This window comes from Lethenteron reissneri, chromosome 63, assembly GCF_015708825.2.
Source record: "Lethenteron reissneri isolate LAM-NWPU_2019-01 chromosome 63, ASM1570882v1, whole genome shotgun sequence".
Lineage (NCBI taxonomy): Eukaryota > Metazoa > Chordata > Hyperoartia > Petromyzontiformes > Petromyzontidae > Lethenteron > Lethenteron reissneri.
The window spans coordinates 692,190-764,278 of record NC_083841.1 but is presented as its reverse complement, the minus strand read 5'-3'; the positions used below and the strand labels follow the sequence as shown (position 1 = coordinate 764,278).

Sequence of the window (72,089 nt, the reverse complement as noted above, 5' to 3'; positions counted from 1 at the left end):
TTGAAAACATATTATATCTGCGTATAGAGGTATTTTACACGCATTTATATTCATTGTTTATGTTTTAAGTACTGAAATACATTATACATTCCTATGACCCAATCACCTGGAATCCGCCAACAGCAGGGTAGAGGACTGGATAACACTTGGATGGGCGACCGCCATGCATGACAGGTGCTGTAGGCTGCTGGTGTGGGGGGGGGGGGGTCTAAGTGTTTTATGCAGATGGACGTAAAGAAAATAAATTGTTGTACTTTACTTGTATGTTCTCACCTCCATGCTCTCTGCCTTCAACAATCCTCACTGACCAGCGCTGTGGAATACATCCCCGCATGACCCGCACGTGACCGAGGCCTGCCCATGTGCACAGGCAGCGAGCGGGACGAATGACGGGAGACTGACACCAGGATTCGTCCCTCCGTTTCTCTGGCACCATCTTTGGCTATGCGCAGTGCTTCGCTGCGGCGTGTACAACATTCTCTGGCACGTGTCGTGATGGCTACTGCAAGATCCAACCACGTGTCGTGATGGCTACTGCAAGATCCAACCACGTGTCGTGATGGCTACTGCAAGATCCAACCACGTGTCGTGATGGCTACTGCAAGATCCAACCACGTGTCGTGATGGCTACTGCAAGATCCAACCACGTGTCGTGATGGCTACTGCAAGATCCAACCACGTGTCGTGATGCCTACTGCAAGATCCAACCACGTGTCGTGATGGCTACTGCAAGATCCAACCACGTGTCGTGATGGCTACTGCAAGATCCAACCACGTGTCGTGATGGCTACTGCAAGATCCAACCACGTGTCGTGATGGCTACTGCAAGATCCAACCACGTGTCGTGATGGCTACTGCAAGATCCAACCACGTGTCGTGATGGCTACTGCAAGATCCAACCACGTGTCGTGATGGCTACTGCAAGATCCAACCACGTGTCGTGATGGCTACTGCAAGATCCAACCACGTGTCGTGATGGCTACTGCAAGATCCAACCACGTGTCGTGATGGCTACTGCAAGATCCAACCACGTGTCGTGATGGCTACTGCAAGATCCAACCACGTGTCGTGATGGCTACTGCAATATCCAACCACGTGTCGTGATGGCTACTGCAAGATCCAACCACGTGTCGTGATGGCTACTGCAAGATCCAACCACGTGTCGTGATGGCTACTGCAAGATCCAACCACGTGTCGTGATGGCTACTGCAATATCCAACCACGTGTCGTGATGGCTACTGCAAGATCCAACCACGTGTCGTGATGGCTACTGCAAGATCCAACCACGTGTCGTGATGGCTACTGCAAGATCCAACCACGTGTCGTGATGGCTACTGCAAGATCCAACCACGTGTCGTGATGGCTACTGCAAGATCCAACCACGTGTCGTGATGGCTACTGCAAGATCCAATCACGTGTCGTGATGGCTACTGCAAGATACAACCACGTGTCGTGATGGCTACTGCAAGATCCAACCACGTGTCGTGATGGCTACTGCAAGATCCAACCACGTGTCGTGATGGCTACTGCAAGATCCAACCACGTGTCGTGATGGCTACTGCAAGATCCAACCACGTGTCGTGATGGCTACTGCAAGATCCAACCACGTGTCGTGATGGCTACTGCAAGATCCAACCACGTGTCGTGATGGCTACTGCAAGATCCAACCACGTGTCGTGATGGCTACTGCAAGATCCAACCACGTGTCGTGATGGCTACTGCAAGATCCAACCACGTGTCGTGATGGCTACTGCAAGATCCAACCACGTGTCGTGATGGCTACTGCAAGATCCAACCACGTGTCGTGATGGCTACTGCAAGATCCAATCACGTCCGTCCAGTGGCTCGCCGAGCTGCATTGGCTTCCGGTCGCCAAACGAATGCATTTTAATGTCGCGCTCATTACACACAAAGTGCCTGCCACAAATTAACCACAATGCCTTGGTGATCACGGCAAGGTGCATAAAGTATCATGCGAACTCCGGTCATCTTGGCATTGGTTTTTAGCTCACCATCGAACAAAGACGGGCACCGCATCAAGCGCTTTCAAAAGCGCTTCTGCGGCCGTCTGGAACGCTCTTCCTTCCGATATTAGGAAGCCACTGGAGCTATATACTTTTAAATCATCATCTAGATTGAAAAATCAATTCTTTAGAACTGCTTTTTGTCTTTAGTTGGTTGTCCTTCCCCCGCACCTCCGATTATCACGGTTGGCTACGTACGGTGCGAACAAAGTTCAATATACTGGACATACTTAACTGCAGCCAGAATAGTCCGGAAGGCTTTACTGGAAACCTTTGACGGCCAGCCACATCCATATCTCGGTGATGTGTGCTGTGATGTGCATCTCTTGTTTGTAATACATATATATTCATATAGGATACAATAATATAGAATTATTGTGGATAGTCGTATATTGAGTGGTAGTGCCTTACGCCAACAAACCATACTCCAAGCCAGCCGCTATAGCCGAGTTCCGGTAAATATCGAGTGAGAAAAGTCCTGGCTATGATGTGCCACCCAAGCCACCGTCTCGCGTTTAGCATCGCCGTGGAACACAGCGGCGTACCCATGCGAGGTTGATATTGCCGGCGAGAGAACAAACCGTGAGGCTGGACGTCGGTCAAATGCTCCTTGAGGAACACTCTGCAACTGATTCTGTTCCAGATCCAGAGTTACAATTAGTCATATAGCACGTCTACAGAACAAGCTGTGGTAGCTGCTATATGCAAACCCTATACACAAATGTACGTTGTAAGTACGTTGTATATGACACAATACTACATTCCATAGATAAGAGGTTGTTGTTTTATCCTTGACGATAACAATACAAATATGTGTAGCCCTTTCTCAATCCACTGCTGGATGAAGATCAACTGTGCTACCGTGTGAGGGAAAATTGTTTGACCATATTTCACCACTCTGTTCTTTGCGGATTGTTGAGGGGAGGGGGGTGACCTAAATACCATTAACTCCTGCCGGGAATCGAACTTGTTGTGTGGTGCGCTGTCCCACTGACGTGTAGGCGGCTGCTTAGTGATCGAGTTACACTTCGTGCAGGCTGTCCGAATTTCCAGCCATTCCGAGTGTAATTTCCAAGCAATGTGACTTGAATTTTCAGGCAGTGTGACTTAAACACCGAATATTATTTCCCTGTAAAACAAATGGATGTTGCTATGAACAAAAATCACATGTTCAATGGTTCACCATAATGTTACAAAATCTACCCATTTGTTTTAACTACGGACCCCATGTAATACAGACGGTATACAACTAAAAAATGGTAGAACTTTCATATGAATTAATTTTAATTGTTTTATCATTCGTGTTTTTCCGACGCATGGTACAGTCCAGCGATAAACACCCCGCTCAGGCCCACAGGTCAGACGCGTCCTCACTCACAGAGATCACCGTGTGGATGTTACTTCTTCAGCTGTAGCCGGACTCTTCTTAAACTCGACACGCGAGGGGAGGGAGGAGGCAGAGAGGGAGGGAGAGCTCACGAACGCATGGGAGGGGAGGGGGCATTATTAAACTTCATTTTAAAACAAATATATATTCAGTAACTGTACATATGGAACGTATCTGAGAGGACGTGCACCAAGGAGATGGAAGCGATGAGATCAGTTTATGTGATGCTGGTGCTGGGTGGATTATTAAATTTGCGGGATGTTGAGAAGCGGCGGCGGCTTGAAAAGGCCTTCATCCAGCAGTGGACTGACCATGGTCGATGATGAATATGTTTAGAGCAGGTTCACCCAGACGCCTGTCCTCGATACGACTTTCCATGTTTACAAATTTGTGCAACACTTCAAGTGTCTCTGGGGCGTGAGTGTAACACTTGTAGTGTCTCTGGGGCGTGTGTGTAACACTTCGTGTGTCTCTGGGGCGTGTGTGTAAAACTTCACGTGTCTCTGGGGCGTGTGTGTAACACTTCATGTGTCACTGGGGCGTGTGTGTAACACTTGTAGTGTCTCTGGGGCGTGTGTGTGACACTTCACGTGTCACTGGGGCGTGTGTGTAACACTTCATGTGTCTCTGGGGCGTGTGTGTGACACTTCATGTGTCTCTGGGGCGTGTGTGTAACACTTCATGTGTCACTGGGGCGTGTGTGTAACACTTCATGTGTCTCTGGGGCGTGTGTGTAACACTTCATGTGTCTCTGGGGCGTGTGTGTAACACTTCACGTGTCTCTGGGGCGTGTGTGTGACACTTCATGTGTCTCTGGGGCGTGAGTGTAACACTTCATGTGTCTCTGGGGCGTGTGTGTGACACTTTATGTGTCTCTGGGGCGTGTGTGTGACACTTCATGTGTCTCTGGGGCGTGTGTGTAACACTTCATGTGTCTCTGGGGCGTGTGTGTAACACTTCATGTGTCTCTGGGGCGTGTGTGTAACACTTCACGTGTCTCTGGGGCGTGTGTGTGACACTTCATGTGTCTCTGGGGCGTGAGTGTAACACTTCATGTGTCTCTGGGGCGTGTGTGTGACACTTCATGTGTCACTGGGGCGTGTGTGTAACACTTCATGTGTCTCTGGGGCATGTGTGTAACACTTCATGTGTCTCTGGGGCGTGTGTGTAACACTTCATGTGTCTCTGGGGCGTGTGTGTGACACTTCATGTGTCACTGGGGCGTGTGTGTAACACTTCATGTGTCTCTGGGGCGTGTGTGTAACACTTCATGTGTCTCTGGGGCGTGTGTGTGACACTTCATGTGTCACTGGGGCGTGTGTGTAACACTTCATGTGTCTCTGGGGCGTGTGTGTAACACTTCACGTGTCCCTGGGGCGTGTGTGTGACACTTCATGTGTCACTGGGGCGTGTGTGTAACACTTCATGTGTCCCTGGGGCGTGTGTGTAACACTTCATGTGTCTCTGGGGCGTGTGTGTAACACTTCATGTGTCTCTGGGGCGTGTGTGTGACACTTCATGTGTCACTGGGGCGTGTGTGTAACACTTCATGTGTCTCTGGGGCGTGTGTGTAACCCTGCACGTGTCTCTGGGGCGTGTGTGTAACACTTCATGTGTCTCTGGGGCGTGTGTGTAACACTTCATGTGTCACTGGGGCGTGTGTGTAACACTTCAAGTGTCTCTGGGGCGTGTGTGTAACCCTGCACGTGTCTCTGGGGCGTGTGTGTAACACTTCATGTGTCTCTGGGGCGTGTGTGTAACACTTCATGTGTCACTGGGGCGTGTGTGTAACACTTCATGTGTCTCTGGGGCGTGTGTGTGACACTTCATGTGTCACTGGGGCGTGTGTGTAACACTTCATGTGTCTCTGGGGCGTGTGTGTAACCCTGCACGTGTCTCTGGGGCGTGTGTGTAACACTTCACGTGTCCCTGGGGCGTGTGTGTAACACTTCATGTGTCTCTGGGGCGTGTGTGTAACACTTCATGTGTCTCTGGGGCGTGTGTGTGACACTTCATGTGTCACTGGGGCGTGTGTGTAACACTTCATGTGTCTCTGGGGCGTGTGTGTAACCCTGCACGTGTCTCTGGGGCGTGTGTGTAACACTTCATGTGTCTCTGGGGCGTGTGTGTAACACTTCATGTGTCACTGGGGCGTGTGTGTAACACTTCAAGTGTCTCTGGGGCGTGTGTGTAACTCTGCACGTGTCTCTGGGGCGTGTGTGTAACACTTCATGTGTCTCTGGGGCGTGTGTGTAACACTTCATGTGTCACTGGGGCGTGTGTGTAACACTTCATGTGTCTCTGGGGCGTGTGTGTGACACTTCATGTGTCACTGGGGCGTGTGTGTAACACTTCATGTGTCTCTGGGGCGTGTGTGTAACCCTGCACGTGTCTCTGGGGCGTGTGTGTAACACTTCACGTGTCTCTGGGGCGTGTGTGTAACACTTCATGTGTCTCTGGGGCACCGTCATTGCAGAAGACGGACTGGTCCACCAGACACCAAAGTGAAAGCGAGACCAGAAATTGCAACACGCGCACTCGTAGCGATGTAATCGCTCAGGGCGCACTTGTCTACTTACTGTGAACTGCTGCTATCACCAACAGCAGCACTATGAGGCTGTGAGTCTCGGAGGTTAGCAGCAGACGCTGCAAGACCAATACAAAATCTTGACATTACGTCTTTTCGGCATCTATTGCGCACACGTCGTGTACGGCACGCCTCACAGACAAGTCCGTTCGCTCAGTAATCACAATGAACCAATACTGAAGGGCGAGTAACAAGACGACAACTCCCGTCGCTTCTTGGCCGTGCAACTCGAGATCATGGACTGGCAAACGCGACATTGGGTGGCGTGGCGTGGAGACGCAGGTGTCGAGGGCAGGGACAAGGGCTAAATATAAATCAAAGGGACTTGAGGGGGCAATTGCTCGGGAAGCTCTACGGGCTGCAGATGAAAGGACATGGGATGTAGGCGACGACTTATTAGACGATAGGCGTCTCTCGTGCCTCAACCGTTACCCCTTCAACTTTGCTCCAACGTTTCTTCTCCTGGCCTTCACCAATCCGCACTCAACAGCATTGCAAAGTATGTTAACAACAGCAAAATCCTATGAACCACAGCACTGCATAGGGAGGCCCTCATCCAGCAGCGGATTAAAAGAGCTGGCTATGCGCATGAAGTGTTTATGTCGAGGTAATGGCCACACGAGCTGAGTTTTATGGCGTTGCGAACAGGATGCGGCTCTCCTCTCAAAGGCAATAAACCTGAACTGGCAAACGAGTGACGCCACAACAGACTGTTCGTGCGTGCCATTTCACTTTACAGCCACAATTTGGCGCTTGTAAAATCCCTAATTGACCGAAATTTCCACGAGCGAGAAACGAACCTGAAATAGAGGGTTGACATTGTTAAGATACAGCTCTTGAATACATAAAAGACCAAAGGACAGAGAGCACAGATATTACGCTGCACCAAAACATGAGTAACATTTACAGATAACCATGTTTGTTGTTGTAATTGTGACAACGTCAGTTGTGACATTTATTGACCAGGGCACCTAAGGGGAGTGCTATTGGATGAGTTCCGTGTTTGTTACATGTTTACGAGAGTAGTGCAGTGTAAGACGACATCACCAGAGACATTAGATTGTGGTGGGTGTATTGTCTCCATTCGAGATTTATTCGCGGTTTATGCTTTAGGTATTGCAGGAAGATCATGATGAAAAAAATCAAGTTTAACACAGAGGCTTTCGCGAACAATATCATCTGTAATAGAGGTGTTTGGGTGAGATCGCGAAATATTTGTCACCTGATGCTAGTTGTTATTACTGGCCAAATGTCGTACTCTGATTGTAAATGTTGTGGATTTTCTCTCCAACACACCGGTGTGCTTTACTCGTAACGAATTGGCATGTTCTGTTTACATGACAAAGCTTACTAAATGTGTGTGTCGGGTGGTGGCTGGTTTAACTACACATTTATATTTACGCGACCTAACCCAAAAACCTATATTATAAAAGACATACCATTCACAAAGATAATGAATTTGATGATCTCCGTGGAAAGAGTGGAGCCGTAGTCTGTTTTAATTCTGCATGGAAATGCTCCTGTACGCACTCAAAGCGAGTGAATGCGAGTGAATGGAGCATTGCGAGTGAATGTTTCTTGGAGAAAACTCCCTCATCCCAACTTTCTTTCTCCAGACCCGGACACGCAGTGACTTTCAGCTGGTTCAAAACTGTCCAAGCACTGGTTCTCTTGGCAGATGAACGCTGCTCTCACGTCTGGGTGTAACCTTCAATATAAATCGCTTACCCGTGTATCCATAGTTCCATTAGGGTGTGCTAATTAGGGTTTTACGGTCCATATATGTTTATATGAGGCTCAATGACAGATCAGTACCGCAATGACAACAACTCACTTAAGTCCACACCTCGACAATGGCTACCAATGTTACCAACATCATGCCATCCATGAGGTGAGATTCCGCTGTTATCTGAGATGGCAATCAAATCATGGCTGACCCACGACTATAAATAAACCTCTTTGGACTAATGTAGAGACTCGTGATGGCTACGAAGGACGCCAGTGATTCGTGGCCCGAAGAACTCATTGATGATCTGACACAATTACCGAGCTTGTGGCGAACAGCAATCTGTTGATCAAATAACCTACCAAAAGTGAATGTTGTGCATTGGGGAACATATGCTAACAAATATATGCAAAGCGTATTACATACAACATATACGTGCAGAGTTCATATCCATAAACCATTGCTCAAAAACTTTGCCGATTTTTGTTGCCTTTTGAAGGCATAATTGACAAACGTGTTGAGTGATTCGCTATTTGTGCTGTTTGTGTTGTTGTGTTGTTTGTTGTACGACTGCCGATGTAGCAGATATCGTTCGCCACTGATGTTGACGGTGGCCATGAATTGAACTTAGGTTGTTGGGTTCGTAGCACTGTGCTGCATGTTATCTGTGAGTTGCTGGATTAGGCACATTAGTTTTCCCAGCCGTGTATGTATGTTTAACTTCTTTCATACCGTACGTAGCCAACCGTGCTAATCGGAGGTGCGGCCAAAGTAGGTCATGCGAACCAACCACATAAAACACGTATTATTTCAAAATACACTGGTTCTTGAAGTGACCGAGTGGTTCAGAGTGCATTATTGGACTCGACACCGTTGATAGCCTGGGTTCGAATTCTGGTTTCCATCACTTGCGATTAAACCCGGTTGTTATGTGTTGTTGATTTATGGTGTCAGCCCGCTGAGCGCAACGATAACTACACTAAATATACTTTGAAACTACAAGATTAACGTTATGGCTCTGACTACATCGTATAGGTATCGGCTCAGGTGCAATAAACGAGCATCCAGATAAATGCACGGCCATGCCAGTCACCCACCATTGACTCCGCGGTGTTCTCTCTCTCGAGAGAGAGAGAGAGAAAGCGAGTGGGGTTGGGACTCACGGCGCTCACCATGGGCAACCCTCGCACCATCGTTGTGTTCTTCACGGCTCTCTTGGCGGTCTGCGCATTCACCATGTTGGTGTACCAAGAGTTGGCAAGGTCAGTGAGCCGCGCGTTGCTGCAGCCGCATGGACACGCAGCAAGGCCGTGTGTTCAACGGCACAGGGGCTTGACGCGCACGCAAACCGATCGGAGTGAGGAGTTGAAGTGTCACCCAGTCTGTTATCGTATTCAGATTCATTGTGATTTAGGACGCCTTTAAAGTCCACTGTCAATCAACTGCTGGACGAAGGACTCCGCCATGCCGCGTGTCGCCCACGATGTTTGTTTGGCCATACTTCACCACGCAAGTCAGCGCGGGGTACAGGGTCGTTTTGAGATGTAACTCGACACTGATGCTTATCACTGAGCCATCGCTTTACTCCAGATAAATGGTATCAATCGATGTATTGAGTATTAAGCTCATGCTATTCATAATCAACGTTTTTGGGTTTAGATCGCGTTTATTTATAAATGTGTCGTAACCCTCCACCACCCGACACGGCCAATCAGTAAAAATATGTCACGTTGACAAAGACAAATAGTTCACTGCTTTAGCCCACCGGTGTGTTGAAGCCACAACATTTACAATTTGAGTACGACATTTCCCAAAAACGTTGATTATGAATAACATTGGTCGCGAAAGCCTACGTGTTAAGCTCATGCTACATGCATCGAATCACGTGTGTAATAATCTGTAATTTGTATCAGTGCCAGATTAAGCTAGTGTGGGGTCTGTAGCATATGTTATAAAGGGGTCCTAAATACAAAAACACAAATATTAAAGCAACATTTTTGAACTTGCATAGTAAGATACATGTATTTTTAATTTGCTATACAGCCAGATAATATGACAAATCGCTAACCTTAAACACCTAGTCGTTCAAAAAAGTTGAAGGCAGTATAGTACTATAGTAATAGAGCAAGTGCAGAATCGCTGAACCGGAATTGATAGCTTGAAAGCATTTCGCGCGGGCCCTTGAAGGCGCGGGGCCCGTAGCTACATATGTAGCTACTTGTGCTACGAGGATAATCCGGCCCTGATTTGTATGCCTTTTCCAAATAAGATATAGTGGCTGCAAGAGGCTCATGTGACAACAACTGCAGCCGCTAGTGGCCGCTATTATAATTAATCAATGATTGAATCGAATCACACCTTTAATCTGCTTTGTAGTTTTTAGTCAATAAAAACACACTGTTGTATTTTATTATATATTTTTAAAATAATCGTTCGTACAAAATATATGTTATTATGCCTTTCACTGCGTTGCAGATTGAACTCAGCGGATGCGGAACAATTTATTAATGTCAATGAATCGCCAACTGATGGTCTTCGTGCCAACAACCGTGTCGACTGCTTTTGTCCTGAGTCGAGCAAAAGGCCAAAAAATATAAAACGGCAACAATATATTCGATTTACACAAAAGCTTTGGAAATCGGAGACAGTCTTCCTGAAATCGAGACGGCCTCGGTCAATTCAGGACGTTTGGAAGCTCACAAAGAGATCTGAAAGCCGATGTAGTGAGGCGAAATTTATCGCAGTGTAGACACTAATTGCTAAAGATTTTAGCTGCAGCAGAATGTTGTCCAATAAGTATTACTCGAGCCACGAAATGTCTGTATGTATGTTCAACTTATTTCACACCGTATGTTGCCAGCTGTGGTAATCGGAGGTGTAGGTGAAATACAACAAACTAAGCACAGCACGTATTTATAAAGAAATTTGTTGTCAAATGTAGATTCTTTTAAAGTGCGTAGCTCCAGTGGCTTCCTAATATCGGAAAGAAGAGCGTTCCAGATGGCAGCAGAAGCGCATCTGAAAGATGCGATGCGGTGACCGTCTTTGTTCAATGGTGAGCCAGAAGCCGTTGCGAGAATGAGTGGAGTTCGCGTGATAAGAGCAGGGGGGCAAGGATGGAGCCTTGTAAGATGCCTTCACACAAGGCGTAGTGTAATATAACGGGCACCTCCGATTAGCAGGGTTGGCAATGTGCGGTGCGAAATGAGTCCATTATACACACGTGTTATTATCCCTACCAAATACACTGCATTACAATTTAAGATACGATTACGATTGACTTTGACATAATCTTGAAGAAAAAAACCCCTTAGATCTAAGCAATGTCCCCTTGTGTTCAATAATCTTCATTTTCACTTTTACTGCCTCCTTTCCCCATAAACAGCTCAGGATGGCGTCGCTGGACATTCCAGAGATCCTACATCTTGTGGTTCATGGCAACCAAACCAGAGTCAGTGGAACTGGCTTCAACCCCCACCACACCACCACGCACCACCAAAGAAGTGTGGATGCCCCAGCCAGCCCAGACGACAGTGGTCTTCCTCAAGACGCACAAGACTGCAAGCTCCACCTTCCAGAACATCATCTACCGCTTTGGCGAGAAGCACAACCTAACGTTCGCCTTCCCCACCCAGGAAAATCATTTCAGCTACCCAGAACTCTTCAAACGCACATTTGTGGCCCACCATCTCCACGGCAATCATGTTTGCTATGACATAGTCTGCAACCACATGCGCTTTCTGGCAGAAGAGGTGGCAAGCGTCGTAAAACCGAATGCGATGTACCTGTCAATTGTACGTCAACCAGAGAAAAGTTTTGAGTCCGGGTTCTACTACTACCAGAACTATGCGCAAGCTTTCAAAGCAGCAACACACAAGAGCAAGGGAAAAGACCCATTGAGGACTTTTCTTGAAAATCCTGAGAGGTTTTATGTTCCATCAAAGCAGTCTGCAGCCTATGTGAAGAATCCTATTGCATTTGATTTCGGATTGGACGCGAACGTTGATGTGTCAAGTGACACATTCCGCGCGGCGTTAGAACGAGTGGACGCCATTTTTCATCTCGTGATGATCGCTGATCGATTCGATGAGTCGGTTATTTTAGCGAAGGAGATGTTGCATTGGGATATGGACGATGTCGTCTACTTGTCCTTAAACAAGCGACAAGTATCCAGTAAAACTGGCAACAGCACACTCCAGGAGACTGACCCCACGTTATCAAAATTAATAAGGCGTTGGAACGCATTAGATGTCGCCCTATACGATCACTTTAACAATCGCTTTCAACGCCACGTAGATGCCTTTGGCAAGGAGCGCATGCGCAGTGAAGTGGATACCCTGAAAAAGATGTGTAATATCTGGCGAGAGCTGTGTGTGGAGGATGAGGTGGAAGCGAGTAAGATAAACGAGAAAATGCTGAAGCCATACATGCCCGAGGAAGTAAAAATCCTGGGCTACAGAATTAAGGGGGGATTAGATCAAGACACACGGGAGCAGTGCCTCCGACTGTTGATGCCTGAGCTCAAATTCCACGAAATGCTCTTCGCGAAGCAACAGAGCCATGGGGGGAGATGATGAGAAGCTCACTTTGCCCTCAATGTCCACATCTTCACATTGTGCCACTGACACCATTTAATGTACATGCACGCGGCATTCTTCATTGCACCGTGATGTTTGTACATTCTACAGCAAACCCAGGAGCGCAACTGTGGTTGGGGCTATGACGTGGCAGGGGTGTGCGACGCATCGGGGCCGAGTCGGCCACATGGGGAGCCCCGAATTAACGGATGAACAAGTAGCAACAATGTTAAGAAAATTTATTCGAAAAACGATTCCAACAATTACTGAACACCAGGATTTTTTGCTGACATTCGCATGAAAGCAGACGCACGATAACTTAAATGTATGTATTGTACCTTCAAATCTTTGTATTACTACTGTCACCAAATACATGGTGCAACTACAATAATGTACATATAGTTATAGTCTAAGATATTACTGTATACGGGTAAAACATCTGGAGCTGTTTCAGTACAAGTGTGTCGGGAGAAAGGAGGGGGGCCCACAGTCCGATCTTGCATAGCCCCCCCCCCATCTCCCCCCCGCCCTGCTGAAGCAGGTCGCTGTGGCCCTGAGCAAACCCTTGCACATCGTGGGGGTCACGTTCTAGAAAATATAAATATCCGCAATCGGCAAATCCACGATCCGCAAACTCAAAAGCAAATGGGAAAACTCGAGTTTGATTCACAGTTTGCAATATAACAGCCAACCCTCCTTTTGCTTCATGTTACCCTACATCAACCCAATAATTTAGCTGGAAGTATTTTGAATGTAACATTTGATTAATATTTTCTAGTGTTAAATAAAACTTGTCCGGTGAATGTTTAGAACGAAACACGTGATAATGGGAGATAACGTGTGTGGCTGAACCTCACACTGCCTCCTCGCCGGAGGCTGGGAGCACCGTGTGACCTGGGACCCGCGATGGGCCGTTTGGGAGGCGAGATGGAGCCGAGCGCGTGCCCCGTGCGGTCTTCCACGGCAGCAGCAGCAGCCGCAGCATCGCGAGCAGCGCAGTTACGATGCGTCTAGCAATCTCGCGGTCAACCAGTGCCTCACACAGAGGCGCGATCAGCGAACTGGGCCTCTGAATTTGGCGTGAAACCGCAAAACCGCGATCGCTAAACCTGCGAGAAGGAAAGGGTTTTCTGTATTTAAATATTCACAAATCTACTTTACTTTTAGGGATAATTTCACTATTTAGGCCAAATGTTTAATTCCAATATCTTGTTTTAACATGTGGCGTTCTTCCATAAGGATGACATTGATCAGGAGATTTATAGTTTGTTAACAGACTTTACTTGTTTGTATATATGTATAACTTCTTTCGCACCGTACGTAGCCAACCGTGCTAACTGTTTGGACAATTATTGTTGTTTTTATTCACGTTAAGGACGAACTACAAGCGAAATAACAATCAAGCTGGGCAGCGAAAAATTGGAACAAGTACACCGATTTAAATACCTTGGTGTAATCATTGACGATCAGTTGAACCATGAAGTCGAAATCAAGAGCAGAATTGAACAAGCAAGGCAAGCATTTATTAAATGGAAAACACTCCTTGCAGACCGCAACTTGAGTATATCACTGAAACTGCGCACACTGAAATGCTACATCTGGTCAATTTTGCTGTACGGAGTAGAGACGTGGACACTGACAACAACAGCAACAAAAAGGCTCGAAGCTTTCGAAATGTGGCTGTACCGAAGAATGCTGAAAATCCCATGGACAGCCAAAACCACCAATACACAAGTTATGCAAGATATGGCCACTGACAGGCAACTGCTGAAGACCATCATTAGCAGGAAGTGTTACTACCTAGGCCACATTGCCCGAAACGACCACAAATACCAGCTATTAAAGCAAATCCTGGAAGGAAAAATCGAAGGGAAAAAACGACCAGGACGGCCAAAAACGACATGGCTCAGTAACATCAAAACATGGCTACAATTAACAACAGCACAAACTCTACACGCCGTGCTAGACCGGGACCAATATCATCGTGAAGTCGCACACGCCGTTAGGCAGCACTAAAGAAGAAGAAGAAGGACGATTAAATCAAAAGTTCATGTAGACTGCTAGGCCCGAAGCCTGCAGGATCTATGCAGTTGTGACGTTCCCCCGCTCCTTGGGTCGGATGAGTGTCATGTTTGAGTCAGGTTTGCCCTGAGCCGTGTTGTCGTTCTGTTTGGCGGTGTTCATCTCTGTCCTGTCGCGACAATCTACATTTGTTATGTTCTGCTGCCCCCTAGTGGCCGTTGTGGGCTCGTGCGTTTGTTGTTGTGAGTGTTGTCTTGGAGTCGAAGATCCCGGGGGTTTGATCTTCCACGAAGCTCATTCTCCACCCTAAACCGCATACACTGCACACAAAGCATGGCAGTAGATGCAGATACCTGATGCACAAGTAGAAAGTTAAAAAGCCTTCCGGGGGCGTATGGGCGCATTGTGTCTCTGACGCAAGCTGGGCAAGGTGGTTCAGAGCTTAGTAAGTAATAGGATGTTAAACTGAATCCTCTACGACACTGCAAGCCAGTGCAGAGAAACCAACACGGGCGTAAGGCGATCTGAAGGAGGTGTTCTTGTTGTGATACGAGCAGCCGCATTCTGAACATGCTGCAGATTGTTAAGCGCCTCCTGAGCCACACTAGGGGCGAGCTGTCGCGACAGGCTGATAGCCGCACATTCATTGAGACTTGGAGATATTTGTAGAACGTGGGTGTTATATTCAACAATCAAACATTATACCATTTCTGTACTGGGTTAAGCTTCAGCCAACATAATGCTATCCTGCAATGAGCGAGTCGATTCGCGAAGAGTTATAAATGAATACTATTTACACTTTGTATGTTGAACTTATTTCGCACTGTATGTAGTCAACCGTGCTAAATTATAACAACATTTGAAATTATACATTTGTAACGGTAATCATCGAGTAAAATCTGATTGGTTGTTTACGTGAGATAATGACATCCATTGAGTGGCTCAAACATTCTGGATCATTGCTTTGACCTTCTCGATCTTGTCCTGAAGGTGCTTGACGTAGTCTCAAGGGAAACGTGGAATCTATTGAGTAAATTAAGCTGTGAGAATTATTCTTCAACTTATTGGTGAGTGAGCTGAATCAATAATAATTGGTGTGTTATATTTGTGTACACCACGTGACAACTTATTTCGCTGTGTCGGATGGTACAAAGGGCTTCTACTGAAAGTATTGGTCTGCTCACTGTGGTCATCTCACGAAGTAACCCAACATAAATGATTGAATTCTAAATAGGGGAGGGGGTGTTTGTCTCTTTTTTCATGCGTAATTCTGGATATCCATATACAGTATATCTGAAAGCATATCTGTGTATCATACTACAATATATTAGAACAACGTTTGACTGGCTGGCTGGAGCGACGGAGAGTGACATCCAACTGATGCGCACGCTGATAGCTTAGCTGGAAAACAAATATGACTATGCACGTTGCTTGATGTTGATGCCATGGGGCGGAGAATAGTTGAAGAGCTTGTAGTCTTCGTAATAAAACCGGTACAGCTTCCACCTCGCTTCAGTGCTGAGCTGTGCCAGGTAGCTGTGAGTCACGTTGGCCGAAGAGCGCATGTTCTTTTGGTGGGAGTAAGATATCCAGCTGGGCGCCCCGATCTTCGCCAGCAAGGCGGCCGAGTCGCGCTGCATGGTCTCCAGCTTGCCGATGAAGTTGAAGTGCAGCAGGCAGGGCTGGCACAGCTTGTGGACGGGCAGCCAGTGCACGTCCTGGTAGAGGGCCCAACGAGGGTCCAGAATGAAGCTCACAAACTCGGAAAAGGTGACGTCGTGGCCCTGAAGCAGAGACTCTCTGCTCGGGTTTTTCCGGTAGCAGGTAATGATGTACCGTCCGTAAACTCTCTACTTTCACGCACACACGTGGAAGAATGGGGGGGGGGGGGGGAGCAATTTTAGCGATGGAAAGACAGACTTGCTTCAGTGATGCACGACTGTGCTGTAGCACAAGATCACGAAGACACATTTATAATTGGTCGAATTATCTCGTTTGCGCCTAAGATCAATTAACCCGGAGCTTTAGCCGCATTGATCCTGGATATTTCATGAATTGTTGACCACCGACATGCACAGCCAGGTTGTAACGGGCTGATGCAGGGCTACATGTGTAGAGGTGTTACGGAGGGCAAACAAACAAACTGGGCGTGGTTATGCCCATAAAACAAAAGGTGCTTACATCCACGTCCGCACCGTTTAGCCTGGGGGGCTAACACGGAGCTGGGATCCCCCACGGCCCCACCCCTCAGTGGGGGAGTTGCTATATAAGGCGGTGAGCCGGAGGGCTCGGGGTTCAGTGTTCAGCCTTAACCAGAGAAGAAAGAAGACCTGCTAGATAGGCCCTGGGACTCCCCTGGATCGCTGTCCTCAGGACCGACCAGGGCAAGCCAGTGGCGTGGCCCCAAGAGCCCAGAGCCGATGCTCTTGTAAGAGCCGGTCTGGGGACTCAGGGTGCCGTAATCCCAGCTTAACCAGAGCTGGGTTAGCTAGCCTCCCATAGCCCTGTAGTGGAGGACCTAGGAGTAAGGCTAGCTGTGACATAGAGTGTTGATCTCCCTGTTAGACGGGTGAAGGGGCCGATACCCCTTCGAGTGTTGTACATCTCGGCCTGTTATGTACTTTGTGCTTAATAAATAAGTGTGCCTCCAACTACGTCGTCCAAGTCTCCTGGAACCTACTACACATGTATAGAGCAGCAGATTTCAGTACATAAAAAGCAGTGTTGTACTGCACTTCGTTAGAACTGCTTTTTGTGTTTAGTTTGCTGTCCTTCCCCCGCACCTCCGATTAGGACGGTTGGCTACGTGCAAAAGAAGTACAACACACAAACACAAGTTGAAGCCCAAGAATGCTTCATGTGTCGTTTGATAATCACACGTAACAAATATCACGCTACTACTGTAATGTGGCACTTTTGTGTAGATTGATTTAGGGTAGTCTATTTTGTCCGAAGTGTAAACGGAGCAGAGCTCACTCCCCCTCCTAACTGTGGGAAGGGAGAGAGGTGCGTTCAAGAGAGAGGCGCGTTCAAGAGAGAGAGGCGCGTTCAAGAGAGAGAGGCGCGTTCAAGAGAGAGAGAGGCGCGTTCAAGACAGAGATGCGTTCAGGGCGAATTTGTTTTGGGGGCCGCTAAAAATATTTTCGGAGAAACGAATCCCTGATGACAATAATGAGCCCATTAGTGGGGAGGACGTGGGACGTCTCTCTGCCAGTGTGCCCCGCTCTTGATCACCTGCTATTATCACAATATCATGATCTGCTGCTTATAAATTATCTGACAAGTTCGAACAAAAATAAAATCAGTTCCTGTATGCTCATAAACATAGCAATGGACACTTACATAATCAACCCTGGACAACTCTGGGTCAATTTTTGTCGCGAAAATACTGTCCCACCTGTAACACGGACCTGGTAGTAGTCGTTTTTCATCAGAAACTTGTCCCGGTAGGCAGACACGAGTCGCTCCATGGGCTCCCTCACAAACAGCGCCGCTGTGTAGCCATTCAGCCGCGAGCGCCGACCGGCGGCGTCGAACTGTTGCAGCCTCGTGTAGTTCTGGGTCTCCTCGTGCACCTGACTCCCCGGTATCGTCATTGAGTGGTTGTCCCCTCGCGACAGCGCCAGGATAATCCTTTTCCAATTGGTGCAGCCGACCTTGGGCACTTCGCAATAGAGCAGCGAGTAGCGGTCATCCACGTAGATGCGGTACAACGTGTTTTTGTGCAGGTCTGTGTACAATGGTGGCAACCTCGTCCTGTGGCTCGCCTCGTGTTGTCTGCACACTTTGTTTAGAGTCGCGAGCCTCTGCTGCTGGGATTCTTGCAAGTCCGTCGCCTTCAGTGTTAGCCCTGAGGGTGTTTTCCGGATTTCAGGCGCGCAAATGCACACATACAAAATGAAACAAGAGCAAATGTGATGTGATGCTTAAACGGCTGCCTTATGGCAGAAACATATAATCTGTTGAACAGATAAAGGGCAACTGTCATGTAGTGCCCTCAAAGATGGAAATAACATCCTTTCCATGTTTTAGAGTAGCCAGGTTAGATAGCATCATGAATGAAGACAATGGAAATAACTTGAAGCTAGAATGAACCACAATAGATTTAGATAGGTCTGGTGTGGTCCGAGGAGCGGAAAGAGAAATGGCGCAGGACAGGGCAGCGTGGGGAAGGTTGGCAAGGACACAGCGGCCCCCACGTGAGTGGGACGAACGCGTGGGAGACGAAGAAGAGGTTTGGTCTGGTCCCGTAAAGAGAATGGCACCAATCAGGAATCCGGCAAAAGCAATGGGCGAGCAGTTGTCGTGAATGCGACACGAAGCACTTGCGATGGCTCAGTGACGGATTCAACAATGTGTGATCCATCTTGACAGATACTGTGTCGTTTTATCGAGCAAGATACTATTTTCTGAAAAGCGATGCATTTTATAGAGATACATCAAATACGAACAATTATATTCAACAGTTTCTTCATTTTAAGTACGAGTGAGGCATTCGTAGTGCCTTCTTTGGGGAACTGTATCCGGCTTAAATACGAGTGCTCATCCACGATGTGCTTTTCAAGCAGTCATGCAAGGCAGTATACACACAATCGCCACCGTCCCTCAGAAATTCGCATGGGAGTTGATCTATCTCGCTTCAGCGCTTTACATGGTTAGATTTTGTACGGATCTATCTCCGCACCTGCCCAGCAGATGGCATATTTGCCAGCCACTCGCTCACAGCGGCTGGCTGCTTCGATGTGGGGGCTCTTGCGCACTATCTGGGCCAACCATCGTCATTGCGAAACAGCACGCGGCACAACCTGAATACGCACTTGAGAATAAAAATGTGTTTAATGTTTTGTTTTGCAGACACAGCTTTCTCCAACACCAGCATCCACGCACCGTGGCTCGCAAGAGCTCTCATACCAACTTGGAGTGGGTGGACGTCCAGGAAGAGAAAGGGCAACAAGATGCCACTCCCCATAGCCGTGGCCAACAGCAGAATCGTGCACTCCTTCGTACCCATAGCGCTGGTCGCGCACCTCCACCTGCTTGAAACGTGATAGAGACGTGGCATGACAAGCTAGCTCCATTGTAAAGTGTTAGGTCACAGCTGCAGGGGAGCACATGCGCTTATGGTGGAGAATAATGCAAGACAGAGGGACAACAAAATACGACATCTGAAAGTGGAAACTGTCCGCTGTGCAAGTCAGAACCAGAATCTTTATTTAGACCGGAGGAGGAATCCGATGAGCTATGAAGCTCTTTGTCACAGATGTCGAGTAGGGGCGCGGGGTCAGCGAGTTACATCAACAAACAACGCAAAGGACGATATGAGTGCACGATAGAGAAAAGGGAAGCAAGTCACTAAAATAAATAATTGCGAGTGAAGTACAAATTGAACAGGCACATACATTCCTCCCGATTTGTCAACACTAAATGCAAGTTTGGACAAGGCAGAAACACAACAACCACAGACCCTCAATTACAGTTCATATGGAAATCAAACTTGGATACAACACGGCTCAGGTTCAAAGTGACAAATGTGTCTGTATCTGGCACGAATCTTCTGGTTCAAAATATTTTTTGAAGGAAGACTTACGATGTTCAGGGAGTAAAGAAGGTTGCTCCAAAACTTTGGTGCAGCAGCGGCAACGTCTTTGTCACCTATTCCAATTCTTGTTCTGGGCATAATTAAAAGACAGTGAGATGGACGTCTTGGGTTTCTTGGGTTTGACAATGGGGTTAATGAATCAGAAAAGTACAGCGCAAACTTGCCAATCAGGATGTGATAGATCAACATGGCCCGATGTAGACTTCTACTTGCATTAAGTGATGTGAGATTGAATTTTACGTAGAGGTCACAATGGTCGGTCCTGTATGGTACATCCAACGCAACGCATATGAGGTCAGGATAACACATTCTAGTAGATAAAGTTATTTAGCGCGTGCTAACCATCACACTGCGGTGTGATGGTTAGCACATTGGACTTGCGATCCAGAAGACTACGGTATGATTCCATCTCACAGTCGAGACGATGGGAGGAAGTTTCTCAAATCCCCACCGCCTCTGTGTACAGAGCAGCATGAATATATAATGGTTACTCGATCATCGACCGAAAGGTCGCGTGTGGTGGAGTAAAGTGTGGGTACTCTCACCTCCATGAATGCCATCTTTCCAACGAGGAAGAGTCGGCCAAAACACCCACTCGAGTTTCTTTAGCGCTCCCTTCAGCGTTAGTGTTGCAAGCAGGGACGTGAGCAGGCAATAGCAGCGCCTTTACGTCTACCCAGAGCCGCCGTCCCGAGGGCACGGCGAGTCTGGGCGCCCGCCCCGGGCCCCGCGCTTTGGGGGGACCCGCGCTTCGACGTCACGGTGTCAGACAAGACTCGGCTTTAGTTTGAAGGCCCTGCTCCCTTCCTACGGACGGCCATGCCTTTACCTACGCAAATACCAACGAGGTCCCAGAAACATTGTGTTCAAGGCGATGGGTTTCTCACCTCTGCGGTCCCTGGACGAGAGGTTGCAGGCAGATTGTGATAGCCACCAGCACACGCACTGTGATGCTTGCGACTGGACCGATGCGTAACCAAGCTATGAGATGTTGTGTCTCTGCACGCTCTATTTATTGCTGACAAAAGACTGGGGGGAGGGTGGAGTGGATTCATAGCCTATTAGCAAATACAAATCGCGATGTAATGTAAATACTGTTTTGATGGTGACGTTCGTATCTAAGCAAACAATGAATACCCAATGGGAGTATTTAAGTACGTTAATGTGGCGTTATCGCGCTTAAGAAACGTAACTTCACGTATCGTGAGCATAGGATTGGGTGGAGTATTTGATGCATCTTTGCCTGGCTAGATCACCTGACCATGCAACAACATTGAACGTTAGTTTAGTGTTGAGATCACCTGACCATACAACAACACCGTTTATTTACTATAGATGTTGTATTAGAGTTGCCATTGAGGGATGAATGTATCTTTAATATAATCGAAACATGTTTGGTATAAAAGCAATCGGGTCATTTAAGTTGTCTAAAAAGTGTTATATTTTTTATATCGTCACTGTGAAACAACCAGGAAGATTCTAGATTTGAAGCTTTCATGACTGCAAGGATTCATATTCTTAGGTTTTTTCGGTAAAGTCACGTAGGTAAAAAAATTAAAATTAATAAAAGTAAAATAAAATAAAATTCACGACGTTTCGGAGGCAACACAAGCTTCCGTCTTCAGGTGGAACCGTCACAGCCACGACAGCTGTATCAAGTAAATGAGAGATTACAAGAGCTACCACTCCGTATATATAATGGTTGAAGAGGGGAAGGGCCAAGTACGGCACACTTTTATTAATATGGTAAGGTGAGGCTTAAGACTAAGAATAGACTGCATAACAAAAGACTGAGCCTTTGTTATGGAGAGGTGCGGTTTGTGACTACGACTAGCCTACATAAGAAAAGTGTGAAAAAAGAAAATACAAACCTGGTAAAACAAAACTGGCTGTCTATCAATAACCTGTAATAGTTGTCTGTCAAATAAGATGGTCCAAATAAGTGGAGTTAAATCTTTTTTGCATGGTTAATCACATCTTTCCAATGATTACTCAGTTTGTAACCATCATCACGGTTGAAATTATGTCTGTGTTTGTATATTTGTATGGCTTCGTGTACAAACCTTTGATGGTAGCCAGGAGGTTTGCAAAGCACCTTGGTCTCGGAAAAGACAATTTCATGAGAGCCCACAGAGTTGTAGCAATGATCGGCAACGGCCGAAGAATCAGTTCTGCCGTGTTTCAGATCTGACTTGTGCTCGCGGACACGATCAGAAACATGACGTTTCGTTTCTCCAATGTAGCAATCACCACAACTGCAACTCAGTTTGTAATACCCATCGCTTTCACACTCACATCCGCTGCTGTGTCCTCACCGAACACTAAACAGATCTTTTTTTAAAGCTAGCCTATCACTAATCTCGGAGAGAATAAAATTACTCCGATCTGAACACGATAATTTAGACAAGACTCTCTTACAAACACATTTAATGTTAACACAAAAAATGTCACCTTCCGATTGGAACCACGTTGATAACATGACTTCTGCTTCTGCTGACTCAATGTCAGCCAAATACAAAGCTAACCTGATTTCTAAATTCAACCTCCTATCTAAGAAGAAACCAGAGCCACACATCACAAAGCTGGATGTTAACAAGACCGTGATTAATCAGAGTAACATCCCAATTTCTGACAATCTAAAAACGGTACTGGCCAAAGGACTAAATTTCGCCGTCACCCCTAAATATATACCAGTAGAGGATGTGATTTCTCAGATTGATGTAGCCCTCAGAGGCATAGAACACATCCATGCGGATGTAGCAAGAGCTGAAATAGCTACTATTTTAACAATGCTAAGAAACCCACTAGTAACATCAGCAAAAACGAACGCTCTGAACTCGCGGACCTAAAAAAGAGAGATGATATAGTCATCCTCTCGGCAGACAAGGGCAATGCCACGGTCATCATGGATAAAGATTCATACAACAACAAAATCCTGGACCTTCTTAATGATGGGAGTTACTCCAAAATTAAAAACGATCCCACTAAAAGCCTAACGACAAAAACCAACAGAATCATCACGAATTCGACTTCCCTAATCGAACCAAGCAAACGTCCCTCTCTAAAACCATCGGCGGCAAGACCTCCCAGACTCTATGGTCTTCCCAAGATCCATAAAGAAGGCACCCCGCTACGACCCATCGTGTCGATGATAAACTCTCCTACCTACAAACTAGCCCGTTTTCTATCAGATACTCTGCTTCCCTTCACAGGCAAGACCTCTTCGGCAGTACTCAACTCAACCCAATTAGTCTCTATGGTTAAGGACATGGTACTATCTCCTGATGACATCCTCGTCAGTTTTGATGTAGTATCTTTGTTTACCAAAGTCCCAGTACCAGACACCCTAACAATAATTGAGGACTTAGTCCAACATGGATTGAATTCTGATGTACCTGCGCTGGTTAGGCATTGCCTCACCAACACCTATTTTACCTGGAATGGCACCTTCTACAAACAGAATGAAGGTACCCCTATGGGCTCCCCCTTGTCACCAGTTATAGCCAACATGTTCATGGAAAAGTTTGAATCAGACGCCATCCAGACATCCACCCTGCGTCCTTCCATGTGGAAGAGGTATGTGGATGACACTTTCGTCATCTGGCCACATGGCCTCCCAGCATTGAACCACTTCTTGGACCACATCAATTCCAGACACCTATCCATCAGATTCACCATGGAAGTGGAGAAAGATGGTAAACTACCATTCTTGGATATTCTGTTTGAGAGGAGACCTGACGGATCCTTGTGACATTTTGTCTACAGGAAAGCCACCCACACAGATTCCTACTTGAAACCGGATTCCCACCACCACCCATCTCAAAAGAATTCTCTCATCAAAACGCTATACCACAGAGCCCATGGCATTTCTGACCAACACCACCTGGCCGGTGAATTAAGACATGTACATCGGGCCCTCAGGATGAACGGATACTCTGACCGCACCATCCGCAAAGCTGTTTCTCCCACCATACAGAAACAGCCACATTAAACTCCGACCAAAACTATCACGTTACCATACATAGCAGACGTGACCAAAAAGATCTCCAAAATTCTAAACATACATAAGATCCAAGTCCGATTCAATACAGTGCATAAAATCCGTGATCTGATTCCATCTGTGAAGGATGTCGTTCCTGACTTACAGTATCCTGGAGTCTACAAACTGAGTTGCAGTTGTGGTGATTGCTACATTGGAGAAACGAAACGTCATGTTTCTGATCGTGTCCGCGAGCACAAGTCAGATCTGAAACACGGCAGAACTGATTCTTCGGCCGTTGCCGATCATTGCTACAACTCTGTGGGCTCTCGTGAAATTGTCTTTTCCGAGACCAAGGTGCTCTGCCAACCTCCTGGCTACCATCAAAGGTTTGTACACGAAGCCATACAAATATACAAACACAGACATAATTTCAACCGTGATGATGGTTACAAACTGAGTAATCATTGGAAAGATGTGATTAACCATGCAAAAAAGATTTAACTACACTTATTTGGACCATCTTATTTGACAGACAACTATTACAGGTTATTGATAGACAGCCAGTTTTGTTTAACCAGGTTTAGTTTTTTCTTTTTTCACACTTTTGTTATGTAGGCTAGTCGTAGTCACAAACTGTACCTCTCCATAACAAAGGCTCAGTCTTTTGTTATGCAGTCTATTCTTAGTCTTAAGCCTCACCTTACCATATTAATAAAAAGTGTGCCGTACTTGGCCTTTCCCCTCTTCAACCATTATATATACGGAGTGGTAGCTCTTGTAATCTCTCATTTACTTGATACAGCTGTCGTGGCTGTGACGGTTGCACCTGAAGACGGAAGCTTGTGTTGCCTCCGAAACGTCGTGAATTTTATTTTATTTTACTTTTATTATTTTTAATTTTTTACCTACGTGACTTTACCGAAAAAACCTAAGAATACATTAGTTTAGAGTTGAGATCACCTGACCATGCAACAACACTGAACATTAGTTTAGAATTGAGATCACCTGACCATGCAACAACACTGAACATTTGCTTAGAGTTGAGATCACCTGACCATGCAACAACACTGAACGTTAGTTTAGTGTTGAGATCACCTGACCATGCAACAACACTGAACATTAGCCGGGTATGATGACGTTCGCCTGTGATCCAACGCGCGAGAGGCAAGGATTGGTGGATCACGAAGATTTTTGTAAAACTGGCCGGGCTGCGAGGTGCCCAGTAGATGGCAGTGGAGGGAAATTATGAAAATGTCAGATACGTAGGCCCAAGTGTTTGGAAATGCTGAGCCATGTAACTCAGCTCCCGACCCTTATCTCAGCTTACCACCCACTGCGCTTTCTCACTGCGTCACAAATCACATCAGAGTTGGTTTCCTAACACATCATCCTCCACAAGCATATGGCATTGATAATAATGATCATCCTTAAAGTGCAGATATATATCAACCATCAGAGAACTCCAGAACCCTCGCCCATAAGAAATAACCCTGGGCAATTGTTTGTTAAGTAAATGTATCTGTTAAATCATGTTTGCTTCTCATAATCGACTGAGTTAAACTGAAGTTTTCTTTGCACTTGACACAAACGGTAGTAATATAGACACCAATATTTGCCCACATCCTTTCTGACATATGATCTATAATTATAGACGTGAACTGTCGAGCTCCAGTTGCCACACGAGAGGACCTGACAGTACAGCTATTAAAGTGCCGTCTCTATTTTCCATGTTCATTGTGTAAAGATGGCCTGTAACGTTTGTTATTCTTGTTTTTACAAAAATTAATTAGCCTCTGGAACGCAGATTCACATTCCTGTCTGTGGAATAAACAACAGCAACATCCAACTAACATGTTGATGCATAGTCAGAATGACAATCCAAAGCTTTGCATTCCCTTATCTGAGGGGGAAGTGCTGTTAGCGAGTAGCACCTATGAAGAACGGCACGGCACATGCAGGGGTGGGTGGCCAGCACCACGCCCCGCCACCTTTGTCTTCCCAGTGGTGATGTTTCACACCGCACCAGCGCGCTAACCACTGAACTACCTTCATTTATGTTCTTATCAGTTTAATATTTGATAACTGGGACAACCTCCGCTTATTGTAGTTTTTTATTGAGTACCCGTGATAAGAATGTGGAATTTCTAGCACTAAGGGCTAGTTCCCTTGCTCACCGAAACACGTGGACACTTAAATGTTCATCTGAACTCTAATCCTGGTCATTCACAAGTCATGAAAAGAATGCTCTCATGTCAATCTTTGCAAACATTGGTTTATGGAATTGACGTAAAGGAACTTTGCAAGTGCCTTGCTCTGGGAGTGTTCCTTTTGAGAAATACGCGGCCCTTATCCCCCTGTGCAAACAGCATTACGCACCTGAGCGTGGAAACGTCCCCTCTCGGCCATGCAGTAAAGTGTGACCAGGTATGACAAAGCCTTGAATTGAATGCAGCTCCGTACATTGTGTCTCACGTTGATGCAATGTCACGATGAGCACGCGTGGCGTTCAGAGAATTGTTTTAGGTGTCTGGGGAGTAAGTGGTGGTATCTCGTTTTATCGACGCCTATCTCGATGTAAAGTTGCACGATTTAACGATGTCCCTGAATTAATTTACTCGGGACACAATTCTATTCTTTCAAACGATCCACACGTAAACATTACATCACACAAATCACCCATTCAACGACATCCAATGTTCTTGTATTATTTTAATAATTAAATGAGGTAACATAATATATCATAACATATCAGATGTAATTTAAAGAGCATAATATATCAAACAAAAGTAAAGTTAACGATGTTACAAGTACAGAATGAATAACAGAAAAGTGTCCAGAGCTGAAGTAACTTCAGCTGAAGTAACTTCAGCTCTGGAGGTATCAAAGATCTGTCGTGGAGTTTGACTCTCCGCAGACTTAAGTCGTAGAAGGGAAATAATAAAGTAATAAGACGCTGTCTTTCCGACAGCTCTGTTTCTTCACCTGAGGACGGCTGCTTGCGTTGTGGCCGAAACGTCGTGAAAATGTCATTTTATTGTTTTCTTTTTATTAATTTATTTCCCTTCTACGTGATTTTACCGAAAGAACCAAGAATATGAATCCCTGCAGTCACGAAAGCTTTAAATCAGAATATGTCCAGTATCAATATATAGGGACATATCGTGAGGCAAATCTGGCCACACACACCTAATGGATTATCAGATGCACGCCAAACTTCAGCTTTAAATATGTGGGGGGAAATGTCTTATCAGGAGAATACGATGGTAATGTCTCTCCTTCGGTTGATGAAGGGACGGTTTCCAAAATGTTACTTTAAGACAATAATTATTGATTGCAAGAATAATCACATCGTGAGAATCCAAAGTGAAATTGTTTTTGTCTTTAGACAATCAGAAAAAAGGCATGTGCAGTGGAAAAAAGTATTGTTTTCACAGTTGACGGTGAGATTACGATATGCGCGGCTTACAAACAGGGGGTGAATAATTCAATCAGTTGGACTGCTCACGCACCGCCTCATGGTTACTCCAGGAGGACATCAGGTCCAGAGTTCACGTAGAACTGCCAGGTCCTTCCACAGAGTGGCAGACGGCCCTGCTGTGTTATGTGGGATTGTAAAAAGGTTACGTTGGTGTAAGGCCGATGAGATTCAGTCTCCACTCTTTTTCAGCAGGTTCCTGCCGTGAAACATTAAACCGATTGCTTTGTGAGTTGTGTTTGCACGTGGAACGCCACAGCACCTTCACGACTTAGGATCGTAATTCAATTCAAGAATCCGTTATTGTTAGGGCTCGGTTTTGCCGTCTCATTTACCCTGCTTCATACTTTCTTCGTCTCGGTTTGTTGCACTTTGTTCACTCCACGTGCCCACATGGCACCCGAGCGTAGCACACGATTATCATACAATGTGCGTGATTGATTATCACATTCACAATTGGACGGATGTATCGTGAGCATAGGCATAACTTTGGATGAACGATTCGATGCATCTTTGCCTGGCTAACGACACTAATCATTATCTGGATGTGATCACACAGGTTTGTGTGAAACTCCCCAAACATGCCGGGCTGCGACGTGGCCAAAAGATGGCAGTGGAGGGAAATAATAAAATGTGCTTGTGCATATGTAAAGGCATTTGTCATCAGCATAATCAGCGTCTGTGTCACCTATGTTGGGGGAGAAAAATATCCGCGAATTTTGTTTTAAAAAATGTATGGGTGTCTCTTGGCCACATCTAAACCAAGTTGAGTGTCTATCTTAGCTTGATGATTGTTGTGGACTCAATTTACTGATGTTGTAGTCTGCAGTGGAACAACTCAGACATCCAGAATAAACACCTCAATCGAAACGCAACCATTGCACCACCTCCTGGCATTGGTATTCTACCTCGAAGACACCGGCAGTGTAACCATTAATCGCATGAGAACGTCAACAGGCCGGTGCGCACATCTCTTTCATTTAACGAAAAGCCAGAGGAGTGCGACTGTGGCCATGCAACCCAAACTGTGGACCAGCCGCGTGGTGGTGGCCAAGCACGTGGCTTGTCATCCAGACAGTGAGGGAGGCAGCGAGGGTCGGTGGATCTGCCAAATTGCTCAATTTTGCGAGGCTCCCTTTCCGTGGCCATTGATGTGCAACACCTTGGCTCGCCAGCAGAACGCAGGACAGAAAAAAGTGTGGACTCATATAATCTCCCTCTTCTGTATGGGATAGAATGTTGCCCCCTCGCACGGGTGGGTATTCTCTGGGTGGTCCGATTTCCTCCCACATGTATAATACACACTTACTAATTCGCGGAAAACATCTTCATATAGAGAATGTCAGAACAATTGTTGGCAGCGCCAGCTGACCGACCGACTGCCTGCTGCTGCGGCCTTCCAACTCATGCCTACTCAGCGACGATTGCGAGATGCAATCTGCATGAACGACGACGCAAATAAAGAAAAAGAATTGCTAAATCATCTAGTTATCGATTAATTTATTTACGAAGACGAGCACCGGTTGCACGTCCGTTAAGCAATGAGAGAGAGATGACGTGATCCCCGCCCCCCCCTGCGCACCCCCCCCCCCCCAGCTCAGTGGAGGGCGCGAGGCACGAGGAGCGCGGTGCAGAGTGCGGCGAGCAGAGCGAGGCGCGCCGAGGCCCCCACCGCCCCCACCGCAGCCGCTCCTCGGCCTCCCTCGCCGCCGAACGGCTCGGTCGCTCTGCGCAGCCATTCGTGCTCCTTCCTCAGGTTCTGCTTCATCAGCTCGGCGCCCACCTCGCGAGATATGGCATCGTTGTACCGGTTCAGCCACTCCACCTGGGGAACGCAACGCGCCACGCACAGCAATCGGTGGGACCCGTCGCTGATCAAAACAGAAGCCGTGACGGTGGAGTTCGCCGGGACGGCCTGGCGGTCCGTGCCGGCTGGTGGCCGTGCCAGAGCACCCGCGCCAACGCAGCTGATGTCCTGGATTCGAATTTGGTTTGAAGCCACCCGTGATTAACGTGGGTTATCGTGTGTAGTGAGGTCGCTTTAACTGAATTTTTAAATAGACAACAGCACACTTTGAGAGCGTCACGAAAAATAAAAAAATAAAAATATTCCATCAGATGCCAGGCATGGTTTCTTGATGCTGGCGACCCCTGTCAATGCCTCGTGGATGAAGCTCCAGGAGGTATTACTCTAACCGGGGAGAGAAAGTCTCAAGAGGCAGATAGAGAACTAGAGAGAGACAAAGCCGCGTTAAACAGTTGGCGCGGTCTTCAGCCGGGACCTAGAAGTCTCCATCAACTGCAAGTTGCCGACTACTTCCAGGGGCAAGGAACTCCGGAGCCCAGCGGTCAACCCGGCTTTGAAGCCTGCAGCGCGGTGAGGGCGAGGAGGGGGACACGATCGGTGGATCTCAGCGGAGTCTAAGGCCGAATTAAGTTCCGGGATGTAGGCTGGAGCAGGTTGTCCATTGACGTCATCTTCTGGGGAGATTTTCTGACACGATGTGAATTCACACTGCTCACTACGCAACTTCCGTGCCGTGACATCATTAGTATAATTTAAAAATGAATGGGCGAGAGAAAAAAAAATAGCTGTAAGATCTCAAAATGCTATGGCAGGAAGGGCTGGCATCACCTCTCAGTTGCACTTCTGGACAAACCTACGATGGTGCGTTACGTAATCTCGCTCGGTTACCCTGGGCGTGTGCTGTGGTCTCTCAAGGTAATACTCCCAGCATCCCCACCGTCAAGGCAGCTTTCACCTGATTGTGCATTCATTACATGCATACCTTTAAATCCGCGTTAATACTCGTAAAACGATGCCACACATGCATCATTTGTTAAATGTTCTTATAAAATGCAATGTACAATCAACTCCTTGAGAGAACAAACAAAGAATCGTGACTCATAACATCAAATCAACTAAAAATGTCCAGGTGATTTCCTGCTCAAATAATTATCATTGAGGCAGACATCACGTCTTGTTTACAGCTCTGAGCCAGTTGTGGAAATGCCACATTCCTATGACAGGGGCGAGTCTGTCCATTGTGCAAGTGTTGTTGACTTTCACACAACGTTGTACAGGACACTAAATATGTCATACACTTGACCCGGATGCAGAGGGCGGTGATGATGGAAGGACGACGAGAAGGTGCTGGGGAAGAGTCGGACCACGTTCTGAATGAACGTTAGACATCGAGCACGGGACAGGATGGAAACTATCCCAGTTGAACAAACAGAGAGAAGAGAAGTTACCACGACGAGAAGAAATCAGCGACAGAAACGGTCAAGTCCCAACAGCTCAAAAGTCCAGGGGTCGAGAAGAAGACACGCGAACCAAGTGTCCCTGTAATACATCGTTCCGTCGTGGTCAAGAGGGAGACGCGTGGCCTCCTCGTACCCCCTACCTGCTTATCGGACAGCAGTGACAACTTGATCAGCTTCTTCTCGTACGGAACAAGGGTCACGGTCTCGAAGGTCAGGTAGGGCTTCCCTCCAAACGTGTACTGCAGCGGTCAGTCGGCGCACACACACGAGGTTGATCAAGAGGTCATCAAAACAACGGGGCAATGCGGGGCATCGCGTTTGCTGTAAACCAATGAACCGCCCAGCCCAGTCCAGTGTTTTTTAATAGAATAAGAATTTCAACTTGCAACACGCCATTGCCGCACAATGTTTGCTCACTCTCTGCAATTTCCCAAGCTCTGCGGTCCTGTATAAAGTGTTATTGGTAAATTAATGAGTGTTTACACGTGGGAGAAAACTAATGCACGAGAGGGGGAAACACTCAATCCCATACAGACGGAACAGTTGTGAAGTCCACATTGTCTGTACCGCTTTCTCTTGGCTAGAGAGGCTACGGGCTCCTCCTGAACGCCGATGGGAAGAAGGAGTTTCACGATGTTCGTGCCGTGATCCACCGACCCTCGCTGCTGCCTCGACAACGCTGGATCACGTGCAGCAGCGTAGCCGCCGCCACCTCCTCCCGACATCTGCCTATCCCACAGTCCCCAGCGAGTGGGACATGTGATGTTGTACTGCATATAGCATATTAGTAAGCCACTGGAACTCCATATTCGGAGGCCACTGCAGCTATGCACTTTTAAATCTCGATTGAAAACTAAAGACTTTAGAAATTATGTTTGTGTTTAGTTTGGTCTCCTTCCCCGACACCTCCGATTGGCAAGGTTGGATGTGTATGGTGCGAAAGAGGTTCAACATACATGCACATGCAATCGGATAATTATCAAGACGCTTTACAGAAAAAAATAATGAAACAATCGAGATGCTAGAGGAGTGTGCGGGAGGAGAGTTAGCCCTTGGGCCAGACCAGATATCGGTACCACGCAAGGTGGCAAAACTTCAATGGTGCCATTTTATTTGTTACACCAACAGAAGTTAAATAATACGTGATAACCTTTCCAAATGAGCAGCTGTTTCATTTTCCTCGCAGGAAAGCTGTTTTTGCACCTATCGCAAATCACGCCGATCTGCCATGAACATGCTAATCTCTCACATTGACATCACTAGCCCTGTCCACTTCGTTTATGACCCTTGGGCTACACACATTTTAAACCTTTAAAACAGTCTGCCTCAGCAGCTTTCCTCTTTTCTCCTCCTGATGACGATTGCTTGTGTTGTGATCGAAACGTCGTAGTTTGTTGTTATTTTCTTTCAACCTATCTACGTGACTTTACCAAAAGACCCAAAGAATATTTCATAACATACATGCAATTATTACCAATAACTTTTTTTATCCTATTTGGACATGGTTGAAATCTTGTTGGGGCTCATCCGAGCATCCAGAGAGGGAGACTGGTGGGGTACCTACATGACAATGCCACCACATCCTTACCATTAGCGGTGCTATGACGATGTTAGCGTGCATTATTGATGGGGTTTTTTGTCATAATGTATCATTTAAACTTGTAACACACGCAGTATCTGTTCAGAGGCGTGAGGAATGACTTCCGGGTATTGGCCATGAGAGGGAATCGTATTTGGTTTTGGTGTTCGCAGCGCAGTCCGATCACTGCCGCACGACCGCACCACAAAGACACGGTCACACACACACACGTGGAGTGGCACGCATACACACACGTGGAGTGGCACGCATACACACACACACGTGGAGTGGCACGCATACACACACACACGTGGAGTGGCACGCATACACACACACACGTGGAGTGGCACGCATACACACACACACGTGGAGTGGCACGCATACACACACACACGCGGAGTGGCACGCATACACACACACACGTGGAGTGGCACGCATACACACACACACGTGGAGTGGCACGCATACACACACACACGTGGAGTGGCACGCATACACACACACACGTGGAGTGGCACGCATACACACACGTGGAGTGGCACGCATACACACACACACGCGGAGTGGCACGCATACACACACGTGGAGTGGCACGCACACACACACACACGTGGAGTGGCCCGCATACACACACACACGAGGAGCGGCACGCATACACACACGTGGAGTGGCACGCATACACACACACGTGGAGTGGCACGCATACACACACGTGGAGTGGCACGCATACACACACACACGCGGAGTGGCACGCATACACACACGTGGAGTGGCACGCATACACACACACACGTGGAGTGGCACGCATACACACACACACGTGGAGTGGCACGCATACACACACACGTGGAGTGGCACGCATACACACACACACGTGGAGTGGCGCGCATACACACACACACGTGGAGTGGCACGCATACACACACACGTGGAGTGGCACGCATACACACACACACGTGGAGTGGCACGCATACACACACACACGTGGAGTGGCACGCATACACACACACACGTGGAGTGGCACGCATACACACACACACGTGGAGTGGCACGCATACACACACACACGTGGAGTGGCACGCATACACACACACACGTGGAGTGGCGCGCATACACACACACACGTGGAGTGGCACGCATACACACACACACGTGGAGTGGCACGCATACACACACACACGTGGAGTGGCGCGCATACACACACACGTGGAGTGGCGCGCATACACACACACACGTGGAGTGGCACGCATACACACACACACGTGGAGTGGCACGCATACACACACACACGTGGAGTGGCACGCATACACACACACACGTGGAGTGGCGCGCATACACACACACACGTGGAGTGGCACGCATACACACACACACGTGGAGTGGCGCGCATACACACACACGTGGAGTGGCGCGCATACACACACACACGTGGAGTGGCGCGCATACACACACACACGTGGAGTGGCACGCATACACACACACACGTGGAGTGGCACGCATACACACACACACGTGGAGTGACACGCATACACACACACACGTGGAGTGGCGCGCATACACACACACACGTGGAGTGGCACGCATACACACACACGTGGAGTGGCACGCATACACACACACACGTGGAGTGGCACGCATACACACACACACGTGGAGTGGCACGCATACACACACACACGTGGAGTGGCACGCATACACACACACACGTGGAGTGGCACGCATACACACACACACGTGGAGTGGCGCGCATACACACACACGTGGAGTGGCGCGCATACACACACACACGTGGAGTGGCACGCATACACACACGTGGAGTGGCACGCATACACACACACACGTGGAGTGGCACGCATACACACACACACGTGGAGTGGCACGCATACACACACGTGGAGTGGCACGCATACACACACACACGTGGAGTGGCACGCATACACACACGTGGAGTGGCGCGCATACACACACACACGTGGAGTGGCACGCATACACACACACACGTGGAGTGGCACGCATACACACACACACGTGGAGTGGCACGCATACACACACACACGTGGAGTGGCGCGCATACACACCACTGTATCTGCTTTTACGACCATCGCAATGTTCTCCAGACGAATTCCAAACTCGTTGTCCTGGTAGTAGCCAGGTTCTGGCCATGGAACACAAACACACACGGAGCATTGTCAACATTAATAATCACCGACAGTATCTGCTGTGTGTTGGGTAGTAGCGTGTGCCAAGCTAGCCTATAGTAGTGTTCCAGGCGTGAAAGAAGTGACGCTGTGATTCTCACCTATGGAGGTGAACATCCCTTCGCGCAGACCAATGTCGTAGGATGTCCCGATTCCCACAGGCCCTGTGTGGAGAGAGCGCCCAACATCCGACAGCCGCACGCCACTCGCGAGTGGGGACATCCACCGGCACAGCCTCAACGGAGCAACAACCAACTACATTGAGACGCTGCCCTCGGAGTCTTGCACAAAGACAAATCGCAAAATAATATAGGATACATTCCTCAAGAGCCCTGGCCTAAGACAAACAACAACAACAACAACAACATTATCCCACCGTTTAGGTGGCTCGGCGATTAAGCGAGCGGCGCCCAATTGGAAGGTCGAGAGTTCAAATCCTGTTTGAGGTGTTGATTCAGCCCATCATCCCTCCCAAGGGTCGATAAAACAGCTACCCATTTATGGGGGAGTTAACAGTGTTTGTTCTATAGATATACTTTCCCTGCCATAGGAATGTGGAATTTCTATCACTGGCTCAAGGCTGTAACCATGAGATAAGCACCATCTAATTTCATAAGGAAATCACTTTGTATGGTGATGGCCCAACTGCAGAGCAGTTCTGCTCTCTCAAGCTCTCACCCACACTCGTGTCTGTGCACACAAAGATGAAGATCCCTGTGAAGTATGGGAATTGACGGCAGGAACTTCTTGACGGGAACACACTTTTTATTAAATCTTTACGTGTCAAAATACAACGTGTAGTCTCCTTCCTTCCGACTTCACACTCCACTACTCTCGTGTAAACTCTAGGCCTCTGGCTACACACGGTACCCTTCACTCGTGTAGACCCTACGCCTCTGGCTACACAATACACTCGACTCGTGTAGACCCTATGTCCCTGGCTACACAATACACTCGACTCGTGTAGACCCTATGTCCCTGGCTACACAATACACTCGACTCGTGTAGACCCTATGTCCCTGGCTACACAATACACTCGACTCGTGTAGACCCTATGTCCCTGGCTACACAATACACTGCATTCGGCTCGTGTAGACCTTACGCCTATGGCTACACACACTACACTCGCCTCTGGGTTACACAGAGTCCCGGTCCCATTAGGACAGCGGGACTAGGTACCGCAGGGCCCTAGGTCTTCATCCCCGTCTTCATTCTTCGCTGGTTACACTCTGCCCTCACGCCTGTGTGCATCCCCTTTTATAGCCCCTGCTCACGAGAGGCGGAGCTGATGCGTACTTCAGCGTGAGCATCGCTCCTTAATGAACCAATCACGACGCACTCTCTCTACGATCCGGTTTCCCCAGCGCGTGTTAACACTCCTCCACCAATCACACCGCGCTGCCACCCGATCACTCCCTCTCAGCACGTCACCGGTCCACAGCCAATCAGTACCCCGTAACCCACGACCCCGCGCTGACCCCTGATCCTCCACCGTCAGCGCACGTCACCACCTACACAGCCAATCATTACGCGCTGGCATACGATCTCTAATTCCAGCGCGTATCACCTCTACACCTGTATTAGTCTTAACAGACTGTTCGCGCAAGTGCTGTTTGGCGAGCACCTACGAAAGGCCAGCAGATCACACAAGGGAATGGGTGGCAAACACCACGCCCGGCCGCATTTGTCTCCCCCGTGAGCATGTTAATACACTGCACCAAGTACTCATTTGAGGCCGAGTTGACCTTGGGGAGGCAAAGTATCAGTTCAGGTAATCGTCGCTGGTGTCGACTGTGAGCAGGAATCGAGCCCAGGTGACCGGGTTTTGACTGCAGCACGCTAACCGCTACACTACCGCTCCCAACAACAACCGACATTCGCCACTAAGTGGCGGTGACATCACAACGGCGCTTGTGCCAGGCTATGTGCATGTTAAGGCCACGTGAAGTGTCGAACGCTCGCTGGCAGGAGGTCACGGGACAGACCCAGGTGCCATGGGTCGACTGACTGAGATGACTGGCCGATGCACCACCTGTGCCCCCTACTGTACCAACTTGCTGTGTTTTAGCCATCCGGCGTTCTGTTCGTTGTTGTGAGCGTTGCTCCTCGGCCCTCCGTTGTTAATGGAGGGCAACTGCCTCCAACTGCCCAGCAGCGTCCTTCACGAGCCTCCTCCACAGAGGCTGATCTTGACACTGTTGGTACCAGTCATTGGCAAGTCCACTCAGCTCCACATCTTCCTGTACTACATCACTCCATCTCTTCTCTAGCCCGTGCTGCTCCCGTTTAGCCCTTTCTATCCGGCCGAACAAAAGCTGTTTAGGCATGCGATGGCTGGGCATGCAGGTTACATGACCCAGCCAACGCAGCCTTGCCTGCCGAAGGAGCTCACCGATGGGACTTTGTCCAGATCTTTCAATTATTTGTGGGCTCCTCACACAATACAGCCTGGTTAAGCCCAGGATGGATCGTAGGCAGGCCAGCCTAAATGTTTCTAATCAGCGAAGTCGTGCCATTAGGGGGGTCCACGTTTCGCAAGCGTAGAAAAGGGAGAGCATGACCGTGGCCGAGAAACCCCGAAGCTTCATGTGGAGCGACAGACCAGGTAGTTTCCACACCGCATTACGTAGCCAATGAAAAGATAATGCTGCTCGACTTATTCGGAGTGAGACCTCTGCTGTCATGAGCACTGTCCAGGTATGGAAAACTCTCCACAACTGCCCCATCACCAATTGGGAGTTGTGGGGGTGGAGTGACTAATGGTACAATATACCCAAGCAGGTGCTTAGTTTTGGTGGAGCTGATGGTAAGGCCCCACCGCTTAGTGGCATGCTCCAAAAGTTGAGCAGCAGCGCCTTCAACTCCTCCTCTGAGTGAGCAGAAATCACCAGATCATCGGCGTACGTAACATGGTTGACCAATAAGGAGCCATCCCTTGACCGCACCCTGGGCATCAATTAGCCTCCCGTTGTATCTGCACAAAATGGTAATTCCTTCCAGTACAGCCATCGAAGGCTTCACGAACTACGTGGTCAAAAGAGATGTAAAATAATGTGGGAGCCAGAGGACATCCCTGTCGCACCCCAAGGTGAAAAGGGAATTGCTCCAACTCCCAGCCATGTAGTTTTACCTGGGCCCGCTCACCACCATGAAGGTCCTTAATGATCGTGAGCAGAGGGTCAGGGACTCCGAAAGCACGAAGAACAACCCAGAGCCCAGGCCCACTGATGGTATTATAGGCCTTGACCAGGTCAATAAAGCAGATATGTAGTTCTTGTTGGAATTCCCTACACCTCTGCTGTAGCAGATGGACAGAAAATATGGCATCGGTCCAGGACTGCTCTTTCCTGAAACCACATTGGGGCTCCGCAAGCCTTTCCTTAGCGTGCCTGGCAAGGCGATGTTGAATGATCCTTGCCAGGACTTTTCCCGGCACACTGAAGAGGGAGATGCCCCTGTAGTTGATACAGTCTGTGCAGTCCCCCTTCTTAAAGGAGGGGGACTCACCAGGGCATCCTTCTAATCCTGCAGAACACATCCAGTGGTCCAGACTGTTATTGTGATATCATGTAAGGCAGTCTGTGCACAAACGCCACCCTCCCTCAGCATTTCGCTTGGGAGATCATTTCTGCCTGGTGCTTAACCTGGTCTCAGACTATGGATCGCCTTCTGTATTTCCTCAACAAATGGCACCTCAGCCAGCCACTCACAGGGGGGCACGACAGCCTCACCAGGGCCATTCCCACTTTTCCCCATGTTTTCCAGGCTGAGGGATTTCCCCTCCTCCAGACCTCCCAGAAATGCTCAGCAAATGTGCAAACTTGTTCCTTGGGGCCAGAGATCGGATCACCTTTTTTCCCCCTAATAATGGTGATAGGTGTGGCACTGCAAGTCACTTTTTTGAAGGGAGTTAAAGAGTGATTTGTGATCACGGGCTACTGAGGCAGACTCCATCTCCTCAGCAAACTGCAACCACCACCCATCCTTGCAGCACCTCACGGCTCTCCGAACCTCCGAGCGAAGGCTGATATGGGATGCTGTAGACAGTGAGAGTGGGCCTGTCGCTTATCTCAGCCAGCCTGAACACCTCCTCTGTCAGCCATGGTCTCTGGGGAGGTCTCGACCGTGTACCCAAAGCAGCCATTGCAGTTGCATGAGCCACAGTCCTAAATCTCGCACATTTACCCTCGGCATCAGGAGGAGCTGTAAGTGATGATGAAATTCTCGCTTGCAACTTTCATCAGCTAGCTGAGACCAGGCCACTGTGTGTTTGAATGGGGTTCTGGGTGTACACTCACCACCGGAGTGGAACAATGGCAGGCGCATCTTACAGATCACTCTTACACACACGCTCATACACTCTTGCACACACACACTCATACCCTCGTACACACACTCTTACACTCATGCACGCTGAGAAAGTTGCCGATGCCATGGCCGGTGCCGTGGCCATAGTTGAGTCCAACCTCCCACAGCGCATGCCTCGCCCACGTGTCCAACCGGGCCCCTGGGGCACAAAAACACAGACAGGCACACACAGACACATATATACAGAAACAGAGAGATGAAGAGAACACAGATAGATAGAGAAACAGACACAGAGATATAGTGGCACATACAGATATACAGACAGAGGCAGATGGCCCTGCCAACCCTTGACAGATTCTGGCTCTAAAAATAAATGTGGGCAACTCGAGTTGAATGAAAATCTGAGAATGCGGTGCCGGCGGAAGCAACAGGTGGAGTGAGTGGCTCGTGCTGAATGACTTTCGTGGTGGCTTCTTCCCCTGTGGCTGTGAGCACGCACTGCGCTGATCTCAAGCACTGCTGACTGAGAGGGTTTTTCGAACTCATTCTCGCAAATCAAACAGGACTCGTACTACTCTCCCTTCGTTGTCATGCACTGTGGTATCTAAAACAGCAATATTATATCGCTTTTTCCACAGTACAACCAAGCCGTGCCGAGCCAGCCTGGGGTGGCTGAGGAGGCGACAGGTTGTTTTTCCACTGCAGAAGCGAAGCCGAAGCACTAACGTGCACGCAGTGAACGAGTGGAGATTCGTGTAAGTGGTGCTGTGACACCACGTCCTCACCACGTACTGACTGACGTCACAGGCAACGAATAGGTCATTAGCCCCGCCCCTGGCCCTGCTTGGCCCCGAGCCAGATTCAGACTTCTTGTGAGGCCAACAGCGCTGCACGGCTTGATGCTGGCTTGGCATGGCAAAAAGCCCCAGTGGAGAAACCACCCGTGGCGAGATGGGCCTCGTGCTGGCTCGAATGCGGCAGTGGGACGGGCCGCGAGTGTGGAAGGGGCGACTCACCGAGCGTGTTGTCGGGAAAGATGGCCTGGCTGAGGTCGATGCTCCCCATCAGCACTCGCGTGTACGCTTCCTGCGCCGGGGTGGAGCACCACGACCGTTAAGACAGAAACCGCGTGGACAGAGTCGCAGGCAGTGCCTACATCTCGATGTGGATTTGTATGTATATCTAACAAGCGGGGTTTGATTTGATTGGGGGATTTCCCTGGCTCTGATTTTTATTTTATATTATCTCTGAGACTGCATCTTTAATTTTTATCTTCAAGTGGGATACATTCATCCCTCCCCCTGATAACAGATTGTGTATTTACATTGCCAGGGTTGATCCTGGTGAGTGCTTGAGTAGGAGATTAGTGCTTGAGTGGCTGCTTGGGATTACCAGGTGATGGCAGCACCCACCTTCATGAAGTCCGTCGGGACTCCCCAGTGCAGGGTGCGAGTGATGTCCGTTGTTCCATCTCTGCAGGGGAGTGTGTGGGATACACGTGCGGCACAGAGCACGTGAGAACTCGGGCCTTTGGGCCGCCAGCAGTAAGACGGTGGGGCGGCTCGTCAGAGCTGTGGTTGAATAGCTGTCCACAGCGTGAGAGATGTTTTCCCCATTGAATAGTGAGCGTGGCACGTATCTCCTGTCTTACAACTCTGAGCCAGTGGTGGAATTTCCACGTTCTTGTGGCCTCTCTCCTGGTCACCCGAACTCGCTTGTGTTCAGGCGGCTACTACCATTTAGCCAGTGGTGCTGCTAGGATAAATCAAATGATTATATTTTTGATGAATAAACTCCTCGTGGGATGGCAGAGGGGAATAAATACACGAGAGTGAGGAATGTCGACAAAAGATGATGCGGTGCGATGAGAGATGTCGACAGGGGACAGATGAAGTGACGAGAGAAAATAGTCAAGATAGCCACGAGAGATACATCTGTTTATTGTGTGGATTATAACTTTAATTCAAGCTTACGTTTAGTTCACTTATACATTTCTCATGAATCCTGGGACCCCTTGGGCTGCTTGGGGCCCCTGAGGTTTGCATAGGCCTAGCGACGCCACTTGCGACAACCCACCGGTATTGACCTCCAGAGTCGAACAGGTACATCTCGCTGGCGGTCAGTTTGCGGTTCGTCTCATTGCTGGCACTGAAATGAAACGGCGCGTGGTATTGATCACTGGAACACGTCACGGCAACTCGTGCACCCCACCAAACAACAAAGATCCCCCGTATAGCCTTTACAGACAGTCGGGGCAAGTGCTGTTAGCGAGCACCTATGAAGGCCGAAACGACACATAAGGCCAGCACCACGCCCAGCCGCCTTTGTCTCACCAGTGGCGATGTTTTACGCACCGCAGCAGGTACTTATTTGAGGCTGAGTCAACCTAGGGGAGGCCCAGGACCGGTTTAAATAATCGTCACTGGTGTTGGCCATGAGCGAGAATCAAACTCGGGTCACCAGGTTCATAGCGCAGCGTGCTAACTCCTATACTACCGCTCCCCGCTGAAAAACCGCGACACGACTGTACCCCACCACCACAATGACCAGCACGACGTTTGTTTACCTGAAAACGCCTCGCTCAGTCTCAGGACTCTCTTGCAGGACGGTACTGGCAAGCTGTCGCAGTAGGGGGCGATGTTTATGCGACTGTTGCTGCTGTGATCCCAATTGAGTCATTTTACAACGTGCTTTTTCAGCATTGAGATATATGTTTTTCCGACACAGTGACCTTGCGTGATGATGAGCGATGGGAAGCGACTGGAGAACCCACAGGATCCCCGCGTCAAACAGGGGCAGAACGAACTCCGCACGGAGGTGCCCCAGGCGAGAATCGAACCCTTCTCACTGTGACGTGAAACTATTACCACTACGCGGCTGCCACCATGCCACCCACAAGCATGATGCATCGCTGTACAACTTGCGCGTGTTCACAAGTATTTCATTCGTGGTGTGAAATCCGACAGCTGTCAAGGTATAATTACACATGGTCCTATGTGCTGTGCTCTGCACGTCCAAGAATCGAGCAAATGCTTTGATCGATGTGGCCGGTTCTCAAGAGGCAGAGAGCTGCTTCATATTGAAGCGTCTCTCCTCCCTGTTACAGACCAACGGATGCACAGAGCTCCTGAAGCACTGCACTGTGGCTCATCTCCTCTGAAGCCACCATCAAAAGAGTTGAGCAAATGTACCCGACTGACAACAGCAACAGTAAATACAACAAGTTGACCAGTTTCATTATTATTAGGGCTCTCCCCTCCCCGTGGTCCCCCCCCCCCCTTCTGGTCTACCCCCCATCTTGCCCCCTCCCCCCACCTCTCCAAGTCGAAGGGACCCGCACCTGCCTGGCGCCACCAGCCCCAGGGCTCTCCCCTCCCCCTGCTTCAGCGTCTGTCCCAATCCATTGCCACTCTCCCCCTGCGCGCGCCTCTGGTTAGACCCTGGCCCTTGAAGCCTCCTCCAACTCGCCCTCGCGGGGGCCTCGACGATTTCCTCGAGGTGCAGTGCCCACCGCCTGCCTCTGCATTGGCGCCAGCCAGAGCCCTATGCAATCGTTAACATCGCATAGACCCGGCTATGCCACCTTGCGACTTTAGCTGCACGGTGGTGCTCCCGTCGCTGATGGTGTGTTTCTGCGCAGCCTACTGCACTCCCCCTACCTGCACGTGTCTACTGTGACCCATTCCATAGGTGATGCAGTGCACAGCATTGGCCCTCAATGGCACCTGTAGTGCGCCAGCGCGCCGTTGAGTCCACTTGCCGAAATGGTCTCAAAACTGGGACCCTCGGAAAACGCTTGATTCCTGAAACAAAATGGCAACACACGTCGGTTAGCGTAACACGGCGTTCTCTTGCTCATGGAACCCCACATTTAGACTGTGTCCTTCTGTGGTTACTGTGCAGCAGTGACCTAAGACCATCACCAGTAACGGTTATCTTAACCAGTCCTGGGCCTCCCCTAGCTCGACTCAGCCTTAAATGAGTGCTTACTGCGGTATGAAAAACATCGCCACTGGGGAGACAAAGGTGGCCGGGCGTAATGTTGGTCATCCAGTCCCTTCATGCGCACTTGTCCCAAAAGTCTGCTTAGGCTATCAGGGGGATCTTTGTCTTTGCCGTATTCCCAAGTTCAACTCAGGCTTTGCTTAAAGGGCGGATATCTGTAGCCATCCGAGGACTGGCGACAGGCCACGTGGTCGTTGTGAACGGGTCCCCAGGTGGTCATAACGACCTTTCTGCTGGAACTGCGATTGACGACGTGTCTTCAGAGGTTCCACGTTGAGTTCAATACACAAGAATGTAAATCTGAAACACGAAGCATTTACCATCAGCTATAGATACCCGTACGTGCTACCTCGGGCCCCCTGCCTCTCACAGTTGACCACGGGCCGGGAGGAGAGGCAGCGTCGAACCCAGTGACATGAAGAATGTTGTCGGGAGGCTGGCGTGCTGTAATGATCAGCACACCGGACTTGCAACCCAGAGTTCGCCGGTTCGATACCATCTCCTGGCAGTTTAAATTCCGGTTCAAGCTTTTTTAATTATACAACCCCCCCCCCTTCTGCACCGATGTCCACCCAGCTGTCTACATTGGCACACCACAGTTAGTCTACGATCGGCATTTCGCGCGTGGTGAGGTAAAGTGTGGGTACTCCGGGGAGGTCCTCGTCCACCAGAAGTGCACTGCGTGGCTCCCATCGCTTGAACAATATTGGCTCATCGCGAGTGGGTGCGTGTGAGGAGACTGAATGAGGGAGTGTGGCCGTGGTTGATGGGTAATGGGTGTGGTTCTCTAGCCACTGGGCTTCGTTTTAATCTGGAATAGTTCAAACCGCTGTGCCGGGATTTTGTTGATTCTGATTCCGTCTCGCGTCACTCATTTGAGATATCGTGATCTAAAGCCATACTGATGACAACGGTGCGTCCAGGCATCTCATCTGTATAAACCTGTGCATAGGATCGTGTTGCCCTGTCCTTTGCTGTCAATGCAGCCCACAGCAGCCTAAATATGGATACAATAATACAGGACTATAATGTGGTCGTGCCTTATGGCGACCATCCCTACTCCAAGCCAAGCAGCGTTCTTGATCCCACCGAGTAAGAATATGAGGCCACCCTGGCAGTGCTATGGATACAGGATCGTATCAGAAGCTAGTGGAGGGGGTGGCGATGGTGGGCTGGGGATGGGTCTGGATGGTGCGGGAGGAGTCTGGACCCGCGCAGGAGGTCCAGGTGCAGCTGGCCTGACAGCTCCGTCACCGTCCCCTTGGGCACGTTCTCCTCCAGCCACACCATGTACTGGATCACCGCCACAGCATCGCGTATCTGTAACACAGACCAAGATCCCCCCCGTCGCCTTTAACAGACTGCTGTGGCAAGTGCTGTTAGTGAGCACCTATTGAGGCCGGTACGGAACATGAGGCGGTGGGTGGACAGCACCACGCCCTGCTGCCATCGTCTCTTAAGTGACGACATTTACACACCGCACCAGGAACTCATTTGAGGCCGAGTCGACCTAGGGAGGCTGACGATTGTTTCAGATATTCGTCACTAGTGTTGGTCGCCATGAATGGAAGTCACACTCAGACTGCTGGGTTTGTAGTGCAAGGCAATAACCATTACACTACCGCTCCTCATGCATCTGTAACACGCACGTGCACACACGCATACATGTTCATGTGCTTTAGGATAGATCAGATGAAACAGTGTCTGCTAGACTGAGTCATGAACCATTGTAGTAGCAATATAAGAGTGATACGGATATGGCTGTCCACCGGTGAGCGAGTGAGTTTAGCGAGTCAGTGAGTGTTGCATCATCAATCAGCATGACTGCTGCTTTATCTTGAATTCAGCTAAGTGCAGGGGGGTACGAACTAGATAATCTACCCCAGATATGACATCAATCTAATTTGTCTTGTACAGCAGTGATACTTGCCCATTGCCTAGAGTTAGACCAATGTGTTGATGCCATTTTAGCCATATCGGTAACATAGCCATTACTGAACATGACACTTGAGATATCGTGCCAAGCTAATTAAAGATGCCAATTAATACACATGGCAGTATGAGCACAAAGAATAACGGAGACAGAAGAAACCATGTGGATCAGAGAACAAATCCAAAAGCAAACACATCATCTTGACTGTTAAGAAAAGAGAGTGGGTAGAAGACATCACTCGAGGGCATGGTGGTTGGTGGTCGAGACTAGTGATGGAACAGCAGCCAAAGTCGGGGAAAAACTCGGATGTCCACCGTGGAGATTGAGCGACCAGTTCCAAACAGTGAGAGATGGCGACGGCTTGGTGAGGCCTTCATCCAGCAGTGGACAAATCATGGCTGATGATGATGATGATGCTGCAGTGATTGTGAAGTAAACGACAAATTACCCAGCGTCCCCCTACCCTGCTGTCGATGGCGTTGACATCCGAGAGGCTCAATAAAATACAGCCACGTGAATGAGCGGCAGAGCGAGTGGCTCGCAATCGGGAGGTCGTTGATTCAGGGGTTGATTCAGTGCCATCGTCCATCACGGAACGATAAAATAAGTACCACTTGGTGAGGGAGCCAACAGTGGTTGTTTTATGGATAGACTCGCCCCAGGCATAGGAAAGAGGAATTTCCACCGCTGGCTTAGGGTTGTGAACGGGGGAGATGACCACCGTTGCAATGCTCATGTAAGCAAGGCCTCCGTCACTTGGACGTCGTGTTGTCAACTGCAGGTGCCATCGACCCCACCGCGTGCGGCTGTGCGGCGCCGCGACTCACATGCGATGACTTGAGTGCCTCCCGCTCTTGCGGGTTCTTGACGGCCTTGGTGAGCTGCACGGGGGAGAACTGCTCCATCACCAGCTTCTCCTGCAGTGCCACGGCCGGAGGGACGGGAAGATGGCGGAGTCAGCGCACACGCCACAATCACCAGCAGGGCACGCCCAGACGGTCTCCCTGCAGCGTTGTCCACGTGTGCGGGTTACCAGCTAGTCATATGTTTGCCAGAATTGGCCTCTTGTTGAGGAGGCAGCTGCTTATGGGAAACCTGTAAGTCTCCACAGGACATTACAAGTCCCTGGATTGCGAAGGAAACCAGTAAAGTCCGCGCTCCTCCCGCAGAGGAATAGCAACACTGGACACAAACTCTCTGCTGAAGCCCTCTCATCATGTCTAGCAGACCTTGGCAATGGCATTTAGTTTCGGAAGATTGCTTCATACGCAAGAATATAATTAAAAGTCCCACATTTTGTGAGTTCACCACTAAGGCTAGGTGCACATTTAGGCCATGTGAAGTGTCAATCGCTCTTTGGCAGGAGTTCACGGGACAGAACCAGGTGCCATGGTTTGACAGACTGATACACACACATAGCAAACACATAATGACACATATATAAACACGTTAACTCTGTAACTTTCATAATTAATATTGCACCTAACAAATAAATAAATAAATGCGTATATTTATTTTATTGCACACACTGCCTTTTTTGTATAAAGCACCGTAGCCCGAAAAGTTTCAAATGTTGTGCAAGTGAGTTTCAATTCAGTATATAAACTAGCTGAGATTGGTAACTTCTTTGACTTTGCCTGGGGAGACCGCTCCGTCTGTGTGGGACCTTTACTCCGGGGGAGGGGAACCGTAGAAGCGTTCTCATTCAGCGGACCGAAGAGCGGCGCGATCGTTGGACGCTCCCGACGCCGGCGTGGGCTCTGACCTTGGGCAGCAGGCGGTAGATGCCGTAGGTGGTGAACTCCTCCCCGGCCCACACGCGCACGTCGCCCTTGCCGTAGGCGAGCAGGTCCGAGCGCACCGCGCCGTAGTCCCGCAGGGTCAGCGGCCCCACGGGAGACTCCGTGTCGTTGAAGATCGCATGCAGCTCGTCGCCCACCTTGTGGAGGTCCAGGTACAGCCTGGAGGGAGCAGGAGGGGGGGGCAGGAGGGGGGGGGCAGGAGGGGGGGTCAGGAGGAGGAGGAGACGCGAGGTGAGTCACTGCGATCAAAATAAGCCAGGACTGGTGGCACTGTTGGGGTGGCTTCTGCGCTCAAGCTTACGGCTGCCTCCGTACTCGGGGAGAAGGCTACGAGTTTGACACCGAAATCGTTTGGTTTGTTGCCCTTCATCCGCACCTCCGATTCGCGTGGTTGGCTACGTACAGTTCGAAATAAGTTCAACGTACAATATGTACAAGCACATTAGATCAGGCACTTCCTGTCTTTACCCATATAGTCACTACGTAAATACGATTATGTAGTATTCACGAACTAATGCACATCAGTGATATTATATTGATTGGGCTTGGGCTGGACGTGCACAGCCAAAATTGACAATGGTCGGCGTTGGAGACTAACGACAGAGCGGCAGCTAAAGGAGGGAACGCGACCAAGAGCTCGTCCACCGCAGAGATGAAGCCATGAAATCGGTTTGCGTTGTTTGTTGCACCACTCATAGCGAATAGCAACACACGGCTTCATCCAGCAGTGGATTGATCATGACCCAGGACGGTGTGTGGCTACCTGGTTTCGTTGAGCGTGAGGAAGGCGTAAGCGAAGAAGAACGGATTGTAGGGGATGTCATTGCAACGGAGGTTGAACAGCCCTGCTTGTGGAAAATGATAAGCACACGCACACACACACACACACGCACACACGCCACACACAGACACACACACACGCACACACACACGCACACACACACACGCACACACACATACACGCACACACACACAGACACACACACGCCACACACACACAGACACACACACGCACACACACACATACATGCACACACACACGCACACACACGCACACATACACAGACACGCACACACTCCACACACACACACGCCACACGCACACACACGCACATACACGCACACACTTTTGTTGACGAGCACGTATAAAGAATGACATGGCGCAGGTAGTGTAGCCAGTACCATGCCTAACCACATTTGTTTCCCCTCTGCCGATGTTTACATACAACACCGGGTACTCAGTGAAGGCTAAGTCAACCTAGCGAAGGCCTATGACCGATCCCGATAATCACCAATAATGTTAGCCGGGGATGTTTAACCCGGGTTGTGGAGAAGTTTGTGATGTCCACGAGTGACCTGTTTGTGATGCAGTTGACCAACTCCTAGGCCAGGTTCGAAAACCAGTAGGTGGAGGAAGTATACTTCAGCAGCCTCCTGGAGCCAATATTTCCTGGGCAATTCCTCCCCCCTCCTCACTTCCCTTTGATCTCAGGGTCCTGGACAGGATCTGCTTGGACTGGGTGCGAGTGATCCTGATGACCCCTCTGCTGGGGCAGGAAGCCCAGGTTTCCCGAGCTGGTGGAGATGTCCGTGGATAGCTCTAGGTGGTTACTGCCGGATCACCCTATGCCCTCCACACACGAGCCTAAAGCTGTTCAGGCTCGCGGCACAAACAACAAATGGCAAGCGCTCGAGAGAAAAGGATCTGGTCACGGAAACGTCCAGGCCATGAGAGTGGCATCTGACAAACATGTCACGGGTATGATGTATCAATACTGTACCATTGGAAATCGATTGGTATTTTGTTCCGTGATAAGGAGGTTCTTGTTGGAGATCATCCCATACCATTACTGCTGGAGTTCTTGCTCTGGAAATTTGACAATGGCTTGGTTGCATCGACAATCAATATTTGTTTTGTGTGAAAAATGATCATGAGTTTTGTGACAAAATATTACATTAATTACCATGATAATATGATAATGCAAATTATGTTGATGGTGTTGGTTATGATGATGATAATATAATTATAGTGGTGATGGTGATGACAGTGATGCTGATAATTGTGTACATTTTTGGTTAGCGATGATGGTGATTGTGTTATTGATGATGCTAATTATGATTGTGTTATTTATGATGATGATGCCGATGATGGTGCGTCACTCACAGGCACACTCATCTAGTGCGGACAGGATGAGAGCTGTGGGCTTGAGCGAGTGCTCCCGCATTAGTGAGCGCGTCTTCTCCACCTTCTGCACCCACGTGCTGCCTACACGCGCCGGTCATCACCATCACAACCACGATCACCACCACGATCACCACCACGATCACCACCATCACCATGTTTACCACTACAATCATCATCACATTAATTATTTCTAGATTTGAAGCTTTCATGACTGCAAGGATTCATACGCTTTGGTTTTGTCGGTAAAGTCACGTAGGTAAAAAAAAAATTCTAACTAAATTAAATCATTTCATTTATTTTCTTTTATTTTTACCTACGTGACTTTACATTTGTAGAGCTTGAAACAAGTGTCACGCGCTGGGTCGATATGCGCACATGTGGCGGACAGTGAGGGCGAACGAGGACACAGGGTGCTGATTGGCTAGCCGTTGTTGTTGTACAAATTAAGGTGGCGTGATAGTTAAGGGGGCCGCAGGTGGCCGGGAGTAATTGAGGATGCAGGGCGCTGATTGGATGAGAGGGACTGTTGTCTGACATTGGCGCCGGCGTGTCTGGAACAACAACGCCACGTGGCACCGGGGGCTGGGGGCGAGTGGCGTCGCAGGGGATGACCTAATTAATTAAGGGTAATTGGTTCGGGGATAAAGGGTGAGATGGTAGAATTAAATGGGAGTTGGTGCCTGGGACGAGAGACGAACGGATGGAGAGACGGAGCAGCGGATAGAGTTAGTATAGCATAGGGTAGCAGTGGATAGAGTACAGTATAATGTAGCAGTGTATAGAGAGAGTACAGTATAGGGTAGCAGTGGATAGAGTGGGTACAGTGTAGGGTAGCAGCAAAGTAACGGAAGCATCAGTGGAGAGAGAGACGACGAAGAATTACGACGGAGTGGGATGACGGAGTTAATAAAGAGCAGCCGAGCTGGAGAGAGCGGAGAGGAGAGTCGCTGGAGGAGCAGGGGAGAGCGAGCGAGGCCAGCGGAGCGCAGTGAGCGAGCGGAGGGACATTGAGTGATGTTGACGGGGAGTCGTGGGTTGGAGTGTATGGAGGAACGTTGAGCGGTGTCGATGGGAGAGATGTGGAACTGTATGATTGAATAAAGAACCGAGGAAAGACAAAGAAGCTGTCGCGTCGGTACGAGCACTACACATTCATTATTGTCATTATAACAATCGTAATGATAATAATCATCACCATAGCATTCGTTATAATAAAAGAAATATTATAGTCATAACAATCAATCATAATAGTGTGTATGTCTGCATTTGTGTATGTGTCCATGCGCCCATGTGTGTACATGCCTGTGTGTCGGTTCGTGTCCAGCAAAACAACCCCCTACTTCCTCGCGGTGCCAGACTGGGCAACACTGTCGTGGACAATGCTGTGGGGGGAGGGCCAATGCCCATTGGCCTCTCCCCTCATGGCGTCTGTGACCACCACAGTGGCTAAACGGGGGCTCTGGATGGGTGCGGTGGACTGGTAACCCCTCCACCCTCAATTTATTACCACGAAACTACGAATTAAACATAAATATGTAAGAAATAAGCTTGTGCCGGAGACCCCGGGGGGACAGGCATCTATGACGTCTCCTGGCCAAACCCCAATTGGCGGAGCCAGGAGATTGAATCTTCACCCTCGGGGCTCCTCCAGAAACAACGAAAAGCCACTACTAATGGCCACGTGGAATGTTCAAATGCTCACTGCGGAGGAGAGGCTGCCACTCCTGGGTCTGCCCCGTGACCTCCTGCCAGCGGGCGTTCGACACTTCACGTGACCTCAAGGTGCACATGGCCTGGCACAAGCGTCGTGGTGACATCACCGCCACTTAGTGGCGAATGGCGGTTGTTGTTGTTGTCTGTTCATGCCATGTGCCTGTGTGTGCATAAATGTCTCTGTTATGTTTGGCAGCGACTCAATCATTATAAATGTGTAGAGGGTACTCGTCTTTATTCTGCGTACGGCACAGCACAGGCCAACGTTATCGGCTTCCTCTCCAAGTACACACTTAGATATTACATTCTACAGACTACACACACGGTCGATCAAACGGCGGGTTCTGTCCGCCCGCTCCCAGTCTCGCCGCTGGCTGACGGCGTGCCGGGGAGGGCGGTGGAGCTCCGCCGGAGATCCGCCACGTGGCCGAATGACGGAGAGAGATGACGGCGAGCAGCGACGCAGTCCGAATCCAAGACTCCCCACACCAACCCCGAGTCCTCCTCCGCCTCCGCTTATATTGCCGCAGGCGCTGCTAGGCTCCGCCTCCGGCCACGCCCTCTTGTGGAACTTTCTAGCCGGTTCTCGGAGTTTCTCGGCCGGCCCTGTAGATACTTTGCCCTTTGGGGATGGGATAATGTTTATAATGGTGCCTGTACCCGTGCTTCCCTTTACCAACCAGTAGATATCACTATCTCATCACAAATGGACTAAGTGTGTTTATGTATACGATTTACATCTGGGCCTGGGCAGGCTCGTATTTAGGCAGAATTCACGGCTCTAAAACGGGAGAGTTAAAACACAGTACAGTTTCCACAAAATTCTTGGCTCGACAGAATTTAGTGCGGCATCACTCGGCCTAGTAGAGGAAGAAGAATAGCAGTCCCTGACCAATTTAGGACGAACAGAAGTTTGAAGAAGTTTTTTTTTAAATGAGTAACGGCTGATGAAAAAGGATGGGCTTCGGGGACTGTCTAAAATAAATGAGAAATGACCACTTAGGTGGCCAAATCCCGGATAGCCACCACAAATCTGCTGTTTTGTTTAGAACTGCTTTTTGTGTTTAGTTTGTTGTCCTTTCCCGGCTTCTCTGCTTAGCACAATTGGCTACGTACAGTACGACGTAAGTTCAACATACATACAATCTTAAACATGTCAAACCTCAAGTTTTCACTTATCATATAAAAGCTGCATCTGCTGCCTCTATGGGGTTTTGTTGAATTGAATACATTTCTTAAATTACAAATATTCTGAGATATTGGTTTCATTGTCAACATCGGTTCAGCCGCTTGACTCTCAGTGGCAGGGGATGTGGGGAAGTGCTGCCCCCTGCTGTGTGGAGCGGAGCTCACTTTACGACATCTCAGAAGCAGTTCTTCAATGCTCTCTTCTGCGGGCCGTTCTCTAACATGAAGCACAATCGGAATGCAGCTGTGGGGTGGCAGAACTATAAATAAAGCATACAATTTACTTCACCTCAAAAAGGGTCACGAGGTAGCTTTACCGGTGAACTTGTCAGGTAGGTAGTAGATTAAGGTGCTGGATGTTGCTGGCCGCTCGGCGCCCCACACCACGTCCACCAGGTTGGTGTCCACAGGGATGAGCAGTCGGCCGGCTTCAGACAGCGGAGTGTTGAAGCTGTTCCACTGGTCTGTGTTCACACATTCAGTTATAATGCTAGTGGTGTGGGCAAGGCTGAGAGCTGTTCTTCATGCAGTACATATCACTGTTATCAAATGAAATAGCAGGTTTCTCTCGCTTTATGTGGGTTCGGTGTGTGCGATATCATGGTGTATATGCGGCTAACCTATTTCCATCCAAGATTCGCTCTACTATGCGGTCGGACGAGGGACAACATTGCATGTGTACTGTGCGCGTGTACTGTGCGTACGTGTGCTGTGCATGAACTGTGCTTGTACTGTGCGTAGACTGTGCGTGAATTGTGTGCTGTGTGCGTTTCTCAGCAGGCAGCTCTCGTGTGGTACATTGTGGGTAGGTGCCTCGGTTCGTTTTATGCAATTTCGCTTTGTGAGCCCCTAATTTGGAATCACATCGACCGCGTAAACCACGGCAGACCGCAATGTTCCGGCCTGCACGAATCCTCGTGTTGTGAGAGATGTCTGCCGTTGCTTCGTGGGGCCGACCTCACAGAGCGAGGTCAAGTGACTCGAGTAAGAGATCAAAATAAGCAAACAACACAAACGCCTTCCTATATCAGCCTCTCCATTAGAAGAAGTACAAACATCTGTTTACACATTCCATCAGCATCACGGCCATCTGGCAGTGCATTTATTGAGCAGCATTGTTTTAGTACGAGGGTCGGCAACCAAAATAGCCAGAAGAGCCTTTTTTCAAATTCGGTAACAAAAACCCCACAATATTTCAAGAGCCGCAATGCATGTGGATACAAGATGGTGGTCCTTAATATATAACGCCACTAAGCAGTCCTGAAAAAGCCACCGCATGCGCGTACAGAGCCGCAGGTTGGCGACTCCTGGTTGAGTACAAGAAAACTCTGCATCGGAGGTGGGCTTCCCTAATCTGGCAGATGTTAATTGGTAAGAACCCTCTCTGTTAGATATGGATCTTGGTTCACAAACTTTATTATATTACTGTATATACACCGCAATCATAATAAGCGTCGTCGTAAAGAATATAACAAATTAACCAACTGCCCCCTCTCAATTATCCAGGGTAATGATGGGGCGGTGCTGTCCAGAGCGGCTCAGGAGCCAGGCGATGAAATCACGGGATGGGGATAGGCCAGGGGCCCCCATTGCACTGTGGTGTTTATAATCATGCGATGCTACACGCCTCTGTGTGTTGTCAAATCTACCGGTTTCTATTCTGATATTGCACACGGTGATGGCAGCAGCAGTATTATGTTCAGCAGCCCGATGATACCAATGTCGAGGTTTGCTGCTGCTCGCCACGATGAGAGGGGCTGCAGCAGAGCGAGAGTTCGTGTTGTGTTGCTGTTTGTCCTCCACCTTTGAAGGAGCGCAGACTGCAGTGGTTTACTATCTAATGTAAACTATATGTATAGAGCACCTTCACTCAAGGTGGTTGACATAGCCAAGAAAAGGGTGAGAGAACAATAGATTGGTTTATATGGCAGGGGCGTACTACAAGGACTGAGGAATGAGCGAGAGCGAAAGAGGGTAGTTAGGGATCATGCAAGGGTAGGGGAGGGACGGAAAGGAGTGGAGAGGCGAGGGGATGGAAGAGGAGGGGAATGAGCAGGAGATAAGAGGTGATGCTTCACAAGAGGAACGGAATGAGATTAAGGAGGGGGGAATGCTTCATGTCGACTCGACTGCTGGCGGGACACAGCAGCGAGGTCACCACACCCGGCAGCAGGCCCAGCGAGCTCTTGAGGACGGATCCTCCACGCAGCGCGACTCACTGATGGAGAGGACGAAGGGGTCCACTCCCACACGGCCTCCCTTCGTCGTCAACTCGAGGATCCACTTCACGACGTCGGAGGTTCCACCTGAAATTCAAGAGAGTGCGCAGATGTGCTCCCACCTACTCCCTCACAGCCTTGTATTTGTTGAGTTGCTTGCGACTATGGGATATCACGGTTGCTGAATACAGCTCCAAAGGACCAAAAACGCCAAACACTGCACAATGTATCGTGCTGAACAGCACTTGCTGCACAAATGTATTGTGCGTTCCAGAATTGGATTGCGGTTTTCGGGGTCATTCTATATTCTATTGAGGATATACATGCAATAAAATAAGCCAACCATGCTAATCGGAGGTGCGGGGCTATGGTGTGCCTCCCCGGTGGTTACCATTGTGCACCCAGCAGCAATAGGAGTACTCGAAACGTGTGTTGGTCATGTTGTGTATAAATCGAGAATCTAAATCAGGACCATGTTGAGCAGCGCATCAAAAATATGCACACACAAAAAATCCTTCACAAAATGAATGTTTCTCGAATGAGGTGGCGTGACCTGACCCAGGGTTCGGGTAGAGATTTGGTGCGATTGCTCGCGAGACACCTTTTGATGTCTTGCAAGAGGTGTTGCATTTCAGCATCACCACCATACTACTACAAAACAAGTTGCCAAAGGGATGTGGTGTTCAGTAGGGGGCAGTACATATTGCTCTCGTCTACACTGCCTTCACATGAACGCTTTGTGCCTTCACCAAGCCGCACAGACCAGCATGGTGAAGCATGCACAAGCAACGGCCATAACTGACAATTAGGCATGAGGAGGTTTTCATCCAGCAGTGGACCTGACAATTGCATTACTATTGTTGCTGTTATTGTCGTTGCTGTTGTTACTGTTGTTGTTCTACCTTTGTGCAGTTCCCAGTTACAGTCCATCTGCCTCTCGGCTTGAATCCAGTACCGGCTGTCGGTCCACAGTCCGGCTTTTGTCTTGGCCACCACGGCTATCCCTGCTCGAGGAACCAGGGAGGAAGCAGAGACAGCACCGCGCTCACTCGGTTCAATGGAAAATGCGTTTATCGCTGCATCATTATGGGCATAAATGCTCTTTATATATGTATTTTATTACTACGATTACTAATAATTTACATTTGTAAGGCACATTTTATCTATTGATCCCAATGTGGCGTCTATAGAACGCAGGAAATAAACAGAAGCAGGGTAAATGGACAGAACGAGGTGCGGGCTAAATGCCAATTTAAAAATGTGAGTTTTTATGACCGAAAAATATGTATTGAGCGACTCTGATCGCCTTATTAGCAAAGGCAAAGCGTGTTCCAAATTTCAGGAGCTGCGCAGTGGCAGAATCGTGATCAGCCCAGGAACAGAGCCTTGACCTTGGAGTTCTTAGAAGGAAATCCGAAGATCTCAGGGACCTCGTTGGAGAGTCAACAGGGATCATCAGTTCCTGCAGTATATTGCTCGTTTACCCAGGCAAGCCTCACTGAGTCTCAAGACTCTTTCAGGAGGGTCCTGCCACATTTTAGCAGCAGCAGGAGGTGGTGCTGATGTGTGTGTATAATCCCAATTAAGTAATTTCCAGTTAATGTTTCAGCATTGAAATGTTTCAGCATTTAGATGTTTGCCGAGTGCCAGATATAGCCAGTCATGGTGGATGGACTGATCGGGATGTTTTAGCTTAGCCAAATTGATGAAATTTGTTTCAAGTAAAGCCACATCTTTGCTTCCACATAGAAAAAAATGAAATCTAAGTTTTTGACCGTTGAGCCTTGTAAATTTGGGAGGCAAAAGCTTGTCTAAGTTGATAGTGTAACGTTTTGGAATATTGTTGATTGTGCCTCCTTTCCAGTAACTTGGTTTCACAAAATGTCAACTTTTAAAACCTCGGGTTTTTGACCCCTGACATTTTGAAGAAAATAAACCATCACCACGGACCATCCAAGAGGCCCCCTAATTCTTCTGGCCTACAGCAAGTGTGTGTATCTTTATATTTACATCAAGGTTTAAGTTTGTGAGCCATGCGGTAGCTTAGGGAGTAGCGCGACCAACATTGTCCAGTCTGCCAGAGAGCGGGCGTACAATGCGGTTGTTTGCAATCCGCTCCATTGTGTGGGTTCGGGTGGCCGCGGTCACCGCGCCGTGGGTCGTCATTCAATGTCCGGCTCGTGGCGGGCCCAGTGACCGTGCAGGCGCCGTCGTGAAGCGGCTCATGCAGCCACCGCGGTTTTCTTAGCAGATTAAAGTTGTGCGGATAAACGATGATATCACTTGGAGCGCACCTTGCGCTGCATCTCTCAAACCGGATGGAATCGCTCGTGGGTGCTTTGCAAGTCTGAGGCCAGCGAGCATCACTGGGAAACGGACCAACAGCTTCGATTCCACAATTCTGCGTGCCATGTCGGATTTCATCCGCCGCTGTGCAGTGTGTAACGGCTTGAATGACTGAGACAGACGTGCATTGTTATGGACGTGATGTGATTACTAGCTGCTAGAACGGATAGCAGCTTCCATTTCATATTCCTGTGCAGAATGTCAGATTTAATTGCCTTGGAGCAATGTATTTCTATTTGGGTTGCAATAATAGAGAACGTGTCAAATGTATGAATTCCTTCTATTTTTTGATTTTCCGATTCAGATCTTATGACGTGTACTATTTGCTATGAACGATTTAACTTTGCAAATCTTCTTCAAGGATTAAAAAAACAATCATGGTTCACCGAATTGAATACATCCCCGAATTAAAGCCATGTCCAGCTAAGTAGCATGCATTCAATTCAGGATTTGAGAGCGAATATTTGTGGTGAAAACATTCGCACCAAATTATATTTCTCGAACAATAGCAACGCTAAGAACTTTACATTTATAGGCCAATTTAAACTAAAGCTCACTTAGCTTATATCGCATCAAAATGCGCGGCCAGTGCTAGTGTGTTATAGCTTAAAAAGTTCCTGTATAGGCAAGCTAGATTGCTGTGAAAGTTGAATCGTGTTGTGGGAGAGACCTCTGGTATGTGGCAGACTACCATGGAGAAGATAATTCAAGACCATCTGTGCTCCAGTGGTCCCATGAGACATCACAGGGATTAACACACAAAAGGTTCATATCGAGTCTCTCTCGGTGAGCTGGATGTGGTAGGTATCGACTGCACTAGTGGTGTCCTGCAAAATATCGACGGAGAAAAATGTATCGCCGATTGTCAATTGTGTTTAGGATTGTGCCAGAAGTGGCATTGAAGCTCTTTGCTGCATAGGTGAATGTCCTGAACTCACCCGAGGAGCCAGTGAACCCAGTAATCCACGCCATGCGTGCGTCACGGGGAGCGATGTATTCACTCTGTCAAAGATAAACACAAAGATCCCCCATGTAGCTTTTAACAGGCTGAGGCAAGTTCTGTTAGCGAGTAGCACCTATGAAGGCTGTCACTGCGCCCGGCCGCCTTTGTCTCCCCAATGCTGATGTCTACACATCACACCAGGTACTCATTTTAGGGCGAGTCGACTTAGGGGCCGTCCATAAATGACGTCACGCACCTAGGGGGGGGTCAGACATTTCTGACGATGTTTTTGAGGACGGTTTGGTCTGGCCATGTTTGTTTGTTGTAGTACAGAGTTGGCCTGATAACTTTAATTTAAATTGTCTTATGGTTGTTACTGTTTGACTTGCATCCCACTGGGATTTTTGCACACAGCGTTGAAATGCAGTATTTTTTCTGGAAGACTTTGCTCTTTTTTCCAGATTTTTTTCTGTTGCGTATAGTCACTTTAAGATGTTTCTTGTTCATGTTTTTGTTTTGGTGCGGTTGCACCCGAGTCAAGAGCCGCATGGCTCACAAGGTTATCTCCATATATATAAAAGGCAAATTTGTGATTATGTGTGTCTGTTCAAAATGTTTAGCGTACTTGCCGACATGCAACAAACTTGAAATTTGCCATGTGGGTACTTTTCAGACTGTACACATGCGTCTCGGTCAGTCGACTCGTGGCACCTGGGTCTGCCCCATGGCCTCCTGCCAGCGGGCGTTCGACACTTCACGTGGCCTCAAGGTGCACATAGCCTGGCACAAGCGTCGTGGTGACGTCACCGCCACTTAGTGGCGAATGGCGGTTGTTGCTGTTGTGTGTATGTGAGCGCGTGTGTGTGTGGTTAACACCGCGAGCGTTGGCACCATGTGAGAGTCGGAGGCTGGGATGATGTAGACGTCCAGGTTGTAGGAGACATTGCTCATCAGCTGACGCAGACCCAGGAGGCGCTGCTGGGTGATGGTAACGGTGGGGGGCAGGAACTGCGCGGCACAGGCAGGGGGAGAGCACCTTCACTCGCGCATCTTCACTCGCGCATCTTCACTCGCGCATCTTCACTCGCGCACCTTCACTCGCGCACCTTCACTCGCGCACCTTCACTCGCGCACCTTCACTCGCGCACCTTCACTCGCGCACCTTCACTCGCGCACCTTCACTCGCGCACCTTCACTCGCGCACCTTCACTCGCGCACCTTCACTCGCGCACCTTCACTCGCGCACCTTCACTCGCGCACCTTCACTCGCGCACCTTCACTCGCGCACCTTCACTCGCGCACCTTCACTCGCGCACCTTCACTCGCGCACCTTCACTCGCGCACCTTCACTCGCGCACCTTCACTCGCACAAAGACACGGACACCCCGCATAGCCTCGAGACTGTTGAGGCAAAGATTTGTATGTAAGTTGAACTTCTTTTCCACCGTACGTAGCCAAGCATGCTAATCGGAGGTGCGAGTAGCGCCTACGAAGGCTAGCATGGCACACGAGGAAGTGGGTGCCCAGCACCATGCCCGGCCACCTTTAACTCACCGCACCAGTACTAATTTGAGGCTGAGTCTACCTAGGGGAGGCCCAGGACCGGTTCAGGTAATCATCAATGGGAATCGCACTCGGTTCGCCGGGTTCGTAGCGCAGCGTGCGAACCACACCGTCACCGCTCCCCACATGCAACTCGGAGACAGCCGCACATCACCCAGACGCACATCACGTGTCTCCTGGGCTGTGCTCCTGTGCCGTTTAACTGCATCCTGTGATTGTGTTACCCAAAGATAAACGGGAAGCCACCTCAACAATTCCTCTTCGCTCCACCAGTCGATCGCTCAATCTCCGCTGCTGCACAACGTCTGGAGCTCGCTCTCCCCCAGCCTTCCGTGCTGTTGACTCCATGCCCCCTGCTCAAGACCTTAATGCATTGTTTTATTTGCCTACGACCGACTGCTTTCATATTTTATATATTTAAAACATAGTTTTTTTGGCTGGCACGCAGGCAAGTATTTCCATAAAATAAAGATTCCCTCTGTTGATGGGCAGTGCCTTGCACAGACTTTTGTCAATCCACTGCTGGATGAGTCCCCCCCCCCTTCCGTGCATAGTACAACACAGAAATGGATTCTTCTTCATTGCCCTCTGCTGCACACTACGTAGCCCCAGAGTCTATAACACCTCTTTTTCATGGTGGTTGTTTATGTTCAAACTGACTTCATTAACATACATGCATGAACTCTATTTAGGAATTAATTTATGACGTTTTTATAAAATTACAGGTGTAATCTTATAACATTCATCAATTATTTGTCTCCATTAATGGTTCTTGGTCGAGTTTCATAAACGATGGATTTGAGGTGACCCTACAGCAAGTAGAAATATAAATATTAATGATAGATAAAATATGAACGGTAATAATAGATACTATATTTACAATAAACAGATAGAATACAAAATAAAAATTTCATAATTCCAGTGGTAAAATAAATGTAATAACCTTGTGTCCTGACTTTTGGGCCACCCTGTACAACAGGCATCGTCATGGTATGAGATCGAACCCACGTTCTCCTACATAGCAGGCGAGGGAGATACATTTCCTCACCAGCACGGTGCTCCAATTAAACATTACGCAAAGAGTTAGTCTCTTGTTAAAACACGGTGACCAGGAGTTGAACCCGATACTAGTTGTGAAACTGGCATTGCACCAGGCCACGCGAGGAGGCTATTAGGATTTCTCGTTTTCTTTATACACTTGTGCTATGAACGTTCATGTCAAGAGATGCAAGCAACCTCGTTTGAACTCCTAAAGCAAGCAGTGCACTACCCTGTGACACAACTAGTTCTGAAGTGATTGACTTCGGACTGTATCTGCACTATTAAGGACAACTTTAATTGGCTGTGTCATGTGGTTTAACAACACATTAATATATATGCGCTCTAACCCAAGAAAACCTTTATTATAGATATTTGTTGCGAAAGCCTTTTTTGTGTTAAACTGATATCTTTGGAGATCAACTTCCTTGCTACTACTCCTCCACGACATCCTCCTGAATAGTCACAGTCGACACCTGACCGCGTTTACACCTTGTGCTTTCCCAGATGTCCCACCTGGCCTCATTGGCCGTGGAACAGAGCCTAATAAAACGTTCCCACAGGCGAGGTTGGATGTTATGGCTTTTCAAATCAGTGCTTACAACACCGACTTATTTTTAAATTGGTGGTCCTGCTAGTTGTCACTCGGGCTCAGGCGGAAACATTTGTGAGATTATTGGGTATGGCGGTCGCAGACTCCAGGATTCAGTATTTTACGAATCTTGGCACCAAACTCAACCAGAATATATCGTTCGATCACCATGTGCAAAATATAGTCAGGTCCTGCAATTTTCATATCAGGGCTCTACGACACATTCGACCACTATTGAGTCGTGACATAGCCAACACGGTTGCGTGTAGCGTAGTATTGACAAAGCTCGATTATGGCAACTCATTCCTCTACCGGACGTTTGCCAAAAACGTTACCAAACTGCAGCGTGTAAAAAAAGAATTGGCACGTGTCGTGACGGATACTGCAAGATGCGAACATGTCCGTCCAGTGCTCACCGAGCTGCATTGACTTCTGGTTGTCGAACGAATAGCCTCACTCTAGACCAGTGCTTCTCAAAGCGTGCTGCCTTCTTATGTTAAAGGTGATCGTCAGCGCCACGTTCCAATGGGGAAAGGAGAGGGGGGGGGGGTACATGTGGGGTCCGCGGGTACACTGACGGGTTAAGAGCCACCGCTGTCCACTCACTGGTGGGCTGACGGTGCAGTCCCGCACGTCTTGTTCGTCTCTGGGGGCAGCAGCAACAGCCTCCACTTGCTCGTTGGCCCTGCGCTGTCTCAGCAGCAGAGACGCGTCCCCCAAGAGGGCTGTGAGTGGGAACACCACAGCACGGTGAGCTCATACGTGACTGAGTGTATGTGTGTGTATGTTGAACTTCTTTCATACATAGCCAACGGCACTAATAGGAGGTGCGGGAAAAGGTCAACAATCTTAATACAAAAAAAAATTCTCTTAAAAATGTGTTTTCAATGTAGATTTAGCATCAGTGTCTTCATAATATTGGAAGAGCGTTCCAAACAGCCGCAGAAGCGCATCTGAAAAGCACGCGAAGAAGTGACTCTCTTTGTTCAATGGTCAGAGTGATATGCTTTGGATCTTTTGGTAAAGTCACGTAGATATAATAATAATAAAGTGAATACAAATAAAAGCCATAACGTTTCGATCACAACACAAGCGATCGTCTTCAGGAGGAGAGAGGGGGAAGGTCACCGAAGGTAACCGTTTTTAAAGGTTTAAAAAAATAGGCGTGGCACAAGAGCTCCGGTAGCGGAACGAAGTAGGCGCGGCATATGTGACCTGGGGTAAGGTCAAAGGAAAACACAAATCAAGTCATGACTTGACCTGTGCTCCCTTGACAAGAATACACAAATCAAGTCATGACCCAAAGTGGTTGATGACATCTTTCCAATGATTGCTGAGTTTGTACCCATCCTCTCGGTTGAAATTGTGTCCGTGTCTGTATAAATGGATGGCTTCATGAACGAATCTTTGTTGATAGCCAGTGGGTTTGCAAAGTACAATCGTCTTACAGAAATCAATTTCGTGTGAGCCAGCCGCATTAAAATAATGACCAGCCACGGCAGAAGTATTGGTCCTACCGTGTTTCAAATCTGCCTTTCCCCAATGTAACTGCTGCCACAAATACAACTTAGTTTGCAGACGCCAGGATATTGCATGTCAGGGATCTTGTCCTTTACAGATAGGATCAGATCATGAATTTTATGTACTGTGTTAAATCGGACCTGGATCTTGTGATTGTTCATGATTTTGGAAATATTTTTAGTTACCCCTGCTATGTATGACAAGGTGATGGTTTTGATTTAATCCTCAGATGGCTCCTTCCTCACGGTTGGAGTGATGGCTTTGCGGATTGTGTCGTCAGAATATCCATTCGCCTTCAAAACTTGGTGCAGGGGCGGTTTCTTCATTAGGGCGATTGGGCAACGCACCACCAATGTCATTCAACCACAGAGTTACGCTCGCTGTTACTGTGCCTCTGGATATAGTCCAATCAGCGTCATGTCACGTTCTGTGGAGTACCGCCTCTTTTTGGGCGATTTCACTCTGGCTGAGAATCGCCCAGAGTGTTCCCATAGACTTACATTCAAAGATGTTTTTTTTCGAACGGCGGGCGCTCCAATGCATTCTCTATGACTTCCGGGAGGGCTCGCACTAACGTGCTTACGTCATCATACGTAAGCACGTTTCAGTCAACAATATTATTTGTCGCCACCTAGTGGAATCTTTAATAAAAGAAACTGAGTGGATTGTAATAATAGTGAGTATAGAAACAAACAAGATGTATTGTAAGAGTCACTTTATTTTTCATTAATATTAAAGTAGTGAAGTTGCCTTTACATGCTTAAGCTGTTAATGTATCCATTGCATGGGTGGACCTTATCCTTATCAATCATCCAGACATTTGCCCTCCCTGAAAGATTTTGCAGGAGCCGCCACTGGCTTGGTGTATATGTTTGCCTTCACTGGTTAGGTGTTCATGGTCAGAGATATATTAAGCTCTATGGTGTAGAGTTTTCATGAGGGATTTATTCTAGGATGGATGGTGGCGGGAGTCAAGTTTTAGGTAGACATCAGTATGGGTTGCTTTCCTGTAGACAGAATGGCTCATTGAGCCATCTGGTCTCTTTTTGATTAGTACATCCAAGAAAGGTAGCATACCATCCTTTTATACCTCCATGGTGAATTTGATGGCTGGGTGTATGGAATTGATGTGGTTCAGTGATTTGCATTGTGTAATACAGAGCCTTGCCTGGAACTAACAACCATATCGAACAGCGAGAGGGTCTTTGGCAGTGGACATTTGGCAGTTTACCAACATTGGTTCAAGCGAGCCTGGCTCAGCTGATGAGGCACTTGAATTTCAAGACTTGTCCAGAGAGTTGCCTGTACTGTATTAAAGAAATGCTCATAAAAAAACACTCACTCCCGAAGGGCCGCGAGGGCAATGGGATGTGTAAAAAAATATTTCCTGTTGAGGGACAACTAGGGGAAGTCGGAGAATTGTCTGTTTATTTATTTTGTCACTAAATGAATAACGCCTTGTTCCCATAATTGTGTCTTCACATAAAGTACATTTTACACATCCCATCGGTCACACAATCTTCTGGGAGTGCATCTATAACCTGCCGCATAAGATGTTGAACGTATTGAATAAGGCCATATGCCTAGAAACAAATCAACATGAATGCGAGTCAGGTTTTGTCAGATGTCGCAAGTTTAGCCGCCTTGGGCCTGGATTGTGCTTGGATGGCTGACACATGCAATGCCCCACACTCGTCGTTAAGTAGCTTAAGGAGCTACGTGGTGGGTTGCGCATGCCGGTGGAGCAACATCCGTTGTTGCACTCTACTATGCTCCAACATCTATGCTCGATGAGCACCGAGGTCTAGTATGGTCAAATAACTATCACGAGCTGCACACATGCACACACTATATTTTAAAGCAAACTACGGACAGAATTATTGTCAACATTTCCATCAAGGCGTCTTGAAGGTGATAATTATTCAAGTGTCAAGTGTGCTACCTAACCAAAGTGGCCTGGTGTCATTGTTCTTACCGCTCATCAGCCGAGCTGACGTAGGTTGCATAATTGTCACGTGCGTGACAATGATAATTGCTTTGCAGACAGGAATTGACGCAGCTGACCGCATTGCATCGTGGACGTTAATTTTTGGATTCTGGTCAGCAAGCCAGTGGAGACCTACGGCTCTGGCCAGGAAGACGTCAGAGTTGCTTGAGGCAATCATCTTGTCCGAGTCATCCATGGACATGGCACGTGCTCTGGTTTAGGGTCTCTACTCTGCTTTCCAACCCAATAGTATTACAATTGCAATACAAACAATTGTATTGCAATTGTTCCGAAGAGTCGTTACCGGAAACCTCGGCCTAATACCGCATTCTCTAGACTCTGAGAATCCCCAGACAGTAAGACGAACCCTAAACGTGAGTTCGTTGACCATACAGTTTTACGAATATGGTCACATACCCACACTCCGACACATCTACACATTCAAAGACACACACACATATTCCCCAATATAGGATGTAACAGACTGTAGTGGCAAGCGCCGTGCGTGGGCGCCGGTTAATGCCGGCACGACATACGCCAGGCCGCCTTTGTCCCCCCAATGCTGATGTTTACACATCACACCAGGTATTCATTTAAGGCAGAGTCGACTTAGGGGAGACTCAAGACAAGTTCATATATTTATCACCAATGTGTTCGTGAGCGCAGTGGGATAACCACGCACACACATCTACCACATGGTGAGACGCGCGTCGAGCTTGGCTTTAAGATACAGCAAAGAAAGTGCGTCCTGGAATGCCGAGCGGTATTATTCTGATTCAACTTTATTCGCGTGTGACTGCATGTGGCGCAGTTTTCATTATTTTGGTTCAGAGAAATATTTCTGCGTGGAGTTGCTATTATCTCTCCCTGCTCTGCATGAGTTTCCTACTATAGAAAAATAAAATCCCATCAAATGTAACTGGTATTGGCCTAAACACCCCAATGCTGAAATATATCAGCTGCAAATCATTAAATGTGGATGAGACAGCAGCAACATCGCTCCCAACTGCCACCCTCCTTAAAACGAGTCTTGAAACTGAGTGAAGCTTTCCTGGGTAAATGAGCATCATGATAAACAATAATAACCAGTTAATATATAAGTCCCCCTCCTTGCACCCGATCTTTGTAGACCACACTCAGTCGCACCCGAATAAAGTTGAAATATGCATTTTAAAAAAAATCTGCAGACACCACCAATCCAGGGGATGTGCTGCATTGTTGTCAGCGTTGATGATGGACACGACGAGTCGTATTATTTGTAAAAAGACAATGGCAACAAGGGGCCTTCAAATAAGGGAAGTGGCTATATCTGCGATCAAAGTGGCGCAACAGCAATCGTTCAACCTCGTGAGGTCTCGAGGTTGAGCCTGGAAAGTGCTTGGAAGGGTGACCACAATGCACGTGGTGGACAGCAGAGATTAATTGTAGAAAAAAATCCGATGATGGTTTGCTGTTCTTCTGTCTTCTTGCACTCATATCCCCCCACCTTGACGACGCGATGAGGTATGGTCAACCAATCCTCTGCTAACCCCTATAATCCGCACGGCTTATAGTTGTTAGCAGTGGATTGATATAAGGGCATTGATTAGGAGCAGAAAGGGAAATTCATTTGTAGTGGTGTTACGGGACAAACACACATCGGTTACAGCTGTAGTGGTGTTACGGGACAAACACACAGCTAGCGTGCAGTGTTCGCGAGCCGAAGTCCGAAGACCCAGTTGAAGACTGAAGACTGGCTAGATAGACCCTGGAACTCCTCTGACCCGCAGTTCAGGGCCGGGCAGAGCAAGCCGGCGGTGTGACCCCAGAGCTTCAGAGCCGACGTCCTTCGACGGGCCGGGTCTGTGTGGCTGGTGGTCGGGACCTGAGCCTTGGCTGGGCCAGGTCAGGTAGCCTCCTCTAGAGCCCTTAGCGGAGAACCTGGGAGCGTAGGTAGATATGCAGATAGCCTAGGGGTGTATCCCAGTATAGTACGTGTGAAGGGGCCGTTACCCCTTCAAAAGTTGTATACGTTGCCCGTTAAAGTGTTATTAAGATATAATAAACAGCGTTGCCTCCATTTTGCCGTCTCTGTCGAGTCAGAACTCACTACATATTGAATTGAATGCTGTTCGAATGTTGTAATTGGGTCGTGCAGCCTACGTGATGTGGAGCGCACTGCTAAACGAAGAGGACGTTTTGAAAGTTCTCAGCATAAAATATAATATTTTCAAATATTTCCCAATCAAATACAGAATATGTATATACCGAATTACCTAAATTATAAGACGCACCCCTGAAATTATGTCCGTTGTTGATTAAGTTATGCAAATCGTATCACGAAAATAAATATCCCCCGTATAGCCTTAAGATACCTTTGGGACAAGTGCTGTTCAGCCACACCTCTGCAGAACCGAACCGGCCAATACCACGCCCGGCCGCGTTTCCCTCCTTCCTAGTGGCGATGTTTACACATCACACCAGGTACTCATTTGCGGCTGAGTCGACCTAGGGGAAGCCCAGGGCCAGTACAAATAATCATCACTGGCGTTCGCCGTGAGCGGAAATCGAACTCGGTTCGCTGGCTTCGTAGCGCAGCGCGCTAGCCACTACACTACCGCTCCCCACGACAACAGTAACAACCGACATTGGCCACGAAGTAGCGGTGACGTCTACCACAGCTCTTGTGCCAGGCTAGGTGCACTTTGAGGCACGTGAAGTGTCGAAGGCATGATGCTGGTAGGAAGTTACGGGTCCAACCCAGGTGCTATGGGATGACTGGCTGATATGGCAGCTGCATGACCTGCGTCACCTTGCGACGTTTTAGTCGCTCGACGCTCTGCTTGTTCTTGTGAGGGTCGCTCCTCTGCCCTCCACTCCCCCCACACACACACTCACCTACCGCATGATAAGACGCACCCCCAACTTTGTTCTGATAAAAAAAATACAGGGGAGATGAGCTGGAGGAGACGGATGTGCGTTTTACCAAAATCATCGGATTCCTCCATTATTATTAATTTATGATGGAGGAATCCGATGAGCTGGAAAGCTCTTTTTCACAGATGTCCATTCGGGGCGGATCAGAATGTTACAACAACAAACAATACAAACACGATAGGAGTGCAGAATGCAGGCAAGGTCAATACGTCGTTTAAAATATCTACACAAATAAAACTAAACAATAGTTGGATCTTACCAGGTAACGCCACAAATGATAGCTCAACAAAGTGGCTTATCACGTGGACGTGTGTGATGCGCGTGTGAGACGCGGCAGCAGCGCTCACCGTGCAAGAGGAGGACGAGGGGCAGGCAGAGCCGCCGCAGGGCGGCGTGGCCGGCCATCCCGCGCGCGATCAGCGTGGTGGAGTCGAGGTTCAGGTTCAGCTGCGGCTGCTGCTGCTGCCGCTGGCCCTGTGCGAACTGCTGCGGTCTGGCCAAGGCGCGTCGCAGCGCGGAGGCTGGCTGCCCCGTCTCAGAACCCACCGGGTAAATGATTACAGGAGGATCCTTGGACTCTTGCTGAGGTTGTTTTGACTTTTTTTCCGCGCAGAATACATGGTCGAGGTCAAAGGGTAGCGATCGTATTCTCAACCCAGTGCGTGGGGTGTGCATCGTATGTCACGCAGCATATCATCACAAGTCGGTATGATGGCTCTTAGTATGTCACGCAGCCTATCATCACACAGTCGGTATGATGACTCTTAGTATGTCACGCAGTCTATCATCACAAGTCGGTATGATGACTCGTAGTATGTCACGCAGCCTATCATCACACAGTCGGTATGATGGCTCTTAGTATGTCACGCAGTCGATCATCACACAGTCGGTATGAGAACTCTTAGTATGTCACGCAGTCTATCGTCGCACAGTCGGTATGATGGCTCTTAGTATGTCACGCAGTCGATCATCACACAGTCGGTATGAGAACTCTTAGTATGTCACGCAGCCTATCATCACACAGGCGGTATGATGGCTCTTAGTATGTCACGCAGTCTATCATCACAAGTCGGTATGATGGCTCTTAGTATGTCACGCAGTCTATCATCACACAGTCGGTATGATGGCTCTTAGTATGTCACGCAGTCGATCATCACACAGTCGGTATGATGGATCTTAGTATGTCACGCAGTCGATCATCACACAGTCGGTATGATGGATCTTAGTATGTCACGCAGTCTATCATCACAAGTCGGTATGATGACTCGTAGTATGTCACGCAGCCTATCATCACACAGTCGGTATGATGGCTCTTAGTATGTCACGCAGCCTATCATCACAAGTCGGTATGATGGCTCTTAGTATGTCACGCAGTCTATCATCACAAGTCGGTATGATGGCTCTTAGTATGTCACGCAGTCTATCATCACACAGTCGGTATGATGGCTCTTAGTATGTCACGCAGTCGATCATCACACAGTCGGTATGATGGCTCTTAGTATGTCACGCAGTCGATCATCACACAGTCGGTATGAGAACTCTTAGTATGTGACGCAGTCTATCGTCGCACAGTCGGTATGATGGCTCTTAGTATGTCACGCAGTCTATCATCACACAGTCGGTATGATGGCTCTTAGTATGTCACGAAGTCGATCATCACACAGTCGGTATGATGGATCTTAGTATGTCACGCAGTCGATCATCACACAGGCGGTATGATGGATCTTAGTATGTCACGCAGTCGATCATCACACAGTCGGTATGATGACTCGTAGTATGTCACGCAGCCTATCATCACACAGGCGGTATGATGGCTCTTAGTATGTCACGCAGTCGATCATCACACAGTCGGTATGATGGCTCTTAGTATGTCACGCAGTCGATCATCACACAGTCGGTATGAGAACTCTTAGTATGTCACGCAGTCTATCGTCGCACAGTCGGTATGATGGCTCTTAGTATGTCACGCAGTCTATCATCACACAGTCGGTATGATGGCTCTTAGTATGTCACGCAGTCGATCATCACACAGTCGGTATGATGGATCTTAGTATGTCACGCAGTCGATCATCACACAGGCGGTATGATGGATCTTAGTATGTCACGCAGTCGATCATCACACAGGCGGTATGATGACTCGTAGTATGTCACGCAGTCGATCATCACACAGTCGGTATGATGACTCGTAGTATGTCACGCAGCCTATCATCACACAGTCGGTATGATGACTCTTAGTATGTTACGCAGTCGATCATCGCACAGTCGGTATGATGACTCTTAGTATGTCACGCAGTCGATCATCGCACAGTCGGTATGATGGCTCTTAGTATGTCACGCAGTCTATCATCACACAGTCGGTATGATGGCTCTTAGTATGTCACGCAGTCGATCATCACACAGTCGGTATGATGGCTCTTAGTATGTCACGCAGTCGATCATCACACAGTCGGTATGAGAACTCTTAGTATGTCACGCAGTCTATCATCACACAGTCGGTATGATGGATCTTAGTATGTCACGCAGTCTATCATCACACAGTCGGTATGATGGCTCTTAGTATGTCACGCAGTCGATCATCACACAGTCGGTATGATGGATCTTAGTATGTCACGCAGTCGATCATCACACAGTCGGTATGATGGCTCTTAGTATGTCACGCAGTCGATCATCGCACAGTCGGTATGATGACTCTTAGTATGTCACGCAGTCGATCATCGCACAGTCGGTATGATGACTCTTAGTATGTCACGCAGCCTATCATCACACAGTCGGTATGATGACTCTTAGTATGTCACGCAGTCGATCATCGCACAGTCGGTATGATGACTCTTAGTATGTCACGCAGCCTATCATCACACAGTCGGTGTGATGGCTCTTAGTATGTCACGCAGCCTATCATCACAAGTCGGTATGATGACTCTTAGTATGTCACGCAGCCTATCATCACAAGTCGGTATGATGACTCTTAGTATGTCACGCAGTCTATCATCACAAGTCGGTATGATGGCTCTTAGTATATCACGCAGTCGATCATCACACTGTCGGTATGATGACTCTTAGTATGTCACGCAGTCTATCATCACAAGTCGGTATGATGGCTCTTAGTATGTCACGCAGCCTATCATCACAAGTCGGTATGATGGCTCTTAGTATATCACGCAGTCGATCATCACACTGTCGGTATGATGACTCTTAGTATGTCACGCAGCCTATCATCACAAGTCGGTATGATGGCTCTTAGTATGTCACGCAGTCTATCATCACACAGGCGATATGATGACTCTTAGTATGTCACGCAGTCGATCATCACACAGGCGGTATGATGGCTCTTAGTATGTCACGCAGTCGATCATCACACAGGCGGTATGATGGCTCTTAGTATGTCACGCAGTCTATCATCACACTGTCGGTATGATGGCTCTTAGTATGTCACGCAGTCTATCATCACAAGTCGGTATGATGGATCTTAGTATGTCACGCAGCCTATCATCCCACAGGCGGTATGATGACTCTTAGTTTGCAAATGTTTTTAATCCATGCGTTGCTCTCTTTGGCTCTCAGTCTCATTCTAAGCACGCTTCTTTCCATTGTTCTGTGCTTAATGTTAATCTTGCTACATTTCTCAATGACCATGTTTCTGAATCATCATGTGTTGCCATAGCAGAAGGTGTTAAGCGCCGATTACAAAATAATGTGAATTCTCTCGGAACGTTGATAAGTTGCTTTTCATGATCAAGTTCAGATTTTCAGAACACTCCTAAATTGTTCTCCTTCATCTCTTTAATTCATCATCCAATCAAAAAGACAGTGGGACGACAGACAACGTTCGACGGACTTAATGCAATCAATGCTGCAGAGTTACGCTCGGGATGAATTCTTTATGAATACTGTATGAGCGAACAGAGCGACCAGAGAAGGAGAGGGAGTGGAGGCTTCATTGGCAAGGGTCTAGCAGTAGACGCGCAGGGTGAGAGTGGCCAGTGGATGGGGAGACGCTGCCGAGAGGGCCCAGAGGAAGAAGGCGCTGTGGCTGGTGGCACTCAGAGAGCGCGGTCCCTTTCGACTAGGGGCGGGGCGGGGGGGGGGCAAGCTGTCGTCACCACAGGGATCTAAAAGGGAAGGAGGGACCAGAGAAGGGGGGGCAGGGAACGGGGACCAGGGAAGGGGGGCAGGGAAGGGGGGACCAGGGAAGGGGGGGCAGGGAAGGGGGGACCAAGGGAGGGAGGAACAATGGAGGGAGGGACCAGGGGAAGAGGGACCAAGGGGGGGGGGACCAAGGCAGGGGGGGGGCAGAGGCGCGGGCGGCAGAAGATTTCACGGTGGAGCGCTGGGAGTCGACAGTGAGCGATCGAGGGAGAGAAATGTGAACGCGGGGAACCCGGTTCATGTACGACAACAATAACAGCCATTCGTCAATAAGTGGCGGTGACGTCACCACACCGCTTGTTCCAGGCTAGGTGCACTTTGAAGTGTCAAAGGCTTGCTGGCAGGAGCTTACGGGACAAACCCAGGTGCCATGGGTTGACTGACTGAGATGACTGGCAGAAGTTCAACATACACACACACGCAGCTACTAAGTAATGGGCAGAAGTTCAACATACACACGTACAGCTACTCAGTCATGGGAAGGAATTCGAATTGGCTGGGCCTCTACGGTGTGACGGCAGAGCTATGGTGGTGGACTTCACCTCGTGGACTTTGGCACCTCTGCATGTATTGTGTGTGTGCGTTCATGAGTTATGTAGATTTTTTTACAGTGGCCTTGCCTTGGCACGAACGTACTGAAGCTGTATGGGGACAGAGATCGCGTGGGATATATAAGATCTGTAAGTATGCACGCGTATATTCCTTCCTTCCCGTTCATCATTTTATTTTTACAGTCAGTCGTTCTGTTTTCAAGTCTCTTTTGTTTGACGAGGTGAGAAATCACGAGACGAGGCAAGTCAAAATTTGCATGAGTGACTCAGGACCACGTTGGGCGTGTGTTAAAGAACATCTGTAAGCGATTTGGTGAAGAAATAATGTTGGTGTTCGTGGAGATCTAAAGGTAGACAGGAGTTGTTGAGTGTCATCAAAATAACGAGGCGTACTCGGTTTGCTAGTGTGTTATCTTATCTTATACACTTAGAATTGTACAAAGCTGATAGTGGTGGAGATATAAATATTGGGGTTGTTAAAAGTGGTGTAGTTGAGTTAAGGAGGGGTAGTGATAGGGTTCGTGATAGGGGTAGTGGTAGGGGTAGTGATAGGGGTTGTGATAGGGGTAGTGATAGGGGTAGTGATAGGGGTAGTGATAGCAGTTGGGATAGTGATAGGAGTAGTGATAGGGGTTGAGGTAGGGGTTAGGGTATTGACAGGAGTAGTTATAGGGGTTGGGGTAGTGATAGTGGTTGTGATAGGGATTGGG

The 72,089-nt window shown here is 48.4% G+C and overlaps 3 protein-coding genes across 5 annotated transcripts; 1 reads left to right on the top strand and 2 right to left on the bottom strand.

Annotated features, from left to right (window-relative positions):
- The first annotated feature begins 8,856 nt into the window (after positions 1 to 8,856).
- LOC133358781 (galactosylceramide sulfotransferase-like) lies at positions 8,857 to 15,554 on the top strand. The gene is made up of 2 exons (XM_061577229.1): positions 8,857 to 8,986; positions 11,110 to 15,554. Exons 1-2 carry the CDS (start codon positions 8,898 to 8,900, stop codon positions 12,296 to 12,298), a joined length of 1,278 nt encoding a protein of 425 aa, XP_061433213.1. The 5' UTR covers positions 8,857 to 8,897; the 3' UTR covers positions 12,299 to 15,554.
- On the bottom strand, positions 12,445 to 21,018 carry LOC133358782 (carbohydrate sulfotransferase 9-like). Of its 3 annotated transcripts, none has more exons than XM_061577231.1 (5): positions 20,810 to 21,018; positions 19,911 to 19,992; positions 19,211 to 19,359; positions 17,734 to 18,173; positions 12,445 to 16,173 (listed from the first exon to the last, which is right to left on the bottom strand). In XM_061577231.1, the coding sequence occupies exons 3-5, from the start codon at positions 19,332 to 19,334 to the stop codon at positions 15,742 to 15,744; spliced, it is 996 nt and encodes a 331-aa protein (XP_061433215.1). In that variant the 5' UTR covers positions 19,335 to 19,359; positions 19,911 to 19,992; positions 20,810 to 21,018; the 3' UTR covers positions 12,445 to 15,741. The 3 variants fall into 3 exon arrangements, with proteins under 3 accessions (XP_061433215.1, XP_061433214.1, XP_061433216.1); XM_061577230.1 differs by having other exon boundaries at positions 19,211 to 19,356; XM_061577232.1 differs by having other exon boundaries at positions 19,235 to 19,356; positions 20,810 to 21,014.
- Positions 21,019 to 26,596: 5,578 nt separating this feature from the next.
- Positions 26,597 to 67,231, bottom strand: XPNPEP2 (X-prolyl aminopeptidase 2). Its single transcript, XM_061577205.1, has 21 exons — positions 67,030 to 67,231; positions 60,865 to 60,983; positions 57,957 to 58,073; positions 57,061 to 57,124; positions 54,679 to 54,780; positions 53,777 to 53,863; positions 51,875 to 52,021; positions 48,636 to 48,737; positions 47,235 to 47,316; positions 46,435 to 46,630; positions 45,497 to 45,586; positions 43,947 to 44,056; positions 42,457 to 42,534; positions 40,808 to 40,879; positions 40,144 to 40,204; positions 39,748 to 39,817; positions 38,826 to 38,930; positions 34,525 to 34,587; positions 34,304 to 34,380; positions 30,787 to 30,885; positions 26,597 to 29,204 (listed from the first exon to the last, which is right to left on the bottom strand). Exons 1-21 carry the CDS (start codon positions 67,085 to 67,087, stop codon positions 28,977 to 28,979), a joined length of 2,127 nt encoding a protein of 708 aa, XP_061433189.1. The 5' UTR covers positions 67,088 to 67,231; the 3' UTR covers positions 26,597 to 28,976.
- Between the last annotated feature and the right edge of the window lie 4,858 nt (positions 67,232 to 72,089).

Bases quoted from the DNA above. Each gene is read 5' to 3' on its own strand.
- LOC133358782 (XM_061577231.1), bottom strand. From the start codon at position 19,334: ATGGGTACGAAGGAGTGCACGATTCTGCTGTTGGCCACGGCTATGGGG. The intron at 18,174-19,210 runs GTGCGTGGATGC...AAACACCCTCAG, and splicing joins GAGAGCTCTTGCGAGCCACG to GGCTAACACTGAAGGCGACG. The intron at 16,174-17,733 runs GTCCGTGTTACA...GCGTGAAAGTAG, and splicing joins TGAAAAACGACTACTACCAG to AGAGTTTACGGACGGTACAT.
- XPNPEP2 (XM_061577205.1), bottom strand. From the start codon at position 67,087: ATGGCCGGCCACGCCGCCCTGCGGCGGCTCTGCCTGCCCCTCGTCCTC. The intron at 60,984-67,029 runs GTGAGCGCTGCT...TCCCACTCACAG, and splicing joins CCTCGTCCTCCTCTTGCACG to CCCTCTTGGGGGACGCGTCT. The intron at 58,074-60,864 runs GTGAGTGGACAG...TGTGCCGCGCAG, and splicing joins ACTGCACCGTCAGCCCACCA to TTCCTGCCCCCCACCGTTAC.
- LOC133358781 (XM_061577229.1), top strand. From the start codon at position 8,898: ATGGGCAACCCTCGCACCATCGTTGTGTTCTTCACGGCTCTCTTGGCG. The intron at 8,987-11,109 runs GTCAGTGAGCCG...CCCCATAAACAG, and splicing joins GTGTACCAAGAGTTGGCAAG to CTCAGGATGGCGTCGCTGGA.